We start from the raw sequence: 72,089 nt of genomic DNA, 5'->3' as shown, positions 1-72,089 counted from the left end.
CATAGAATATGTGAAAAACCACCACCCTTTTTGTCATTTAGACAAGTTTCCTTTACAAGAATATAGGGTCGTTGTTGTTGTTTTTTAAACAAAAACCAAACAAAAAACACCAAAGTTTTACTTTCCATTAAATCATATAGTATTTTGCATGCTAGTGCCTCCTGTTAGGGCAAGGTTTCCATTTGCATGCTAATGAAGTGCTTTAAGAGGTGGCATGCCAAGTCATCAATACAAAAGGGAAGTTAATGGGTATGTCTGGAAGGCTAACAAGAGAGGTGTGCCTATAAGGGAAGGAGTGGGAGTGCAAAAGAGATTCCAAAAGACATCTGCATTTAAATAGGCCAGTTGGAAAGGGGTGCTATGCATTTTGTCAAAAGCTGTTTAGGGGGAGAAAGGAAGAAGTCTGCATCTTAACTCTGATGTTGCTTAAGGAGATTTTGCCTTTGGTCCAGATCAAGTATGTTTAACCTTCTAGACTCAGGAGCCACTCCAATGGTCCACAAGGACTCACTTGTAGATTTTCACCATATACATCTGCCTTTCTTGTTTTCTGTTCTCTAGATCACACACTAGACGAGGGTGTGCCTCACTTTTGGTTCGTGCTGGTTGAAAACTGATGATATAGATTAGTGGTAGGAACTCTGTCCTTTGGGCAGGGCTGGTCCACCAATGAGGCAGGATGAAGCAGCTGCCTTGGGTAGTGGAAGCCCTGTGCTCCCATGAAAGACCAGCCTGTCACACCATCTGTGGAGAAGTAGGGCTGGCATCGGCACTGATTTCTGATGAGATCTCGCTGGAACCTGTTGCTCACCACCATGCAACTTCAGCAACAGGGGCGTAAGCCTGGTGGCAGCAACAGGGCGTCACTTCCTGTTTTGCCTCAGGTGGTGAAATGGGATGTACCACCCCTGTCTGTGGGCCCAATTATGCCTGCTAATAATAATAAATAATAATAATAATAATAACAATAATATTTTTTTTTTTTATATCCCACCCTCCCCAGCCGAAGCCGGGCTCAGGGCGGCTAACAACAATAAAATAGTACAAAATTCTAAAATCAATCATTCTAAAATTAATTCAAATCAAACTGATGGCAACCGTTGGGCTAGAGAGTCTGTGAAGATTGCCAAAGCAGGGAGTCAGGCTGTGCCCTGACCAAAGGCCTGGTGGAACAGCTCTGTCTTGCAGGCCCTGCGGAAAGATGTCAAGTCCCTCAGGGCCCTAGTCTCTTGTGGCAGAGCGTTCCTCCAGATTGGAGCCACAGCCGAAAAAGCCCTGGCTCTCTGTGTCCTGGGACCTTCAATATGTTTTTATTTGAAGACCGTAAATTCCTCTGTGGGACATACCAGGAGAGGTGGTCCAGTAGGTACGAGGGTCCTAGGCCGTATAGGGCTTTAAAGGTTAAAACCAGCACCTTAAACCTGATCCTGTACTCCACAGGGAGCCAGTGCAGCTGGTATAACACCGGTTGGCCTTGCAGGCTGTTTTGGGTGAAACTTTCCTGTTCCTGCTGTCATATAGCGTTAGACGGGGGTGGGGTAGGGGTGGGAATTCAAGCTGCAATGCAAAGGAAGGCTCAGAAACACCATCTTAAGTGTGTCGCCTATTCTACTTTTACAAGCAAAATTCATCACTTTTCAGAATGTGGTGCCTTTTTCTGCCGCCCTGCATGGCAACAGAAAAAAGGAGCCAAATTCAAGCAGGGGGTGCAAAGGAAGAATTGGGAGCATACTTTAACATGCACTTTATTCTTCTTTTGCAAACGTGGTGTGAATTTCCAGACACCTGACTTCATAGGATAGTAGTCTGTGGAGAGTTGAGGAATTGGATTCTTCCAGATGCATTCAATCCCCTCTCCTTGGTATCGGCTCATTAAAACACACACACACACACACACACACACACACACACACACACACACACACACCAACCAACCCACCCTTGTATTTGATAGCTTAACATTTCAGAGTAGGCTGTTTGAGAGTCTGCCGTATGACTGTCTATTAAGATGAATGTGGGCTACAGAAGGTTTCAAATTAATTTTCTCAAAAGAGATGAATTTGTCTCTTCCTGCACTGTTCTCTTTAGTTTAGAAAGTAATTCTTGAAATGCCATCTTCTAGACTACATTTGTCACACACCACCAGCAAAAATGTCTGCAACAATAGTGACTGCTTCAACTCAAAGACTGGAGGTGAATTTGATAACAGGTTAGGTATAAATTGTTTTAGGTGCCAAGAACTATTGCGAATATCCTCTGTCATTTGTGCAAAAACTACTTTTCCCATATACATAGTATAGCCCCTATCCCTCTTCTCCAAACCCTAGTCTGTAAAATTTAAATTGGGTGAATGGAGCTGGCGCATAGCATTGAAGTCACTGGGTATCTAGACTTTTAAGTAGGCTGCAGGATGATTCATGCAGAATAGCCCATGCAGTTATAAGATTTCCAGAAGCTGGAAAGGTCTTGTTCTTCTAGGGATCACCATACTTTTGGGGCTGTGGGGCACATTTGCAAACCGGAGAAACTGTTGTGAGCACAACATAACACAGAGACCGCAGTCTGTTCTCTTGGCTGCTTAAAGAATTCAAGTCTAATTTCAACAGCCAGAAGGGCTAGGAAAGGACACTGTGGGTGTCTGGGAAGGTGCATGTGTGCTTGAAGCTGCCATGTCTGCAAACCCTGTTCTTATAAATAGCCTCCTGTTTCATAATACAGGGACTGAAAAGTTGTGGAGGATGTATCTTGGGGAGAAAATGAATGCACCTTTCAATATGGGAGGTATGTGTTCAGACCCATACCCTGGACAAACTAAAGTGGCCAAAGAATTAAAATAATGGAGAATTTATGGAGTTGTGATATCTTAAAAATCTTTTACAGTCTATGAAATCGCAATAGTCTGGAATAGGGTACAAAAACACCTCCCAGTACGTTTCCAAGCACAATTAAAAGTGTTGGTGCTGACCTTTAAAGCCCTAAACGGCCTCGGTCCAGTATACATGAAGGAGCGTCTCCACCCCCATCGTTCTACCGGGACACTGAAGTCCAGCGCTGAGGGACTTCTGGCAGTTCCCTCACTGCGAGAAGCCAAGTTACAGGGAACCAGGCAGAGGGCCTTCTTGGTAGTGGCGCCCGCCCTGTGGAACGCCCTCCCACCAGATGTCAAAGAGAAAAACAACTATCAGACTTTTAGAAGACATCTGAAGGCAGCCCTGTTTAGGGAAGCTTTTAATGTTGATGGATTACTGTATTTTAATATTTTGTTGGAAGCCACCCAGAGTGGCTGGGGAAGCCCAGCCAGATGGGCGGGGTATAAATTTTTATTCTTATTCTTATTATTTATTATTCAAAAAGTATTTGAGAAAAAATTGTTTAGTGTCTAAGATTCTTGGGAGGGAATGTGACTCCTATAAGGTTTATAAAATAATAATGAATGGTTTCTCATGTTGTCAGGTCAAAAATGAAAAGCAATGACTTGTCATGGAACTGTCATGTTATAAATTTGTGAATAATATGGTTCCCTCATATATTTGATGCATGCTGCTGGATGCAGTTGAGATGGGGCAGCAGAGACCCTCTGGTGGTGGGGATGATCAGAGTTCTGCCATTGTAGAGGTGCACTACTATGGCATAAGTGTTTCAACCTGCATTTTTTATCCAGAATAAAATAAAACCAGTTATAAAGAAAGTAATCAGTTGAAGACATCTGCAGTTTTGGAAATGATACATTGAATAGTCATATTAATTTGGATGAAGAAATGTGGGTCCCCCCATTGTCATTTTCTGTGTAATGTAAAGGGTGTGTGTGTGTGTGTGTGTGTGTGTGAGAGAGAGAGAGAGAGAGAGAGAGAGAGAGAGAGAGAGAGAGAGATAAACTTGTCCATACATGTGCCAGCATTGTTGACATGGCCAATCAGTGTGTGACAGTGGGGCACGAATCAAGGATATAAGCTTACTGCCTGGGAGCGCTGCCATCTAAGAGATTTCTTAATAAGGAAGAGAAGGAACTTTCGAATTCCAGGAAAGGAAAAAAAGGAGAAGCTGCTTTGTGAACCAGGACTGCCACTAGGAAAATGCTAGATGTACAGACCATTATAAATTATTCAAACTCGATTGAGAGAGATGAAAAGGGAACTATTCTGTTGTTCAATATGGTGCAGAAAGCAGAAATGGAACAAAAGTACAGTGCAAAGAAGAAAATGTATTAAAATTATATATGTCCTGTTGTAGAATCTTGGGTGTACATCTGAAGCAGAATGTCAACTTTGTGGATCAGCTCCCTGCTACTTAACCAATTCCCGACCCACAAGAGAACCTCTCATCTTTTTCCATGGCCGCTAGCTTACCCAGACTCCTTTGGTGAGGTACCTTTTCAGAAGCATTTTGGCAGTCCAAGTACACTGTGCTTGTAAAATGCAAATTTTAAGATAGTTAGGAACGACATCGCTCAACTGTGAAAGAAACTTTGAATCTGAAGATAATGCAGATGAAAATATTGTAACAGAGACCCTAGGAAGCAAAAAAAAAAAAGTGAAATAAAATAGCATAGAATTATAATTCAAATTATTACTGACATTTCACATCCAAACAAATCCCCTCCTTAAGACAGAGTAACTATCATTTTCCTTCTTTTCTAGCTCACCCTCCTTCCTCTGCTTCTTGATGCTGCCTTTGAATCTTTTTCTCATTTGCCTATCCTTTTCTGTATCACAGATTTCAATTCTGTCTTTGAGCTACTCTGTCTGCTAAAAAATAGCGCTAGTGAAATAGTGAATGGTCCCATTTAAAATGATGTCTTCTCATTTAGAGGCAATTATTATAGAGGTGAAATGAACTGCAGTTTCAAGCTGTTCACTTGGAGGCTCGGGAAGAGATTTGCCGCCGTTCAGGAGTCCTGCGTCGTATCCCACTATGCATGCAAACTGCCCCATTCAGTTCTGTGGATGGGAAGTTGTGTATTTTGCAGACTTATGTCCTCTAGTACACTCAATGGTCCTTGCAGATGGAGGAACTCAAACAGTGCCCTAGAGTATCCCCCTGTAGCTGAGTCATGGCCTTGATGCCTATATAGTTTTCTCCCACAGAGCAGCTTTATCCTTATTTTTACAAGTAAAAGCTTAGACAATAAATTATTTGGCAATGTCATCCAGACCCCAACAAGGATACCAGATGCTTGACACATCTGCTTAGTGTCCTACTTTTCTGGAAATTGAGTGAAATTATATTTGAAATTGTTCCAGATGCCATACATGGAGGCAAGATATAGCTGGGAGGGAGGGGAAGAGGGTGGAGGAAAGAACCGAGGGAAGCAAATATGAAGAATTCTATACTATTAGCACACAAAAAGAGAGCTAATAAAAAAGATTCTTGCTGTATGTGGAAATGCTATCACTGAAACATGACTTCAGGGAGATGTGACACTGAAACAAATTCTAGCACTCTAAAGAAAAGAGCAGTACCGACTTTGGGGGGGGGGGAATTCAGAGAAACAAACCTAGCAGTGATGAAGAAAATACATCTTTAATATGGTGTTGCTCTTCTGATCAGTAATCAGGTGACAGAGAGCCTTGGCTTTGAAGCCACTGGTTTGCAGATGTTCTGATGAAGTGCTAACTAGGCGAGATTTCCTGGACATGTTGATAACAATGGGTTTTAAATCTCATGAGTATAGGGCAGGCTCAGGAAACTTCCAGCCCATGGGAGATATTAGGCCTGGCAAGGATCCTTATTTGGTCCATGAGGCTGTTTTCCCCACACGACAATCACCTGCCCCACACCTGATGTTATATGTGACATCAGGTGGGGGCGGCGGCGAATAAACACATAGCTACAAAAGAACTGTTGGGAGTCTTCAAGTGCTCTCCTGATTGTTTCTTGTAAAGCAGGACTTGCTGACAGTTTCCATTGACTGATTGGCCCAGCCTGCAAATAGGATCAGATGCCCAGGACTAGGGTCTGTTTCCTCACTCCCTTCAGTCTTGTAAATAACTCCACCCCACTCCAAATTATTAGCCCATGACAGCATTTACTGTCTCTGTCATCACCACCGAGTCCTAAACTGCTTGGTACTTCCTGCTTTCCTTTGAACTTGGCTGCACACAGTTATTTTCTGTGAATCTGTGCTCTGCGTGTCCTTACCAGCTGGTTGGCCCTGGAGAAGTAATGTCTAGGTGGACTTTAGAATTCCTTCTCAGGTACCCTTGCAGAGGGAGCTTGCCCCTCTCTATAGGAAGCACAGGTCATACATTTCAGCACATCTGTTATGTGCAGGATCTGAGACTTGCCTCTTCCGCTTACTATGTATGCGACACCTCTGCTTATGTAGCATTCACAGTGTGAAATGAGAGCTAAGGTTGAGCCCTTTACCACATAATGGGCTGTTGAGATAAGGACTGAGAGTGGAAGCCTCTTGCTCTCAGATATCCCTTTTCCTTGCTGCCTTGTACGTTATATTGCTGAGAGAGTTCAAGTTTCCAAATGAATCGGAGGCTTCTGCTACACCGGCTTTGCCATATATAAATAACATCAACAAATAAAACTGCCACGGGTTCCTGAGCAGCAAAGTATTGCTGGAGGATGTTAATGTGTATGACTACTAAATCAAAGTGTTTTGTGGAATATATTTTAAAAGCCTTGCCTTATGCCTAAATAAAAACCGCTTTTACGAGAAGTTGATCCACGAGGCGCCACCTTTCAACACTGGCCTGTTAAAATATCGAAAATAGTGCTGTGCAGAAGATGCTCCCTCCATTAATCTTGTTTCAGCTCCCTTCTTGTCCTTGATATCCAAAATTACATTTATAAATTATCTGATCTTCACATTTCAGATATGCCCCCTTCGGCACAGCAGATGTAATGAGCAGCCTGCAGTCGCCCGGCCTGTGTTTCCCTTTCCTTAATTGCTCCTGGAATTAAATAAGGAGGCTCTTCCAAGCTTTGTGGTGTTTTTTGAAAAGCAGTTAAAACACAGCCAGTTCTAATGAGCCAGTGTGTGGACACCAAGATTTCCTCCTCTCTCTTTAGCACCACATTTACGCCCTCCTTCCTGATGGCTCTTGCTGCTTCCCCTTTATCGCCACACAACATCAAGCACTATAGCTCAAATTCATGTTGCAGAGAAAACTCTGCACTATTAGAGGAGAGATTGTCTTCCTTTCCTCTGTGAGGAGTTTTGCTTTATTTCCCTAATGGAGGAGCTGGATGTTGAACTGCTTAAGCCATAACATTTAATTTTCAACTTTTGTCCTTTACAGCCTATTAACTCAGAGGCTGTTTCTCTCTCCCTTTCCTCTTTTTTCAGATGTGAATTGATCTCATTGCGCTCCAGCGAATAAATGGCCCTAGAAGTCCAGAGCATTTCCACATGTATTGAGCTTGTAAATTAGATCCTCTTTTCTTTTTTTGAGGGCTCCGTCAACACTAGGATGGAAAGTGTGAGCCTCCTGCAGTTGTGAGAGATTCCAGCCTATATTTTGACTACTGAGGGGCCTTTGATAGTGAAGACACTGTTAGAGTATGCACAATGTACTATAGGGTTGAGTTCCCTCATGTCTGGGGGCGGGATGTGGCCTCTAGGCTTCTCTGTCTGGCCCCTGCGACTCTCCTGAAGCTTGTTCTGAATCAGTCACCTGTGATTCTAGGAGAAGAAAATCCCACTGTGACAGCTGAGATGCCACAAAACACGCAACTGTTGCTGATGGGACAACAAGAAATAACCCTTCAGCCAACCTTAAACCCTGGGAAGGGTAGAGATACTCAGACAAATACCCAGGACCCAAGTGTCTCAGAGTTTTATACATAAACTTCAATGCTTTAAATTGGGCCTGGTAACACATAGACAGCCAATGCAGATGCCACAAAATAGGTGTTTATATGAGTGCACACTGAAATGCCACTGAGTACTCTCGCAGCAGCATTCTGCACTAGCCGCAGTTTCTGAACCATTTTCAAGTGTAGTCCTATGTAGAACACATTACAGTAGTCAAGCTAGGAGATTACCAGACTGTGTATAACTGTGGCCAGCTTACCCAGATAAACATTTTGCTTCTTAGACAGCCTAACTAGTGGTGGTGAGGACAAAAACAAGATCTGGGGTCTGCACAACTGACCTTGGGTGTACAAATGGAGACCAGGGTTGCATCTACACAGCTATAAAAAAAATGCTCTGGAAATGTTCGGGGACGGGCGAGGAGGAACCCGTTTTAAAGCTCACAATGGAAAATTTCACCGAGTTCCAATTTCAGCTCCACAGCACCATCTAGTGTCACTTCTTTTTACTAAAGTAGCTGAGTCCTAGAGATGGTTGGAGACAGGATTTCAGTAGACAGGATGCACATTTTATCTTTCCATTGCACTTGGTTATTAACAATGTAGCACCAGAGATCCATATTTGCACGCCTGCTGCAGAGAAAGCTGTTCCCTTTCTAATGGCAGCACAGAAGAGAATTCACCCCCCCCCCCTTTTCTCTGGGGGAATGCTCTGGAATGAGTACCAGCATCTTTGACCAGGCTGCCTCCCAGCCAGAGGTACTTGCCTCTTTCATTCCACAGGGGGTTACTTTTTAAAAATAATGTGGAGGGAAGGGACGAACAATGGGGTTATCCATGCATGTTCCTGGCAGTGGGTGCCTCCTTCACGTTGTTGTTGTTCTTGTTGTTGTTGTTGTTGTTGTTGTTGTAGTAGTAGTACTTCTCCTCCTCCTCCTCCTCCTCCTTCAATTTATGTATGAGGTCTCTAAGGAGGGGAGAGATGCACTTGGGCAGAGAGAAAGAGAGAGGGAGGGAGCTACATGTGTGTGGTTGTGTATAGGTGAAGTGTGTGAGTGAGAGAGACAAGGAGATGCATGTGTGTCTGCGATCTGTATGTGTACAATGTGTGCATTTGTGTGCTGTGCGCATGCAAGAGAGAATGTGGTTGGCTTCTGTGTAAATTTTCCCTGCAGTTCGAAATCACGTCAAAGTGCAAGTAGATAAATAGGTACCGCTACAGCGGGAAGGTAAGCGGCATTTCCGTGTGCTTCTCTGGTTTGCCAGAAGTGGCTTAGTCATTCTGGCCACATGACCTAGAAACTGTACGCTGGCTCCCTTGGCCAATAAAGCGAGATGAGTGCCGCAACCCCAGAGTCGGTCACGACTGGACCTAATGGTCAGGGGTCCCTTTACCTTTACCTTTTACCAAGGTGTGTTCTACCTTCTCTTGTTAGTAGACAGCAGCAGCATTGCATGTGTTCTGTTACTGTTTATTTATATGCCTCATTTAAGCTCGGTGTGTAGAATATCAATAGTGTGTGATTCCCAGAAGCAGGGCTAGCAGGACATAGAGCTCACCCCATGGTAACCATGAGGTGGGTGGGGGCAAGCAGCAATGCTCCAATTTGCTTTAAATTTGTGCTAGGCCATGCCCTCTATAACAGACACTGTTATTTTGTGACTGGTCCCCTTTGCACTAGTTGTAATTTTTAATTCTTTACAACTCAAAATAATAAAACGTCATCTTATAAGCTGTTAAACATTTTAATTTTTATTATGTCTTTGTTATTTTTACCATCTTTTTTTTAAAAGCTCCTCACAAATTCAACAGAGGGAAGTGGGTTCAGGAAGAGGAGAGGAATGGAAGAGGCATTTTACAATTTATCAAAGTATGAGTGCCAGCACCTTGTTTTTTTGGTGATGTATAAATGTATGGTTTATGCATCATTTCAGATATGGAAGATGTGCTTTAGAAACCTCTGTAGGAAATCCTGTGGATAGTAGCATGCTGTAAATTCTATCAGGGCAAGCAGAAAGAACATACCGTACTTTGGCCTTTATCTATGAAATAATGTTGAAAGCACTGCTTTCTTTCATTGATAAGGATGCTGCTAGGACACAACAAAGTCAAGGTATTATTTTTTTTAATGGTTATGTAATTCAATATCTGCTTCCGATTTGGAGGAGAAAGGATAACAGAAAATCAGTGAAGCTTGCTGGTAGTTAAAGTTTTATCTACTGAAATTTTATCTAAATGAAAATTGTGAAGGATGGCATAGCAACCTCTACAGCTTCCCTTGGTTAAGAGACTTGCCTTCTAAATCCATAGCTGTTTTATTAATCCCCAGTCATTTTTGTTACAAGTGACAAATCCTTGTCAAGTGACCAGACATTAGTGGAGTACTGATTGTGTTCAGTGAATAGATGAATATGGTTGTGGGAGGCTTCTCTGGTAAGCCACTCTGTCTAGTGCATCTCACAAAACCATTGTGAAGCAAAATTGCCACCCTGAGCTCCTAGAAATGTCTGTCACCTTGGGCATAGCAGTATGCTGCTACCTCAATTTCCCTGTCTCTTTAATGGGGATAATTAAAGAGGGCAGAAGAAGATAGCATTCATTGTATAGGCAAGCATTTTTTGGTGGTCAGCCCACAGAACATGGCTGTCAGTAGGTCTTCCAGAAGCAGCTCACAGAGAGCTGACCATGATGAATGCCAGAAAGCAGGAAATGTAGGATTTTGCAAAACTAGGTAGAGGGAAAGGATGGCAGTGGCAAAATTGGCTTGAATATCAGGGGCCACACAAGAGACTCACAAGGCTTTTTTCTGGTTTTATTATAATATTGTTATTTAATTCACTCTTGAGTGACTTCACCCACAAGCTGCTGAAGGGTGGGCTAAGAATCGACTGATAAATAAATAAAGATGGCAGATGGTCTCCTGATAGCTAAAACTTTTCCCCCTCTCTTTAAAAATTAGATGTCCATTATACTTTGGATAAAGTGACACCCTTCCGGCAGAACAGTAGGGCACAGAGAAGGCAAAAGTACACTTTGCAGTTTTGAAAAGCCCATAGAGTTGAGAGTTTCTAATTGAAGCTGAGCTGCAGCTGTGGGGGCAGATGGGGAGCCATGCTAGTTTCTCTCTGGGGATCTGATACAGCATCGGTGAATTTACTGGTGGTGTGCATTTGCTTCTCCTCTGCTTGCATATCTGCAATAAAGCAAATATTATAAAAGCACCATACAGTGTGTAGCAGTGCACCTGATCATTTTTACGAACCAGGGAGGTTTGGTCGGCGCCTTCATTATATACACCTTTAGGTGCCAGGGGAAAATGTTCCCTTTTAAATGTATTTGTGGGAAGGGGTGGGGAAGTTATTGGGTTTTTTTCTTGTTGTTGTTGCTTTATTATACATTTTGTGTTTTTAATCTTGTATTTTTATGTTGTGAACCACCCTGAGATCGACTAATGAAGGGCAGTATAAAAAGGTAAAGGGACCCCTGACCATTAGGTCCAGTCGTGACCGACTCTGGGGTTGTGGCGCTCATTTCGCTTTATTGGCCGAGGGAGCCGGTGTACAGCTTCCGGGTCATGTGGCCAGCATGACTAAGCCGCTTCTGGCGAACCAGAGCAGCGCACGGAAACGCCATTTACCTTCCCACCGGAGCGGTACCTATTTATCTACTTGCACTTTGACATGCTTTCGAACTGCTAGGTTGGCAGGAGCAGGGACTGAGCAACGGGAGCTCACCCTGTCGTGGGGATTCGAACCGCCGACCTTCTGATTGGCAAGTCCTAGGCTCTGTGGTTTAACCCACAGTGCCACCCATGTCCCACCAAGGGCAGTATACAAATTTAATAAATAAAACTAAATAAATAAAATAAAAATCCAGTAGGAAGATTGTACTAGATGGTAAGGCCACTGGCTGCCTTACTAAATAAGGATAGATTATGGTAGGAAAAGAAAAATTGGCCATTTCCTATTCCTGCCAAGAGAGCTGCAGTTGAGCTGCAGCTCCCATCAGCACTGATCATTGATTATGCTGGTTGCAGCTGATGAAGTAGAGTTGGAGTACAACATTTTGAGCTTCACAGGTTAGCTGCTCATCCTGTTTTAATATCTCATGAGCAGTGATTTCAGACTGTGTTAACATTTGGGTAAAGCTTTTATGTCTAATTCGTGGGTAGAAGTCACACTGCTTTCATCTGCTCTCCTGTCATAAACCTGCGACTCAACATGGATATGTTCCAGTTCCTTGCCTCTGACATGAATCATGTATTGCCTGAACTTTAGGGCAGATTTGTCCCATTTGCAGTTTTGGATCTCTCTGCTTTTAAAAAAAACATTTATATTTTTTTTATTAAGGGATCTCTGTACTTTTATGTAGTGAAGATATTGTACTTTCCCTAGGGTTGCCATATTTCAAAAAGTAAAAACCAGGACACCCCAAAAGTTGTTTGGCTTTTTAAAGGAAATCCCCAAAATTGTTGAGGTTCAAAAACACCAAAAAACAAACAAACATGAGAAGATGTCATTGAATTCCTGGCATATTGGTGAGCAGCAGATAAAGCGTGTGAAATATCTCCTAAGCATCTGGTTGTTTTATTTGGGGCCTTATAAGCTGGCATTCTTGTTTGCAAACAGCAAAATCTACAGATTTAGAAATATGCTGAGCTTTGGAGACAATGGCTGTATACACACCTTGCATTAAAAGCACATGACTCCCTACAAAACAACCACCACCACCACCACCTCCTCCTCCTAGGAATTATACCTCTGTGAAGGGTAAACTAAAATTCTCAGGATTCTTTGGAAGGCAGGCGGGAGTCTTGTGCTTTAAATGTGCTTTCAGTGTGTGGTGTGTTAAGAGCCAACATTGTTGCAAACTGGTTCTGTCTGGCTTGAAATTTCCAACAGTTCACCCACCAATTGCATATGGGGCTGAGCTATGGGAGTCCTTGTCATTTCTGAAGTTAATACTCGGTGTCCTCCAGATATGCTTGCTGTGCTTTTAAGATCAGAAATGGGAGAACTCCCTGTGTCTATGACGTCTTCACTTACTGCTTGGGTTACAGTCTGTGGATGATGGGAGATTTTCCTGGGGGAGACAGCAACCAATCTAATGGAGTAAAGTGAGTTTTCTGAGGTTCATTTTACAGGGTTAATTTAACCACTGCCAAGTCCGAAATTGAGAACAAGCTTCACGATTTGGAAGCCCAAAACAATTTGGCAGCATTAGCTGACTCCAAGTTCTCTGTGGTTTCATACCGTAAAATCGCAGTACGCTTGCAGAGAGTACCTGTCAGATTTGAGTGCTCATTCTCAGAGAAGAGCTTTTTCTGCTTTATGATATCAGACAGTTCACACAGCCGTCTTGAAAGGGCAGAGTAAGGCAATACTGTATGAATCAAGACACTGCATTTGTGGAAATGGAGATGTACAAAATCTATTTTTCTATATTTCCAAATAAAACAAAATATCTTGCATCGGTTTGTTCATTTGAGCTCTATCTTGCCTTTCAATCCAGAATTGGCTCCAAGGTGGCTTACAAAAAAATAATACAATACAAATGCATATATTGTTTTAAGGCACTCTTTTGTTGGTTAGAAATGATCATTATTCAATGCAAAGTAGTTTCTCTCTTAGCTCTTGGTGTTGCTTTTGGATGCTCAGGTGAAATCATTGACTAATAATGCTTCTTGCCAGTTTCAGGTTGTGGAAAAGCTACAATGATAAGGTTCTTAGCTTTATTCTGGTACATCTAGTTTTGAATGGGCAGTGTGTGTTTTTCTATGGGGGACCATTCATTCATACAATCCCCTCAGTGTTATGTTCCCATATTAGTTCTAGTATGTGATCTATCATTGGTGTAGCCTGGCTCTAGAATCATAGAACTGTAGTGCTGGAAGGAATGTAGGAATCTAAGGAGGAGTAAGGGCCATGTGCGATATTATAGTGCAGTACAGTGTGAAATAGTACAGCACTCTGGTAGTTGAGCACACGACAGGCTCTGTACTCACCTGGATGCAATCTTCACTCACTACAAGCAACCAGATGAGTAGCTAATGGCATGTCCACTCTGAAAAGTTGTGGAGAGTTGCTTCCGATGATCTTCACTCATGTTGCAGCAAGCCTAGCACTTACGCTGCTTAACATTTTCAACAGTGAGAGTCAGTCATAACCAAGTGCAGGCTCTGAGTCATTAATATAATTGTCATGTTTCAAAATGTAATTCTGCTTTGGGCTCTGGAATCAATCTTCCCTTTATGCAACGGGGAGTAGTGAGGTTGGAAATGTGCTTTTACAGAGCTGAGAATCTTTCTGTGAGCCCATGTCTTGAGTGTCTTGTTTTAACGAGCAACACAATGAAAATTGGGAAGATGAAAAATGTACTTCAGTGGAGCAATTGCCCACTGTTGCATGTTCAACAAATAATTCTGCTATGATAGTACCTGTGAGGATTACATGGAACTATAAACATGTGGATTAGAAACTGATTAATAGCTGATTCAGTTCAAGTTTATGCTCTTGAAAGATATGTGCAAATATTTAATAAGAAAAGAGAATGAAAAGTTCCTTATCTGTATAATAATCAGCAGGAGAATAGCAGCACAACTTATCCTTCCGCAGCAGAAGGCTTTGAAAACAATGCGACCACTTGAATCGCTCTCTCCATCTATGTACTTTAGAGGTCACTGCTACACTTCAGGTGTTTCAAAGGTGTTGAATTTAAAATGAAAAATGAGGTCTGCTGATATTAAGTGCTGGAGCTAATGATGTGAGGCTAATGAATTGTGACCTGTGTTATTACAGTGAAATATTTACAACCATTGGAAATCTCAATTAGATTACTGGCTTTCTGCTTGATGGATTACAGGGGGGAAATGGTGCCTTGGGAGGACTATAAGAAATCTTAAAAACTTGTTGGAAAGCTGCCCAAGAGACTCTGAGCAGTAGTTGTAAGAAAAGTATGCAGTGCCTGCCCTTTGGGTATGGTTCTTCAGGGAGCCTAGATGGGCCTGCTGTTCTGCTCAGGTCAAGATTTTGGAGCAGCAGCAGATTTGCAAGGTACAATTTCCACCATTTAAATGGAAAAGCAGACAGAACTAAAGGCAGGAGTGTTGTGTGTGTTTAAGCATGCAGTAGCAGCTACCCCTGTGGTGAATGCAAACTTTTCTTGCTGTGCATCTTGACTGAGTAGATAGGGACCTGCAAAGGTTTTTTTTCCATTTGAATTTTCTGCAATTCAACTCCAAAAATGTTCTTTATGCCCCGATGCCACAAAAACCTATAGGGTGGAAAACACAAAATGCCTTGATACGCTTAGACAAATCTTCTGCCAGGACTCAGTCCAACCCTGTGAGAGCCACAGGCAATAAATGAGCCTTCCATCCACTTCATGCCTCTTTCTACTTGTGAGTTGTGGGTTGTTGTTGTGTGGCTATGCATGAAATGTGCATACAGCCCCTGCAGCCCAGGAGTTAAGCATCAGCTGTGGCTGACACCCAGGAGGTCTCCCACTGCTGACCTCCAGAGCCCCCGGTTCCAATCTTCATCCTTCTTTCAGTTTATCTGCTTCATTTATGAATCACTTCCCATGAAACATCCCAAAGCAAATTACAATAAAAAGTCAACAATGAAAATACATGTAAAAACAATTTCAAATCCAATGCAGATATAGCCTGGGAGGAAAATGGCCACTTAGGCTCCATTGTGGTTGCCTGTTCACCTTTTCTAGTGGTCTAGCTGACCATTTAGAAATTTGATTGGAGGCCAATTCCACCTCCTTAATGACTTTGCAGTTATGTATCAAATGAGCTTGGCAGTTCTTTACACTTAGGCTTCGTATAAAAACGGTTAACTTGAGGATAGATGTTTAGAAACAAAGCAACAGTAGCGGTCTCTTCAGGGTTCATTGCAGGGGGAGCAGAATCACAGACCCCTCTAGGTGGCACTGTTGAAATACATCAGAATTTAAGGGGCTCATCTTAGTATTATGGGTAGGGAGCGAGAGGAGAAGCAGTCCTTGTCCAGAGAAAGTGGTCATTCAATTAATTCAGCTCCCCTCCGTTAAGCACAGAAGCGTTCAACTACCACTCCTCTGCCAAATTGCTCCAACCTCTGTTACAATCCCCATCCCAAAGTTCTAAATTACTTGCGGTTCAATGATGCATCACACATTCCCAAACTATGTGCCTCTTCACCTAAGGAAATCCATTATACTCCATATACAGAAGAGTTGAGAGATATAATTGGTCTCTGGTGCTTCAGGAATACTTGAGTTGCGCATTTAACCCCATATTTTCCTTCAGAACATATCCAAGCATTCTGGTACTACAAAAGAAGATAAGAGTTTGCCACACAACCCTCATTCTACACTTATCAGAAATTGATCTTTTAGTGTGGCACCTAAACTTCGGAATTCCTTGCCTGTTGACATCAGGCTGGTGTCTTCACTGTACTTTTTTTGGCACCTGCTTAAAACATTTTTATTTAGGCAAACCTATCCCGCGACAGTGGTACCTCGGGTTAAGAACTTAATTCGTTATGGAGGTCCGCTCTTAACCTGAAACCGTTCTTAACCTGAGGTACCACTTTAATTAATGGGGCCTCCCGCTGCCACCACACGATTTCTGTTCTCATCCTGAAGCAAAGTTCTTAACCCGAGGTACTATTTCTGGGTTAGCAGAGTCTGTAACCGGAAGCGTCTGTAACCTGAGGTACCACTGTACACAGATGTGGTGTTCCATTCCCCTTTAGTGTTAATGTTAATTATTTTTAAATGTTTTTAATTTTTCAAAACTGGTTTTAAAAAATAATTTCAATGTTTCCGCAAACTGCTTAGAGGTTTTCCTGCAATCAAATGATGCTTAAATTTTGTTAAATGAAAACTGGGCTTTGGGTGAAGAATGGATAGCAAAATTATTTTGAAGAATAAATAAGGATGGGTTTTGAATTTCAAAAATGGGGAAGAGGCTTTGTTTGACAGTGCAAGTATAGCAACACAGAATTGGCTTCACAGCTTATTTTATTAGAAGAAGCTCTTCATTTGTGCCTGAGAAGATAGAATATTGATGTCAAGAGGCACTGGGCTGTTCAGCGGTGGGGAAACCAATTCCTTTATTTGGATGACCTTTGGCCACTTGCATTTGTAAAATATATTTTCATCATGCCAAAAGTGCATGACAGCAGAAAACTGCAGGTAGCTTGGATTCTCTCCTCCCCCTTTACTTGAGGTCTGTGTTTCTTTCATACTCTGACCTTGAGTGGAATGTATCGAGAATTCTGCAGATTGCCCTTTTAAATTTGGGGTACACAACACGAGATGTTGCAAAGGTAAGACAGAGTAATCAACAGTCAAACAAGCCTTTTTGATGGTGTCTTTTTTTATGACCTTGTGACTGTAAAAAAAGAAAGAAAGCTAGATGAATATATTGACTGCTAACAAGCTCCAGAGAGGAACCTGTGTGCTATATTTGCAGTTTAAGGGGGAGTGAAAGTATGCACACAGACAGTTCGTTTTTCCAAGGGATCTGGGTAAAAGTTGAATATTGTAGAAGTCATCTGCACTTTGAGCAGTGCCATAGCTGGGGAGGGGGTGCTACTGGGTTTTTGTTTTTGTTGCCCTGGGGTGAAGCCTCCAGAGGTGCGCCATTGAGGCTCCAATCCTGTGTGTGTGTGTGTGTGTGTGTGTGTGTATGCAAATGCTCATGGTGTGTGTGTGCCAAAGTGGGTCTTTGACCCAGGTGAAATCAAGACTAGTTTCGCCCCTGCTTTGAGCACTGAGTTGAAACAGGAGTGTCACTTTTCCAACTTCCTCCTTCAGTCTTATGTATTTTCCAAGGAAAAGAAAAGTACGGTAACCACTCTCACCACCTTCAAGAGGACAGTGAATGGTGCAGGGTGGGGTGGCAATTGAAGATATTATGGCTGCCAGGAGAAGATATCAAGGCTACCTTTGCAGTCACAGGCACCATGGTGGTAACCCCCATTTTGGAGTATGCTCCCCGCAGATCAGCTTTAGGGTGAAAATTCTTGGTAACTTTGTTCATATGATTTTTTAAAATTGTAAGCTTCATTGTGCTTCCTCATAATTTCCCCCCTTTCCCTATTTAGAGCCGGATAATTATTTTATTAAACATTGTTTTCTAAAGATACGAGTAATTTAAAAGTCCCTTCTTTCCAGGATACAGAAATAACTGGTGCTGCAGCAATTAAGAGAGGCTGTTCAAGAGGCAATTAACAGTCTATATGTCACTAATCTCCCAGATGCTGTCAACAGGAAACAATATAATGGGTAAGACCTTCAAACAGGAAATGTTTAATTAAGATTAAAAAAGACCTATGCCCTCCCCCCTCAACTTCCACCACAAGAGCATCTGAAGGATCATCTTGTCCTAAGGAGAAGAAGCAGTAACAACTTGTTCTAAACAGATGTTGTTTTTCCCCATTCTAATTTTTTAATTTTTTTAAATGGATGCTTATTGTTGTAATAATCCTATGTAAACTTCTCTGTGAGGTCCTCCTGGAAAGCAGAATATGGACACTCTAGATAACAGATAAATAGAATAGATAATATAATAGACAGATATGCCGAACAGGACTTACTTGTGAGTAAACATTCCAGAAGCATCTTGCTCTCAGGATGGTATTGTTGGATAATATAATGCTATTCCAAGTGCCACGTGGAATCTCCTATTTGAATTCCGCTTTCAGCTCTGGAAAAGCACTGGCTCAGCAGATGTAAAGACCTCTAGCAGTGAAGCAAGCTGGCTGAACAGTGTGTGGCAATCTGTGTGAGCGACTTCACTTCCACAAGCACAACCCAACATGGGTTGATCTGCAGTATCCAGTGCTGTTTTTCTAGAAAAAGAGGTGCCAGAACTCACCATGAACCTTGTTCTCTTATAATGGCAATGGTGCCCACCTGAGGGGTGTTGGAACTGAGTTCTGATGAGATCTGCTGAGAAAAAGGTCCGGCAGTATCCCACAAAACAAGGCTGACTCCCCTCTCTGAACCTCTAGCATGAAAGAAGAAAGAATAACGAAAGCAGCTTTCTGAACAATAATTTCTCTTGTAGTTTGACCTCCTCTTCTGGAACTTTCAGAGGGTTGTAGCTCAGTGCCAGAGCACATGGCCAGCAGCATTTGCTGCTTTTTTAACCTGAGAGGGCCCAGCCCGACACATGACCACGTCATTAGAAGAGCTTTGTTGTTGTTTAGTCGTTTAGTCGTGTTCGACTCTTCGTGACCCCATGGACCAGAGCACGCCAGGCACCTCTGTCCTAATAACTGGTCCAAGATTATCTAGGAAACTTAGTTGTGTGATAAGGGTTGTGCATCTAAACCACAACACTACTCTGCCAGCTCACTATTCTATGACTTACAGTTGACCCTAATAAATGCTAAACTGATGATAAATTTAATGAGGACTTTTCTTTCTTTTTAAAAAAGGGAACTGATGTGGAAATGTGAAGTTAAGATTAGAAAAAAGAGAAAGAAACTGAGAGAAACAAAACTGATAGATTTGCCCGTCCCTATTCGGTGTAGAACACTAGAAATAGAGGAAAGTATATTTAAATGGAAAATTCAGGTTACCAGTAGTGAGGTGGGGGCAATAGTGGAGGGCCAGCTGTTGGTACCAACCCCTATTGTCAGCTTCTCAGAAGATTCTGGCTGGCAGCCCTTGATAGCCGCAGAGGTGCTTAGAAGTCCAACAAGAGCAGCAATATCAGCTCTTCTGATTACAGCCTTGTGAATCCCAGGACTTTTCAAATGACAAAGGCTCTCTGGGGTGTCCTTTTAAAGTAAGAGAGCATCTGTGTGTTGTATTTGAATGCAGTGTTTAAACAGAAGCAGCATGTAGATTCCAGTTATGTTCACCATTTATAACACATCAAGGTTTTAGAAGAGGCACCACAAAGCCGAGATGAATTGTTACTGAGGCTGCAGCTAGATGTGGAGTGGGAGACTGGTAATTAGAATCTCCTGTGGATTTTCTGCTTGCCTGTTGTTGTTTTAAAAGGATTAATAGTAGCCAAGAAGGACCGGAGTCAGATTGGGAGTGTGGCACTTAGAAGCGTGTGAAGTTTCACCTTTGCTCGCTGTATATCCTTTCCCCATTCAAAATGGCTTCCCAAAGCTGCTATTTTCCCCTGCAGGAAGCAGAACCAATTTTAATCAGGAAAATAGGAAGACAAAAAGTTACCTCTGCGCCACTTCAGAAGCATGGTTCAATCGGATTCAGGGTCCACTGCAGTGGTGCCTATTAATCTTTCTTTTTAAAAAGCTGTGGGATAACTTAATCATGCATCTCCCATGTCATGACTAGACTGGCAGTGAAAGGAGAAATATGGGAGAGCATCTTTATATGTTTTGCATGAGATCTGATAGCTGAGAGTACTAGTGGAAATATAGAGTTGAGATAACAGTTGCAGTGGGTCGTTGGGCGGAATGTCTCAGAAGGATACCATCAGTTAACAGAAGGTTCATTCATATAACAAAGGGAAGAAAAGTTGGAAAGAGCAGCAAAGGTTTCAGGATTTTGATAATGATAAATCTAAATGTGTTTTCTGATCTTCTCCTGACCTCTGCACTTTTTGGTACTGACCTAGAAGGCAGCATTCTGCGTGGGTTAAAAGGTTATTTGTGTGAATAAGGAAGAAGGGTTTGTAGCTAAGAAGAGGAAATCCCAGCTGATAAGAGGATTCAAATTTTCAGGGGAATATAACATGTTTTTCAGGTGAAAGTTCAACAGATAAATGAAACATGATAATTGAGTCTGACTCCGTTTGTGAGGATTGTTTAGAAAATAGGCTATTAGACATTGTGAAATGTTTTTAATGGCAGCTATTTTACAGAGCAGCCCCAAGTGCAGCAACCTGGCATAAATTACACCAGACCCAGAGTCTGTCCACGAAGGCCTGGGATCGGGCAGCTGCCCAGTGGAATGGAAATGAGCCAATGAAGCACTGAAAGCCAACTTAGCATCACCATAGGAATTGTGCCCACCTGTGAACATGCAGGTCCCCCACTGCCCTTCTCAGGTGTGTGTGGACTGCAAGGGTACACAGAGACAGCACATGGGAAGTGGCTCAAAAATGGCAGCCCAGGAATGCAAGCAAACAGAACGGAGCACACACAGCATCCCTAGGAACTCTCAGTATATCAGCTGATACACACATGTACCTGAGTCTAAACACCCCAGAACAAGCCCTCAAGGGTGAGTTATCACCTGTGCCTTTCTGCATTTCCTTTCCTTTTGACCTCACTGTTACAATCCTCCAGCATCATGTATATATGTGTATGCAATTAGGGATGGGGAAGAAAAATTCATTTCACATTTAAAGGTGAACCTACCCAATTCACACTTTCTGAATCAATATGTAAACTGAAACACAGCAATATTTTGAAAGTCACACTTACTTGAATTTTGCACTGCTGTTCTCCAGCCAAGTAATGTGTACAAAAAATGCACATGCAAGCATAAACTGTGCATAAAACTGTACATTATTAAAAATAACATGCAAAAATGTATATTGGGATGAATTACATAAAAAATGTGTATATTATAAGAAATTCACACTCAAATGCTGATGAATTTTCATGAGGACTTTAAAAAAAAAAAGCAAAGTAATGTGGAGAATGGAATTTAATATTGGAAAAATGAGAAACTGAGATTTGCTCATCCCTGCCTGCAATGCAGGACAACACTCTATGCATCTGAAGAAGTGGATTGTAGTAAGTTTTAAAGTGTGAATGTATTTCCACAAAAAAGGAACGAAAGAAAGCCTGTATAATTTGGTGTTACATGATTTCACACTGTTTCAGAAATGGGCTCTTTCAGACCCTGCCTTCTAGGCATGGGGTCATTTTAGAATGTTAGAAATTAACAGAGAGAGAGAGAGAGAGAGAGAGAGAGAGAGAGAGAGAGAGAGAGAGAGATGCATGTTGCATTTCACTCACCCTGTACAATTCATTGCTAGTCTCCATCAGAGTTACTTAGCAGAATTTTCATAGGTCCCTGGGGTGTGTTTTCAAAGATGATTGTTTCTATCAAATTGTTCCTATCTCTTACATACAAAACTTTTCTGATCCTTACTCTCTTGTCATGTCTCATGTGTCATCTGTATTTCTGCCATGACTGGCCTGGATGCCTGGAATACAGCTTTTAACAGATATCTCTCCTGGATATTGTGACTGGATGCTTCAACCTCTGGCTTTCCTCTGTTCCTGTCCCAGTCCTATGACTTCCTCGGCTGTTTCTGGTCCCAGTCTGTCCTAACCTTATCTGTCTTTTTGCCCTGAAATTATAGTGCTGCCTTGGATACTGATCTCTGGCTTGGTTATCTTAATTCTGCAATTGTTTAGGTCCATAGTACCTGGCTACCCTGTTTAAGCTGATCTAGATAATTTAGGGCACCTCCGGACTGTCAGTATTATCTGGGCATGATCCAAGAACACACTTGGACATTTCGCTTTGAGCAATTAAAAGAGCTCTGTCAGCAAAGCACAACGATCCCCATTATAAAAATGAACTGTTTGCAATTAGGACAATGACAGGGACATGAATTCAGAAGTGTGGAACCAGCGAATGATTAAAGGGAAGACGTATAAACACTCTGCTAGCAAATGGGGATGGATGCTTATTGTTGTATAACTGTCCTGCAAACAAATCAGAAAAAATGCTCAACAGAGGGTAGATATAATCTAACCTCCATAGCCTCCAATTCTTCGCAGATGAAATTAGGGGCACCCATTGCAACAGCTGCTGGGGAGCAGGAGTCAGCTTTCTCCCACAAGCCCTGCTTGTGGGGTTTCTGCAGGTGTGCTTTCTGGTCAGATCTAACAGGGTTGTTATGTTCTTCCCACCTAAAGGTTGTTCTCTCCCTGCTAAATTACAGTGTAATCCTAAACATATCAATTCAGAAGTAAGTACCTGTGAATTCAGTAGGGCATATTCCCAGGTTAAGTGGGGCTACGACCGGAGCCTTAGTTTTTCTGAGATCCTTGTCTTGCTCTGGCCATTCATAGATGTTACCCTGTCCCCCCCCCATGCTTCTTACCACTTCATGGGGAGTTTTTTTAAAGTTTCCATAGGAAGGTGCCTTAGTCAAACCCTTAGCTAGCCCAGTATTGTCTCTAGTCTGGCATTTTGTTATTCTTTAAGTTGCGACATGCTCCTCTCAGTTGTTCTGACTGGCAGAACAGCTCTCCAGGAATTCAGGTGGGGTGTCTTTTCCCAGTCCTACCTGCATATGTTGTCAGGGAATCAAACCTGACACAGGTTTGATTGTACTGAGCAGCTACAACTGTGGCCATTCCCCTAAAAAATGAAGCAAGCTTCTAGTCCTCATGGTTCTGGTTGAATGTAAACAGGACTGTAGAAAGCTGCCTTACACTCAGCCTGACCTTTGGCCCATTGTAACTAGTACTATTTGCAGTACTGTCAGCGGGTTACCAGCAGGGGAGCCCGAGAACTTTGTACACCCCTGAGCTTCTTAGAGGATGAGCGGGATACAAAGGTATAAAATATGGGTGGCTAATAAAAAGCAATACCACTCCCACATCACCCTGTACAACTGGCCAAAGAGGATACCCTGGAGGGATGGGCTTTCTCAGATGGGCTTTCTGGGTGAGTGCTGCTGTGCCACACCTGCCCCAGCACAGCTTTTCCAAGGAGGCCAGTCAGCTGAAGGAGAGACCAGGGTGCCTGCAGCCTTCATTGCACCGCAAAGGTGTAGAACCTCTTGCCTCGAAGGCCCCCATTTCCCCTTCTCCTCACCGGCAGCCACAGCTGTTCCCAGCAGCAGCTTCAGCACCTCAAACACCTGCCTCAGTACTGTCTCGCTCCCGGCCATGGCAGCAGCTTTGCGCTATGCTTCAGGCCCTCATCTTAGTAAGGCCAGGTAATGTTGCCTGTTGTTTTAGCTCCTAACAAATATCATGACAAGGGTATGGAATGTCATCAACATCTGCAATGTGGAACCTAGGAAGAGAGTATTGTGTGACCATGGTAGCCATTTCTAGCCTAGCATGATTGCCTAGGGTTCCATCCTTTGTCATGGTGACTGCTTATTCTACCGTATCCCACAACCCCCCCCCCCAAAAAAAACACACCGTAGCAATGTACCACTAAGAAGGCAGGAAGACTTTTAGTATTACTGGCCAGTGAAACAGTAGTTTCAGCAGTGGCATAGTTGAAGACCTAACTCCTGACCACTAAAACTAATCTTCTCAATAGAAAAGGGGGAAATAGGCAAGCTTACCAATCTGTCTCTGCTTACACATGACAAATGGCCGTGTATGTTCACGTATTTCCCATCTCTCAGACGAGGGAGAACACCAGCATGTCTTGATTTATTTCACTAAGCAAGGGAACATAGGAATTGTCATCTCAGGTAATAGATGGGGTTGATATTCTGTTCTTGGCTTTTTTGTTTTGATGTTCCAGGGAGATATATATAATGCTAGGTGGTACAATTATGAAGTAACCTTTACATAACTGCATTGCTTTCCTCTCTCCTGTCTGCCGTCTATTCTTTTACTATGTTTTTTGCTTTTGGATAGGATAACTAAAAGTGAACGAAAGAAAGATGATATAGGCATTCTTTTAGATTGTTTCCCAAGAAAAGCGTCCATAAGTGCCTCCAAACTGTCAGTATTTTGCGGGAGGGATTCACACCAGAACTTCAGGTTTGTGCAGCTAAGGTGCGTTAAAGGGCTCTGCCACCCTTGCAAATCAAATCCACTTAAAAACTTGGACTTTTGCAGTTTGGAAAGTGATGGGGAAATGTATTGAACAGTGTGGGCTGAAAGAATGATGCACAGGAAGATATGGGCTGTGTACACGCAATACAGCACATTTCCCCCCAAAAGAACTGTTCTGGAAATTGCAGCTTTGTGAAGTGTAAACTACAATCTCAGGATTCTTTTCAAAGATGTATGTGTGCACGCGCTTGCTTTAAATGCATGGTTTGTATGCAGCCATGGTAAACACCTTGCAAGCAAATCAGAACGAATGTTCAATAAAGACCAAACTCTGGGAATGTTGTGGGTAACAGGAGAGGATATATTGATTAATATTATCCTTCCTAACTCGTGCTAGCAAGTTTCTTCATACAGCAGAGTGCATTCCTCCATTACACAGCAGGAAGCTGGTTGCAGACTCGTTAGAATCTCTTAAGATAATAAGCAATTCAATCTGGCTTGCCCAGATTGGGATATGTTCCTGGTAATATCCCTTGAATCCCTCCTAAAAGAATAAAGACACAACAGTCTTATTCATAAGTAACAAAAAGAAGTTTACAGTGGTACCTCGGGTTACATACGCTTCAGGTTACATACGCTTCAGGTTACAGACTCCGCTAACTCAGAAATAGTACCTTGGGTTAAAAACTTTGCTTCAGGATGAGAACAGGCAGAGGAGGCGCGGCAGCAGCGGGAGGCCCCATTAGCTAAAGTGGTACCTCAGGTTAAGAACAGTCCTCCAGAACGAATTAAGTTCTTAACCCCAGGTACCACTGTACTCACGATCAGGCAGAGCACAGTGTGATCCCTGAAGAGAGGCTTTAGGATTAAAGTTACAAATAAGTACAAATAGTTTTACCCCATATGGGAGGTAACCCAGTCTAAGTGAAGCAGGAAGCAGGCAGGATGAAAAAGAAGAGAGGTGGCTCTGTGACTTGGCTTTTACCGGGTCTGGAAAGGTCATGCCCACCTACTGGTCACATGCAAAGAAAGGATGCTCCAGCCAGGTGTAACAGGAAGTTCGACTGGCTGGACCAACATTCCCTGCATGTCCACTCTAGCAAAACAGATAATGTTGTATTTGACTGCTCCAGTGGATTACATCCCACACAAACACAGTCTAACCACGATGTACACTTTTGTGCAAGCAAATTAAAATTACCCCAGGTGGCGCAATGGGTCAGTGTGTCTAGCTGTTAACCAAAAGGCTCAAGCCCACCCAGGGATAGCTATGGGCATTGCAGGGAGTTGGACTAGATGACCCTTTGGGTCCCTTCTAAATTTCAACTCTGTTTTTCTGAGAGTCTGTGAATGCTGTATAAGCAGATTGTATTGAGGAGCCCTGTGTGTGAGTGTCAGAGAGAAGGAGGCCTTCTGAAAGTTTTAAAAAAAATGGGCTGGAGCTTTTTGCCTTACAGAAAGCCTGCATCTGCTGAAATTTCTTCTTCCACCCATCTATTAAACATGCTGGAACCCTGATCTCCTTTGCAAGTTTAAGGCCCACTTTTAGTCTGCCACACTCACCACTCTTTTGATAAGTACTGGGAGGTGCGGGCTGAACAGGCCATCAGTGAGAGTGGAATACAAGCTTGTTGTGTTTATACAGCCAACATGTGCACCTTTATTCTGAGAGCTGATTCATGCAAGATAGCCATCTGCTGTTTTTACACAGGAAATAAAAGATGGTGCTGTTAGCATTTAGGTAAGTACAAGGCACCTGGCACAGAACCGGGGAGGCATTTCTTCAGTCCAGAAATGTAGTAAGCACCTTTGTTCCTCCTCAGGTGCCTGCAGAGAGAGATACAGCTAAGGAGGTATAAAACAACCATACCACTCTGATGAGGTATTGTGATGGGATGATGAGCTGCTTGTGCGTAAAATCCTAATCCCTCAGAGTTTGGCTAAGTCCCCAAACCTCTGTCTGTGATGGAGCTCCTTAAGCATGACTCCATCAATCGCTCGTTGAATCGGACAGTGGGCGTTTACGGAACTTCTTCCAGCATAAAAGCTCCTTAACGGAAACGCGTCTTCTGGACTCTCGGCGTGACAGTTTCCGCCGAGGAGTGGGTGTCCCTACAGGAGGTCCTGAAATCTCCCCGCTGCTCCCGCTTGAAGTGTCTCTGAGCCCTCCCTCCGACTCACTTTCCCTTGGAACTCCACTTCTCCCCCTGCTGGTCCCCTCCTCCGCTGAATGGTCTCTCTCACCCTCCATGAGCCCTTTCACCTCCTTAGTCTCAGATGGCAGTTCCCTGACAGGTATGCATGAATTAGGCCTTAGTTAAATCAATCGCTGATCAGCTGCATAATGGCTTTTCCTGTGCTCTTATCTCTTTGCCACTTCTTTTCTGATAAAATGTCAAGGGGTTTAGCAGAAGCTAATGTGCAAAGACCTAGATCTGCTTGTGAGATCTGCCGTGTGTGTGTGTGTGTGTGTGGAATCCTTCCCAAAATACAAGCAATACTTGGTATTAGGAATTTCAGCTCATGGTCTCTGTTTCTGCATAGCGTATAATCAGCTCAAGAGCAGAATATCTTCAATACATTTTTATCTACAACCCTCAATACTGAGGGGATGGAAAGAGAATCTTCTGGTGAATTCTGACTCAGATGCACATGGGTGCCAAAGACTGTCCTGTGCTTGAATTTCTCAGAAGCCATTTTGGTCTTGGAACAGTTTGTTAGAACAGCGCACATGTCAGTATATTCTGTCTCTGAATTATCACATGCTTGGTTTTCAGGTTCATTCCATGTCCTTACAGAACTTTGGAGTGGCACAGAGGAAGGATTTGCAAAATCTCTGAAGCAGCATTCCCTTAAATCACTGTGGGAGCCAGCTGAGGCTCTTGACAGGCTCAAAATAAGTAAGTTGACTTGTAAGTTGCTTTTAAAAAATCTCTCAGGGATTCTTTTTTTCTTTTTGATTCAGCTGGATCTCCTCCAGTATGTCTGCTCTGACTATGGCAATCGAGAGCCGCAGTTGGAAAGCATTCCTCAAACTGCTGCAAGCTGCAGACTGCCATTTGGTGGCTTTTTCTTCCTGCCAAAAAGAGTCAAGTTCTACTGAAGCTTTGACAGCTGTGCCTTGTCATGAAGAAAATCCTCCTAAGAACAGAACAAATGATTTATCTTGATAGTCCTGTGTAATGACCAGTTTTATTTGCAGAATGCTTTCAGCGAGTTGTGTATCACCCCCCCCCCCATATTTCCCCTAGCAACAGACTTGAGAGAGAAAGAGAGGGAAATCAATTATATCTTTTTAAAAAAATAAACAAGCAAAAAATAAACAAACCCAAAAGCAAACCACCCTCAGTTCATCAGGGTTTGGTTTTTTATATCTTGTGAAGCCAAAACGTTTGGCTAAAGATGATTGGCATGGAGGAGGAAATTGGGATTTGTATTGAGTGAACACAGAACTAAGGCAAGTAAATCACATAAAAGTGCGAAATTATATTAGCAAGGAAGTGTGCCACTGAAGTTCCTCAGAACCAGACTGCCTAATACCGAGCCAGACGATTGGTCCATCTAGCTTAGTATTGCCTCAACTGATTGGCCATAGCTCTCTAGGGTTTCAGGGCATTTTCACCCTACCTGAAGGTGCCAGAGATTGAATGTGGGGCCTTTTGTAAGCAAAGCAGATGCTCTGCCACTGCGCTTCGTCCCTTTCTCCTATTAAGGGAAAGAGGAATTTATTATTTCTTAATCTTTGAATCTTCTGAATTACTAAGTTGTTTAAACATTACAACATTACAATGTTCAAAAGAAAAATGTTACAAAAATAGTACTGGGTTTCTTTTTTTTATGGTGGCATTAACAGTTGTGGCCTTGTTCTGTTTAGCTCTCCACTCCTCCCCCTGGCAATGCACTAATGATAGATCTGGGCGTCACTGACACAGATAATGAAGAGATTGTTCTGGGTTTATCCCTTTTGACTTGATAGCTTCACACGCATATGGGAAAAATTCATTTGCTGTTTCAATTACTTCTGTAATTAAGTTGATCAAACACAATCCATATAAATTGCCTAAATTGAATTTGATTGACTTCTCAGTCCCATGAAGTGAATAGGGTCATGTAAACCATACTGAATAGCTACACTAAACATACTTCATTTTCAAAACTTTGAATTTGCTAGAAAAACAGAAATGCATTTAATACACTTTCTAGAGGAGTACTCTCTATACTTCTTAAGTCTCAGAAGATTTATTTTTATTTATGTTTAGAAACCTTTCTGTTTATAGAAACCACAACTTTTACGTATTCTGTTTCTCTTTTAAGGGAAAAAACAAGAAAGAGCCTAGTAGTATCTTGAAGACTAACCTATTTACTATGGAATAAGATTTCATGGACTGGAGTCCACAAAAGCTTATGCCATAATCAATGGGCTAGTCTTTAAGGTGCTGCAAGTCTCCCCATGTTTTTTTGCAGCAACTAACCTAATGCAGGAATGCAACCGAAATGGGCACGCAAATACATATATTATAAAGATACAAGGCTTGCTTACATGTTACAGTGAACATATTGCACACAAGTAGATTTATACATCTCAAGTATTGTGCATGCAGGTGCACAAACTATATAGTCATTAAATGTTACATGTGAATTTGTCCACACAGATTGTACATGTTGTAGCATGAAAATATCTTTGTCATTAGGGATGCAGACCTCACTGCAGCTCTTTGACTATCTTCGCACCATAGTTTATTTCCTTTCCTTCACATTTCCCTAACTATTAATTTCCGCATTATATTTGAGCTTTCACACAATGTAAAAGCCACTTTTAGAAATCCAGTGGAATATAGTAGAAGTTTACCACTTGCTTCTGTATTCATTTGTTCCAGAAAAAAATCAATTTACAACCCTATTAACCCAGAAAATTGTGGGGGTGAAGTGATGAAATTTGGGGACAGTATACCAGCATAAATTTGCTTCCTGCAATTGTTGCGGGTGAATCATGACTGAACAGAAGCATGTGTGTGCAGAAAGGGTCAGGGAAAGCAATATTGTCCAATGGCGTTCGTTGTTGTGTCACATCACATCCACTGGTGTGAATGAAATTTAGTAGGACATGCCGGTATAGTGATTCAAAAGCCACAGTTCCATAATGCAATAGGTACTGTAATGTGAAAGGAACATTAGAAAACAGGGCAGAAGCACTAACGTTATAACCAGGGATATTGAATGCAATATTCCCCATATATATTGTCAAACATTTGACGGTGTTTGCCACCATGGAATGCGTGAAACAACATTTAACTCAAGGTTAGGGAAACTGCAGCCTTCTAGATAGTATGACCAATGGCCAGAAAACGTTGGAGTTGTGGTCTGTAGGGCCACAGGTACCCCATCATCACTTAAGTATTTTTTTAGATGTATTTCCGTTCAATATGGCCTGGATCATCAGTAGTCTTGGGATATAATTGGATTTCAATGATATATCTGAAAGTTGGGAGCATCTACAGAGCTGAGCCACATAAGGGTTGACAGGTGTCTGCTTAAGGACACAGCATGGTTCATGACCACAACCAGGTCCGGGCTGCAGCGTCAAATCTTTATTGAAGGGCAGTGCACCACAATAATAGACTTTGCAAGCCCATTATATCCTTGTTCTCCTTTAAATTCTCGACAGCTTGGCTCTTTTCAGATTTGAAAAGAGGTACCTTTGAAGTGAACCAGCTTTCAGATTCTGAATGTTCAGAATCATTGTATGTCTAACTCCAATGTAAAAGGTTTGGGGAAGTTCTTAGCAAGCACAGTTTCAGTAACCGTAATTAGAACTAAAAGGCGTGCATAGCACTGAATCATCAGATAATGCTTAAGCTGTGGTGTCACATCACTGTATAATTGACAACTTGCTGTGCAGGAAAAAAAATGTAATAATAGCGCTTAGCTGTTATGCAGTTTTCCTGGAAATAGCAGAAGTCATGATTCATGCGGAGAATAGAGGCAACTTCATGGAGTTTACTAAACGTTTACCTCAACAACCCAGTTCCATTACTTTGAAAGCAAAAGGCAACTGGCAATGAGTGTTGCTTCTGTAGGGAACAGATTTTGCAGTTTTACATTTGTGTATATTTCTAGCGTTGTTTTTGTGACTGGGATCTGTTGGCATTTTGTGCCATTTGGCAAACAGGAGGAACAAGTCCCAAGAGAAATGATGGTTAAACATCTACAAGTGAGGCCTGCAACAAAATGTTACAGTATATCCACATCAGCTCCTGATAAGAGAGCTCCTTTCAGAGTTCCAGCCAAGCAGCAGTGCTTTTCTCTAGGATATGTAAGCTGATAGAAGCACAAGCTGGCCATTTACAGCTTTTCTTAAACACCCTTGCACTTACGCAGACCATTTGGCATCCTGATACCATGTTCTTGTTTCTTAGAGACTTGTTTTGGCTTCCTTTCTGTCAGCATTTGCCATCTTAAGTTCTCTGTTAAAGAGAGTGATGTATCAGGTTGAGTATGTGCTGAACACTTCACAATGTTTTTGCCAGGCAGTGCCCAAAAAAGAATGTAATAAAAGTGGTTGTTCCCGTTTTACAGAGAAGTTACTAAAATGGATTAAGACATCCATTATCCTCTCTTGGACAATATATGGATACTTGGCTGATATGGATGTTGGCCAATATTGTGAAAACCCTTGTTGCCGATGCCATGACTTTGAGCATCTTCAGTAAGGAATAAATTGTATTAGTAACACATTGATTTACTTGAATCAGACCATATTCAGTAAAGTTTATTTTTAAATAGAATTGGTTACTTGTGGCCTTGCAGATGCTAGACTCCTACTTCCGCGATCCCTGAGTCGTACAGCATCTGGAGCGCCACAGGTTTTATATATATATGTTTTATATATCTAATAAATGTCTGATAATAATATTTCTCATACAAGAGACATTATTGTCTGGAAGACTATGAAACAGGAGGAAAAATGCTTATCTTTACAACTAAACCACTAGGTGGCAGATAAACCATTGTATAGCTTTTGCATCTTAAAGCAGAGTTTAATCTTGCCTTTATAAATGACACTAGGGAGAAACATGAGTTTAATTTTTGTTCAATTTTCAAAACATCTCTGTGGCTGCTCTTTGAAACTGTGCTTGGGAACTTTTTGAGAGACACTCAAACTGTGAAGGAGAGTATCTTGGCAAATAAGCCTGGAGACCTGCCAGTGGTGGAGCTTCATGCTCCGGCACCAGGGGGCGCAGAGCAGGTGGGGGCGGGGCTGACGCACGTCCCGGGGGCTTGGTCACCACCCGTAGGGGCGTGGTGTGCATCCTGGGGGCGTGGCATGCTCCCCGTAGGGGTGTGGCGCCCAGCAAGGGGGGGCAGCCGCGATAGCACCCGCCAGGATCGCGCTGGCAGGGGTGGTGCGCTCCCCCCGCATGCCTTTTCCTCCGCCAGTGGGACCTGCATGGCCCACTGTATCCCCCAGTAAGAAGTGCCAACTTTCCAGTATACCACTGTACCAACACCTTCAGGACTTATTAGGCTATAATGTTTACCCCCCACCCCCAGGGTGTGAAAAAGCTTCTGGATGCTTTCCAGACAGCAAACTTCAGGTTTAGGTGAATCAGTTTCCCATAAGTTGGCAACCCATCATAGATGTCCATGCTTATTGATTGTTCCCACATCTTCCTTAATTACTTGGAGCCACACGTTGATCAAATATAGAGTCCTCTGAATTTTAAGGCATAATTTTGGCTTGAGCATATTTTCATGACTTTGAATATTTTCTTGACTTAAACAAGATTACATGTGGGAGAATTTCCTAACTTGAATTGTTGGTATTCTTTTCAAGTTTCCCCAAATAATGCAAAATCAAGTAAATGAATATGTTACAAAAGCATAGTTATTTTGAGAAACATTTATTTTCTTTGCTATTTTCTATAATGCATCCCCCCCTAGCAATACCAGAATTGCCTTTATGTATCAAATGAGTGGCTCTTAAATACCAGAAGTTTCTCTTGGATGGTATCAGAAAAACCAATCTCTAAAATTCCATAAAGCATAATTCAGGCATAAAAAGGAAATAGAAGTGTTGCCTAAAAGGTGAATTTTAGAGAAAACTTCAGATAGGTTAACTTGCTGCTCTCATATGTGGTGGGGTATGTTGTTTGGCTGCCAGTGTTTAAGATTTAACTGTCACTCCATTTGGCTTCCATGCATGGAATTGGGAGGGTCTCTTAATGTTGGTATTTTAAATAAATAAAAAATAAATTTGTACATTGAAATTAATAGCCTTAGAACAGAAGCTCTCCTAATTTATCTGTCCCATATCAATGAGGCTACGACGTTTCTCTCTGTGATGACAAATTCACCTAAGCCAGGACCACTTTCTCTGCTTCATGTTCCATGATGAGTAACAGCAGGAGAAAAGAAACAGTGTTTATCCTAATAGCAAGCTAGGAGACAAGGATCTGGTTTATAATGACATGTGCATAGCAATTTCTGGACACATCAGTTATGCCTCCATTACTTCCTAACACCCCATCATCATTTGCTTCTTTGTACAGTGGTACCTCTGGATACGAGCGGGATCCATTCCGGAGCCCCGTTCACATCCAGAAGCAAACGTAACTAGTGACGGCACGTCTGCGCATTTGCGCGTTGCTTTTCGTCGCTTCTGCGCATGCTTGTGATGTCATTTTGAGCATTTGCGCATGCGCGAGCGGTGAAACCCGGAAGTAACACACTCCGTTACTTCTGGGTTGCTGCAGAGCGCAACTTGAACGTGCTCAACATGAAGCATATTCAACCCAAGGTATGATTGTATGCCACTTTTCTGAAACATTGCACCCAAAGTATGTGTGTGTGTCTGTGTGTTGGAGAACTGGACCCGGCCAGTGGGCAGCTGATAGCAAGGGATAGCAGTGCACAGAAGCTTCAGTGATCACCAGCTGATCATTGTGGTTTCCATGCTGTGCAAAAAGGGCCAAGTGATCAGTTCCCTGCCACTGATAATAGGAAATAACTGAATTCATGTCAGTTTTCACACCAGCATACTTCTAAGACAATTACCTTACATGACAATGTCAAAAGCAAGTGCAAGAATCCTCCTACAGGAAGATCCATGGCAGCACCGAAAGCCTACTCTCAAAGTGGGCCCGTTGGGTCTCTGTTACCTTCTTCAGATCACTAGCCTCTTTTCTAGGGATGATATTTTCTTGTAGCACTAATGTCAGCCATGGGAGGTAAGTGGCAAACAGCTCAAGTATCACTTTGAAACTTTATGCATATTGATATTCCCATAGGCAAGATGATATGCGCATTAATAAGAGTGCCATTATTTCTCTGTCTCTCTCCTGCTTGCTCTCTCTGAGCTGAGACATGAACAACAGCTGTCAGGGATTGATCAGATGAATTTCTCAGTTGAAAGTGAACTAAACTGAGAGTGTTTGGCAGTCTGGTGCTTATGAGGATAATATATATATTTATGCTAATCTCACCCCCTTTCTCTAATGTGGCAGGAATGTATGCCTATGGAATACATTGTATAGAACAAGGGTCACCAATGTGGTGCCCTCCAGATGTTCTTTGACTCCAACTCCCATCATTCCTGACTATTGGCCATTCTGGTTGGGGCTGATGGAAGCTGGAATCTGATAACATGTGGATAGCACTATGCTGGCTACCATTGGTGTGGATACATACATTGTGGTGGTGGTGGTGGTTATGATAATAATTTATGCTATGTTGATTCAAAGTGCATTAATTGTGAGTCAATAGATCTCCTTTTTTCTTCTGCCCAACTGTATACAATGTTGGTGGGAATCTGGGAGAAGCCTAATAAAACCGACCCATTTCCCCCGATGATGAAAAGGCTTTGCAGAACAAATTGCCTTGCCAGATTCCTCATCCTGGGATTTCGTTGCAGTTTAAATTAAGTTTAATATGTCACCCTGAAATCTTACTTTCTTCAATACAAATTCCATTTGAAACCAAGCTCTTTCTCTTCTGTTCTCTGCTGACATCATTAACACTCTTCCTTTTGTTGCCAGATAAGGCAATCAATATATTCAGTTAAACAAATATTGCTATTGTTTATCTGTGCAAGTCTGTGATGCCTGAGCTAACTGGCAGACAAACATTTTCAAACCCATCACAATTAATTGTCACCCATCAGAAGGAAATTTCACTATCCTGTATTTATTATGCCAAGAGATACAAATGGTCTCATTTATACCTATCTAAGGCTACAAACCATTATGGCTATGCTCTGCCTCCATGGTCAGAGGCAGTAATGCTTCTGAATACTAGTTGCTGGAAATCACGGTTGTAGCACGGCAGGGAAGTGCTTTTGTGCTTTGATCGTCCCTGCCATGGGTATCTGATTGGCTACTCTGAGAACAGGATGTTGGACTAGATGAGCCATTGGCCTGATCCAACAGGTTCATCTTATGTTCAGATTATTGAATTTATAGGGTTGGATGCAAACTTAAGTATGCTCAACTAGAGGGAGTAACTTAATGCTCTGCTCTAACCATGTCTTCCATCTGGATCCAACCTATGAGATTATTCGCTCTGTCAGTAGTTCTTATCCTTTTATTGCTGCTCTGTACACATGGCTTTATTGTGGTCCACAAACCCAAAATGCAGCGAGGTATAGTAAATCATTACTATAGAAGTTCCAGAAGAGTAATGGGAAAGGAAGTATGAGAAGCATCCTTTCCCTGCACTTTCAAGTCATATCCAAGTAGATGTGTCTATATTTGTGTTCAGTGAATACATCTTCCTCTTTAGATAAGACCTGAAAGCGTGGTGAGAAAAAACTCAGGTTGCTTATGCTTCCATTCTCCCTACTTTTTCAGATTATCTAACCTGCTCTAACATCCAGATGCTCACTTCCTTGGAAAGAAAAGAATAAGTTGCATCTTGATTCCATAGGCCAGTTTTTCTCAAGCTCTCTGATGAGGTGGACTGGCACCCCCCCAGTGTGCCAGGAACCAGTACCATATATGGTCCCAAAAGTCAAATATGGGCTGTAGTGGAGTCACTGGGGACTGGAAGCCAGTGGCTTGTGGACAGGTACTGACTGGTCTGTGGACCACCACTTTGACTACCTCTCTAGACTGACTCCGGTTTGGGGATCAGGAGGTACCAGAGTCTGAATCCAGAGGAGCTGTATGCATCATCCTAATGCTGAATGACCTTCCCAGAAGAAAACAGCAATAATCAGAGTTTAGTGTCAGATGTAGACTGGCTCCAAAGAACACCATCAGGTGAGAGTTAAAAGCCCTTGAGATTTTAAATACAGAAGCAAACAAGAAATGCATCACAAAACAAGCAGTTGTTTTTCTCAGTAATGCAGAATATTCAAAATGGATCATTACTGAATAATCTTTTTCTGCTGGGTGAAGATAAGATTGATTAGTACAGCCAGTGAATTCATTCACAGGAGCGGCGGGGTGCAGGGTTGGATAGAGCTGATGAGCTTCCTAGGAAGGATATAACAGGTTTAGGTAAATTTCAGCCAGCTTTTCCAGTTTATTGCTGTTAAGTTGATGTTACAGCACAATTGCCTTTATAGCTGTTTTTCATCTGTTTTATTAGATGAGTGCAATTGTTATTGTGCACTTGTATTTTGTGTTGTTTCTTTTATATGTTTATATACTTATTTAAAATGTTCAAATATTGTCCACGAAAAATGGATTCTAGGGCAGTTCACAATTAAAGTTAATGTACACCATCTTGAATATTCTGTAGAAAGGTGGGATATGCAGTGAAAAGTCAGAAGTCACGTTTTTTTTTTTACCAAATATAATCCTCATGATGAATTAAAAATTAAGTCTGTTTTCCTTCATTTATGTGAATGTAGCTGGAGCTGACCATGGTACTCGAAACTGAAGATACTACTGTTCAAGCAGGTATTTCAGTCTTTTTCACAGAAAGGAACACAAGAAGTTATAAATTGTGGACAGTTGAAGTAACCCATTAAACAATTCATCTCCATTCATTTCTCCCTCTTTTTTTCATCTCAGAAACTTCAGTGGATGCGGTGACATTTATGAAATGAATATGCAGCAGAAAAGAGTGTGGAATCCACTTAACCATTCAGTGCTAAGAAACTGGTGTGCTGGGATTTTTCAACTGAATGATGATAAGGAATGTTAAGGAGACAGGGCTGACAACGTCCTGGTAAACAGACATGTATCATATTGTGATTCATTATCTCAAGAACGCCTAATAGCTGTTTGCTACAAGCTATACAGAGTACAAAATTAAATTGTTTTGAGAGAGTGAATGTGTTAATTTTTTTCTTTCCCAAATCATATTAAGGAAACAAGAAGTTATGTTTCAGGAGCCCCATGCTGACAGTTAATGGAAATGAACATGAAGATGGATGTTGTTTAATCAATAATTTCATTTTAAAAGTTGCCTGCGATATTTATGGTTGGACATCTCCTGCTCATTATTTGTGAGTGTCTTTTAAAAATGGAAAGATCATATAGCAGTGCCAGCTTTATCTGATGGTATATCAGGATGCAGAGTACTGACATTTCTGAAGACTGACAGGTCAGTAAGTGGATTCTGCTTCTGCATCTATGGAAGTAGAATTTCGCTTTGCCTCCTTGGCCCGGAGTCCCACAAACCAATTACCCGGAATCATCTCATTAAAATCAGTCTGTGATCCAGAGAACTGTGTGTACGGCTGGGTCACATTGTTGACTATGGAAAGCAAAGATTTGTGAGGACAAGCCACTTTCTTGCTGACAGATGGAAAGCCTTCTTGCACTTGCCGGATCATCCCACCTTCCAAAAATGCAATTACACAACTTTGAACTAGGGTGAAGGCCACAGCAAACAGGACAACCACTGCTCTTCATTCCATAAAATCTCTTCATGTGTAAGATTCCAACTCTCTTTCTGCAGAACATTTTCATGGAAACTTTTGCACAAGTAGACTCTCTTCTCCTCTGCCCAGGTACACAGCAACTGTAATTTTTGTTGATAGTTCAGCAGTTCGAAGGTGCTAGGGCAAGGAACTGTCTGAAACCCTGGAAAGCCACTGTATTAAAAATACTGGGATAAATGGCCCAATGGTCTGGTTTTAGAGTAAGGCAGCTTACTTACATTCCTAATGAAAAGGCTGCCCAGCTTTACACTAATTGCAAAATCTTACATTACATGGATCATAATCTGATCTGCCATGCCTATAGTTTCTTTACAGCCCCACTTTTTTTCTGTTCCATCTTTCCAGTCTTTAGTGCGATTGACAAATGTGCTGGGGCACCTTTTCACTCAATTGCTGTCAGAATATCACCAATCTCAGGCTTTTCTTCTGCGTAAGCTTATTCTGCTAAATCGTAGTTTGCTATGCTGTTAGGGTGGGACTGCGTTACAAGGGATTCTGCCTTTGAATGCAGCGTGAGCCCTGCACATGCAATGTGTGAAGGAGACCCATACACAGAACAAGGCTGCAGGGCCATGTGCCTACTCCCAAAGTACAGGTGTTACGCATGGGCATCTTCAAGGGAACTCCTTGACATGTAGACTTTCCATGGGTATCAAATGTTGTAATATGGAGAGTGAATTAGTAGTCTTTCCCTTGCAGGTGTGCATAAAAGGTAAAGGACCCCTGACAGCTAAGTCCAGTTGCAAATGACTCTGGGGTTGTGGCACTCATCTTGCTTTACTGGCCGAGGGAGACAACATTTGTCCACAGACAGTTTTTCCAGGTCATGTGGCCAGCATGACTAAGCCACTTCTGGCGAAACCAGAGCAGCGCACGGAAAAGCCATTTATCTTCCCGCCAGAGCGGTACCTATTTATGTACTTGCACTCTGATGTGCTTTCGAACTGCTAGGTTGGCAGGAGCTGGGACCGAGCAACGGGAGCTCACCCCGTCAGAGGGATTTGAACCACTGACCTTCCGATCGGCAAGCCCTAGGCTCAGTGGTGTGCATACCTAACACTAATATAGGAGGTAGGGCCACAGGTGGCCCCATGTGGGAGGTGTGGGTTCCACAGGTGGCCCACAGTCCTATTCCAAACATGATTCTTCTACATACTAAAAGGTGGCACACTGGGGAGCGAATTTCTAGATGAGCTCTTTGCCTGCTGTGCTCGTTTTTTATTTGCAGACAATTTTTTACATAGGTGGGGACTTTCAAAAATATGATTGCCCATCCATAGTCTGAAGTGACACTGTCAGTCTTTTGCACTGTCTCGGGACTGTTTCACCTCATTCTGGTGTATGTATAGTGCAGGCCTCATGAGGAGCCAACAGACACTTTGAACACTTAGCATTCTAAGGACCAAACGTGATGTGACATTAATCTCAGGAAGTTCCTGTTGATGCCAATGGAGGCTTTTCTTGCAGTCCATTGGCAGCTCCTTATAGGAGATTTTTGCTGGGATCATCAGGAGCTATGTATAGAGTCACTGTTCTTGGTGGTGCTACCAAGCACCAGATCTGTGGTTTGTTTCTGTTTTCTGTTTTTACTTTTACTGTTTAATCCCAAGGCTATAAACTTTAATTCCTTAGTGGTTTTGTGGGAGCCACATGTAAAATCATGCATTTTCCAGAGAATCCCATATTCCTGTTATCTAAATGCTTCCTTATTGTGGCATTGTGTAGTTTGATGATGCAATTTAATTGAAGGAAGCTGGTCTAAAGAGAGTCCTGGCTTGCTATTGGTTGAAAATGGTGTAGCGGGGTTGTTGTTTTTTTTGGGGGGGGGGTCCTTTTCAAAAACCAGCATTTTTATAGGCTTCTGCTTTAAATCCATTCCTCTCCTCTGTGCCTCCTGCCCCCTTGTTTACTTTGGCCTAGTCACAGCAAATTTAGTTTTATTACCAATTGATTTCCCCCCACCTTTCATACCATCCAGCGGAGAAAAGGTAGGGAAATGTGATTTACCGTATAATACTAGCCAAATCAGCATGGAAAGGCATAGACCTTGAAAATGCTTATAAACTAATCTTATTTCAAGTTTGCAATGCCCCTTTACAAGAGTGTCTGTATTCAACGTGAGAGCTTGCTGGCTGATGAATGCGTGCCTTGCAGTGTGTTACCATGCATATAAAATAGTTTATGGGAGAATATAGTAATAAAATCTCTGCTGCAACTTGAGGTGGGACAGCACTCTATGCTGCAGCAATCTCCTTGCTGACAGATAGGTCCACATCCTTTTCAAACTGAGTGGTGTACCTTTTGCTGTAGCTTCCTGTGCATTTCCTATAATTTAACTCCCATATTCTTAGAACGTTAAGTATCCTTTGCATAGCTTTCTGATCTAGCAGCACTCTGCAGCTTTTAAAAATAAATAAACCTTTTTAAAAATAAATAAACCTGTTCTTAGCGTTGTCTTAGATTCTATTTTCCCCATTTTTTTAAAAAAACCCACAATAATATAATCTCTTCCCCACTAGCTCTAGATGACTATGGATGCTGGCCCACTTTAATCACATTAAAGGTTTTATATGACGATCCCTGGTGACTAGAATATTATTTCTGAAAATGTATCTCAAGAATATATGTCAAAAGCAATATCCCTTAAGGCAGATTTTAAATTATATCCCTATCTATTACTAATTATTTTTAGGCACATATGAAAAGGAAGGCTAGATCGGAGGGTTACTCTTATGCTGGCTCTGGAAACGTGTGTAAGCTATGATCCTCAGCAGCATAGAGTAGAAAATATATTCCATGGTTCAGTGGGTCATAATTCCACACAACGTCCCTGGCCCAAAGCCTAGTGTACATGCACTCTGAGCAAATGGAGCCACCATATAAAGGGGCTTTTCCATTCCCTCCGATGCAGAGGGATGTTTTGAACCTACATCTGATTCTGTGAATGATTTGAGATGATTTATTAGACTTGCCTATCACTTTATATATAAAAAAGGCTCATAGCAATTTACAATGTGTATAATACAATGAAATGTAATAAAAGCGTATTAAATGATGCATTGTATCAAGAGTAACGGTAACAAAATCATGCCCAGATGCCCTGGAGAATAAAAATGTTTTAAACTTAGTGTTGAAATGATAGTAAGGTTGGTGCCAGGCATGCTTCCCTGGGAGAGAGTTCCAAAGACAGGAGGCTTTTAACAGAGAAGGTCCATTCTTTGGTTGCCACTCTTTGTGCTTCTTTAAGAGGTGGGACACAGAGAAGAGCCTCAGATGACAAAACCAGTGTCCCAACAGGTTTCTATAGAATGAGTCAGTCTCTTAGGTATTGGGCTCCCAAGCCGCATTTGGCTTTAATGGGTAAAAACAGCTTTTTGAATGGTGTCTGGAAACTAACCAGCAGGCAGTGCAGTTTACCAGAACGGGTGTTGTATGCTTTCACCTTTGTGTTTTCATTCATAATCTGACTTCCACTTTCTATACAAGCAGGAGTTTTTGGAGCATTTGTTAAGAATAGAAAAGCCTTTGTAGAGAAAGCATAATTCTGTTTGTATGACAAGTTGACCATGACCCAAATGGGCCCTGGAACATTGCTTGTTAAGTACCTTGTACCATAGCTGTTTGAGATACGGGTCTGAAGATATGAAGTGGCAGCCCTGCTGAAGTGAAGCGGGTCTTTGTCTGGGTAATGCCTGGATGGAAAAACCACTGAGTAAGCCCATGTACAAAGTAATAAAATATGATTTAAATATATGCTTTAGAAATGCTTGCTTTTAGAGGGGTCATGTGACTTACTTTACAGTGTCCTCTATTGGAGTGCTGCACAGTCCAAGCCTGGTTTAAAGATGAAGAACCAAAAAAGAGAGTGCAGAAGCCTTGAAGTTGCCTTTCAACAGCAGCACCTGGCCACTTCCCCACTATGGTGAGATGTATTATATCTCTACAGTGGTACCTCGGGTTACATACACTTCAGGTTACAGACTCTGCTAACCCAGAAATAGTACCATGGGTTAAGAACTTTGCTACAGGATGAGAACAGAAATCGTGCTCCGGCGGCGCGGCAGCAGGGGGAGGCCTCATTAGCTAAAGTGGTACTTCAGGTTAAGAACAGTTTCAGGTTAAGAACGGACCTCCGGAATGAATTAAGTACTTAACCCGAGGTACCACTGTATTTAAATTATCTCAATTATTTCTGAGTTTGCACACATACATGCAAATAAGCGTCCTCATTTTTGAAGACGCAAATTCTCATTTTTTTGTGGGGAGCGACTATGAATAACCTAGACTGAATGGTTGTAAGCTGCGTTGGGTTGCCTTGGGCAAGAGAAAGTGGCTAACAAATTTAATAAATAATAATGCAGTGGTACCTCGAGTTACGATTGCCTCAGGTTAAAAACGCTTCAGGTTACAAACTCCGCTAACCTGGAAGAGTTACCTCGAGTTGGGAACTTTGCCCCAGGATGAGAACAGAAATCATGTGCCGGCAGTGCAGAGGCAGCAAGAGGCCCCATTAGCGAAAGCACACCTCTAGTTAAGAACAGTTTCAGGTTAAGAACGGACCTCTGGAACGAATTAAGTTTGTAACTAGAGGTACTGCTGTAATAATAAAGGCATGGCAGTTTATTGTATTGTAGCTAAACTCAGGTCCAGTTTCTCAGAGATGTTACTTTCTTTGGGGACTTCGAACCCCTAAAGCCATGTGACCTGTCTGGGATGTCTCAGTGAAGTTGCAGATTGTGGGTTATTTGCTGGCTGCCATGTGGGATGACAATGACAATGGTGGGCAAAAGGCCCCTCTCAGCGAGAGCCGGAATGAGAATGTCTGCACTGCCCTAGGCGGGAGATGGGGAAAGTAGCATACAAATAAACAGATAGTGATGATTTATCCAATGCAAAATAATAATAATTTGCGGCTCCACCTTTGTAAAAAGAAAATCTGTGAAAGTTGTCTCCCCTCCCCTGCCCATTTACACTTTCAGTTCTTAGACATATTATGCAGATTTTAATATAAAATTTATTGACTTTCACAGGCACGCATAGTAGTTATTATGCCAGCAATAATTCACAGCTTTCCTTACAAAGGCTTAACATCCCTATTCTCATTTCCCTGATGGCTTGTATATACTTTACAATGCTTTTAAAAAGGTGACTGAATGCCACTTTATAAATCAGAATTATTTTTCAGGGAATCCATTTTTTAAAAAGTATCCTTGCTTTGGGGAATCATCCTTTGGGAACACAGAGAGAATGCAAATGGTGAAAAGTTTGCATGAATCATACCTTTTTTTTATAAACTGATGTTTGTTCTTTCACATAGCTGTGTTGCAATTGTTTTCGGTTTGGGTACATCTGACATTAAAAATCTGCAAAATGGCTGCTTGAGCAGATAGTCCTTTAATTTTCCTAAGCAGTCATTCTGCCATAGCAAGCACCACACTACAAATGCTAAGGAAGTTAGTTGGAAATAGGAGCTTATGTTTTCTTCCCAGAGCTGAGATATTAAACTATACTTTCCACTCCACAAAACCCCATAGCGTTGTTATGTCCTAGAGCTTACATCCACCTATACAATGCATGTATTAATTTTGTAGCAGTTATGAACTTTTAAACTACAGATCAATGCTGGCTTTCTGAACCAATTTCTCACTATGAGACCTATTAAAATTAAAAAATAGATTTTTTTAATAAAAAAAGTTATATTTAAAGTTCGATAGCTGGATACCACTACCATTTTATTACATTTTGAAGATTTTTGTTAAGGTTTTAAACTGACTTAGGCTAGCCTAAGGCAATGAATGTGTAACACTTTATTCTTCCTACTGCAAGAATTCAGCACGGGAAATGAGAACATTTCCACTTACCTTAGTCACAGTGGTAAAAGTTTAACCCCTCAAGTGTCTTGCAAGTTATCATTAATGGGTTCTACCATTGATTTTGGTGGGATATATATCACCCCCGTGTTTGAGTATATCATGATGTTTTAGCAAATGCTAATACTCAGTCTGAGCACTAGAATATTTTATTTTATTTTATTATCTGATTATTTTGATTTCTAACCCCCCTCCTCCTAAAATTATTGTCACTCACCTTGTGGACATTATGGTGAAGGGCAGGCAAATAAATATATCAACCCGGGACAGGTAACAATATAATACACATAAGCAGTAAATTTGTACAGCACTATAAAATCATGCACATAAATATGCATTGAAGATTCTGATTTTCATATACTGTTCTCCAGATTTCCTCCTCAGTATTTATTTGTGCCATGGCATCCAAAAGTAGGCAAGGCAATCTTACTGTGGTTCACTTAGTTAAGCTTTCCACAGTTCACAGTTCGTTGTTGTTTAGTTGTTTAGTCGTTTAGTCGTGTCCGACTCTTTGTGACCCCATGGACCAGAGCACGCCAGGCACTCCTGTCTTCCACTGCCTTCCGCAGTTTGTTCAAACTCATGCTGGTAGCTTCGAGAACACTGTCCAACCATCTCGTCCTCTGTCATCCCCTTCTCCTTGTGCCCTTAATCTTTCCCAGCATCAGGGTCTTTTCCAGGGAGTCTTCTCTTCTCATTAGGTGGCCAAAGTATTGGAGCCTCAGCTTCACGATCTGTCCTTCCAGTGAGCACTCAGGGTTGATTTCCTTCAGAATGGATAGGTTTGATCTTCTTGCAGTCCATGGGACTCTCAAGAGTCTCCTCCAGCACCATAATTCAAAAGCATCAATTCTTTGGCGATCAGCCTTCTTTATGGTCCAGCTCTCACTTCCATATATCACTACTGGGAAAACCATAACTTTAACTATACGGACCTTTGTTGGCAAGGTGATGTCTCTGCTTTTTAAGATGCTGTCTAGGTTTGTCATTGCGTTCATAGTTCACACCAGTACAAAATGTGGATCCCATTAGAGTGTTGTCTCATACCTTAAATGTGAGGCCCCCCCAAAAAAATTCAGCCTTTCCAGGCATTGATAAACACCATATTTAAAGGGGGAAAGATTGAAGACAACACTGGTATAGACAGCCTGTGACCACCCCTTAATTAACTGGGAGACAGGCGGGTGCAAAATCACATTCTGCTCTGGTGTGCACAAGCCCTTAGATTCTCCACATTTTTTCAGAGTTCGCTCTGCATAATTGGTCAATTTTAATATGATCCCTACTTATTCTTTTGTGTGTGTGACTTTCTCCTCCAAGACATGTACATCTTGAATGTGGTACATTTGACATATTCATAATATAACAGAAATATTTCATTTATTCCCAGGTAGCTGCCCAGATGTTTAGAACATAAAACGAGGTTAGACATACTCAGTGCTCAGGAGGTGACTGGCCTTTCCAATTCCAACAATCTCTTGCTTTTAAGTATTTCTTTTAAATGAATATTAGCAGAAATTTAGAATGCATTTGATGAAAGCATTTCAAAACAAAGTGCTCTGCTTGCCTTTGAGAAGAATCTACCTTTCATTAGTGGTGCATATATTAGCGGGAATGTCAACAAGGAGCATTTGAAAGCAGCAGGCTTGCATGCCTGCCTTATGCTTGAATCCCAGATGGATCCCTCCCCCCAGCTGTTAGTGCTTCTCTGGCTTCCAGAATAGCTCCCATACCTCCCTCAGTCCTGGCTGGTGGTAATAACGCAGCAAGAGAAAAGGTTGACTCATGCAAACTTTATGGATCAGTCAGCAGGACAAGCTGAACTAAAGAAACTGCATTGTGTGCAAGTTCCAACGTTAGGGGCCTAGGAGAATGCAAGCAGGAATCCTGATCAAAGTCATACTCTACGTTAACTTTGAATGATAGGTCATGATAACGTTAATGTGACAGAATGTCCTCCATAGTTAACAACTGCACTTTCATTTGTGACTCCTAAGTACCAGTTTGGGTCAAAGGCAGCAGAGATTTGTGGCAATCCCAAACAGGATCAGGGGGGTCTTCAGATCTCATGGTAGTGGGTCAGCTTACACTCTTGTGCTGCTCACTCTGTGGCTTACTAGATCTGCCAAGAATATAGGAACATAGGAAGCTGCTTTATATTGCGTCAGACCATTAGCCTACCTTACTCAATATTGCCTGCCCTGACCGGAAGCCAGATTTCAGGCTGAGTCTCTCTCAGCCATACCTGGAGAAGCATTAAGCTACATACACACCATACATTTAAAGCATATTATGTCCCTCAAAGGATCTTGGGAACTTATCCCTCAGAGAGCTACAACTCCCAGCATCCTTATCAAACCATAGTTCCCAAGATTCTTTGGGGGGAAATAATGAGCATTAAATTGATGGTGTGTACAGAGCCCCAAGTCTGAGTGAGGCAGGAGGTAGTGAATTACCTTGACAGCAGAATTCTGGATGGAGATGAAAGAACCAAAAGAGCAAAGTTTTAGCCAGTGGTGTAGTCAGGAATTCTGAAGTCCAGGAGCTCATCATGGCAGCCCCCATAGCCACATCCCAAGGAAGTCCATAGCCATATCTCCAAGGTGCAAGTCCAAAATGTCGGCAAGGGACACAGCATCACATCCAGCATGTTGGACTTTGTCTGGGTTCACATCTCTGATCAGACATGTGGCATGGTTGCGATCCTATGCACACTTTCCTGAAGGAAAGTGTCATTAAACTCAGTGGTGGTTGCTTCAAACTGCCTAGGTTCAACGTGTAAAACATACTGAAGTTCAATAAAAGATCTTCAGCGGATGTGAAACCTTTAGCTCTTAATTAGAAATGCAAATGATCTCTGCAAAGAAGTGTTACCTTTTCAGCTGTGAGCATGATGTAAGAAACACATTCATGGAAAGAAATAGCCACCCTTTTCTTGATGATTTCTGACTTGCTCTGACTTCCACTGATACTCTGTCACAATCAATAGCAAAAACTGAAAGCCCAATTATCACCTCATTCCCTTGCCGGAGCAAGGAGTGTCAGAGCAATTACCGTGATGCTTTGCCGAATGATGTCATCACTCCTGCCATGAGAAAACTTTAATACAAAGCGAAGGGAATAAGAAGATCCACAGGGCAGTTGCCAAGGTGGGATGGGTCTGTGGCATTGGCCTCTTGGCATTCGCCCCCCTGCCACTTTGGGGGATGGTGTAGGTGGTGAGGTCATTGTTGCTTGGGTGCACTAGTGGGAGTGCAGGATTGGCTGTGCCAGTGCACCTGCACTACCCCAATCTTGCAGCCGTCCTGTCCCAGTAAGTGGCAGTAATGCCACTGTTGGGAGGTGGCTCCATGCAGTGGTTGCTGATGCCCATTGGGAGGTGGGAGGCAGAGACCAACAGTAGGTAGGACCAGAGCCTACTTCTGTGCAAAGCTAACTAATTCTAGTTTTGCCCTCATCTTCCTCTCTGCTGAGTTCTACGCTGAAACTAAGGATGAAGAATCTGGCAGGCAGTGTCACGTCCTGGACTGGTTGTATGCAGGTAGGCAGGTGGGGCCTGGCTGAGAACACATAGAAGTTGGTGGGCAGTTTCCCATTTGCCCTAATGGGACCAGTCCTCCACTGGCTGCATGGCGCTGCCCTGCTGTCACTGCCTGAGAAGAGCCCTATCTATCTAACCTAGACTTGCTGGGTTTCTAAGACCTGTCTAGTCCAGCATCCTATATACAGTACCTCCAAGGCCAATTAGATGCCTATGGTAAACTCACATGCCTGCAGTAGTCTATGGCATTTCCCTGGCATCATTTAGCACTAATATCTGGGGCTCCCTCATTCACATGACTATAGATAATGTTGCATGAGTTCAAACGGAGTGCTTTTGAAGTCAAAGGTATACCGTGCATCGTATTTACTCTTTCTATAGATGCGACATTATTTTAATCAAAGTAAAATCTAATAACAAGCAAAACTCATTTTAGTCCTGTCCTTGGGCAATGTATTTATGGATTCTTTTATTTAAAGGGGGGAAAACATATTTTCCTACTGATGCTTTAATGGATGCTTAATGGATTGTTCTGGCTGAGTCAGAAATAGCCAGATTGCTTCTTCAATTGTGACATTAGCAATGTCTGGGAGATTATTTTTCCTGAAGGTATCTTGTCTAGCATTACTAGTGATGAGCAGCTTCTTCTACAAGACAGTCTTTGTGGCTCCTGAGAAGCTGCTGCTCCACCATCTGCTGGAAGCAGAATTAAAAGGGTACAGTCCACATGGCACAGAGCAGAGTGCTGTCCCCTCTCTCTCTAAAATGCCGAATGTCTGTCTACACAGCGAAGGTGGGGAACTCTGCTTTACAAAGTCATGGATATAAGAAGCCAATTCCTCCTCCTCCTTAAAAAATTAGGAGTGCAATTTCACTCCAACACACCAAGACATAATAATATTAAATGGGGGTATAAGGAGTTTTAGGGAAGTGGTAATACCTCTGGTGTGGGACACATCATGATTCTTCTGGGGTAGTTCGTCCACACCATCTAACACCCCTGTAAACAATTCAAGATGGATAGTCAATAAACAGGCCACGTGGATGCCACTTCAGTATCATCAAATTAAAAACAAATGGAGAAACATTGTAGACTCCTCCACAACCACCATTAGTAGACCACACCTCCTACTTGGTGCTCCAATTCTTTTCTTGAGCATGACTGTGTAAATTGTGCTACTGAACCATGGGGGGAAAACACAGCAAAACAATGATTTGATGGCATCATGTAGATCACTGGTCTTCAACTGGTGGGTTGGAACCCAGCAGTGGGTTGTGGCCTGATCCAAGCTGAGCCACAACAGGAGCAGTGCCACCATGAAAATAAATGGTATAAAATTAAAAAATGGGTTCCCAAATGCATGTTTGGATTAAAAGGGGGACCTGGGCCTGAAAAAGTTGAAGATGCCTGATGCAGATGACCCATAAAAAGTGAAACAAAATAAAAATATAAAATCCTTCCAGTAGCACCTTAGAGACCAACTAAGTTTGTTATTGGTATGAGCTTTCATGTGCATGCACACTGCACACGAAAGCTCATACCAATAACAAACTTAGTTGGTCTCTAAGGTGCTACTGGATGGAATTTTTTTACTTTGTTTCGACTATGGCAGACTAACATGGCTATCTACCTGTAACCATAAAAAGTGAGTGAACAAAGTGTGGCTATTGTGAAAGTGCTAAGTATGTAAAGTAAATGCCTAGTGTGAAAGCAAGTACAATCTTATTCATCCCCTGCAACTCAGTTTTGTGTCTTCCCAGGCTGAAGCCTATAAAGCAAAGGGCAGGGTTTTCAGTTTCTTGCCTGGTTTTTGATCCATTTGTGACTAGAGCTGACAGGAGGAAAGAGAGAAAGCTAATGAGGGGATTTGTCATCTTGGTCACACATTATCTGTGTTTCTTGTGATGCAATAATGTCTCCTGTTTTGTATCAAATCAAGGGCACCATTCCCCAGGATGTTCTGCTGCACATGGCCCAGTAAAATGAGCTCCACGCAGCTCTCATTCTTTTCAGTGGGATGCGCAGGCAGACTTCACAGTAAATTGCGCCCCAAATTTTCAACTAAAGTCTTTGAAGGAGTCATTGTAGTCTTGTCAAAATCAATGTTTAATTTAAGAGATTTTGAAAGACCATTAAAGCCAATAAAGTTCTGAGGATAGCTGCAGGGTGGAGCTCTTGCAACATCTCTTGAATACTTAGATACTAGGATATTCAGATGCTAGCATCCTTTAAAAATTATCACTGCTTCCCCACCCATAGGAGGTCTCATTAGTACAATGGCAGTAGTTTGGGCATATACATTGCCTGTGTGTGTTGTATGCTTGTGGGAAAGAATTAAACAGAAGAGTCTCCCTCTCCCCTCCACTTACCAGGTAGAAAAATAAAATAAGCAATGTTATGAATTTGAGGTGTTAAGCTGGTACCAGACCCCTTAAATCTCTGGATCCAGCAAGTGTTAGAATTTAATCAAGGCTTCTAATTCTTGGAATAGCCAGGCTAGCCTCCTGGTGAGGTGATAAACCTGGTGAGGTGATAAACCTGAGCCTTTAAGGGGAATGGAGGAGCTCAGTGCAAGATATGGCAAGTGTGGGGGAGTCTCCCTCAATAGAAAAAGCCAGAGGTTGGAGCAAAGGGAGCACTGATGTGACCTGGAAGTAAAGCAGCAAGCTGGAGAGAGAATCAGAGCAATGTTTGACTTCTGTTTGAATCCAGGGCTGTGGCTATGGCAGAAACAAGACACTCTCAGCAAGTTAATAGTGTGAACCCCTCCATCATATGCTCAGTTTGTATATATGTGTAAATAAACCATATATCACAAAGACCCCCACAGTCTCTGCTGTGCCTCATTCCAAAAGGAAACATGAGCCCTGCAACCTCGCACAACTCAAGAGATTGAGGTGGCATGCAACAGTAAGAAGAAAGGTCTCAGACGCACTGATTGTGCTTTGTGATTATAGAAACACCAAACGGTTCAGCAGTCCTAGGTGAATATATGACTCACACCTCTGCTAAGCTCATTTCAGTGTGAAATGCTCTGGAAATAGAGTGTGGATTGCAGCAATAGATAGTCAGGAAGTCACTCGTTGAATGCAATAAGTTGCTTGAAATTAATTATTTGGGAAGTGCTTTCCAAAGCAAAACTGCTAAAGAAGATTAAATCTTCCCCTGGCCCATTAAAATGTAGGAGCTCTTTATTCATCAGTGAATCAGTGATTAATGCCCCATTTCACTTTCATATAAAGTTCAGCACAGGGAAGTGCTAAATAACATGTCCCTCTATGATGCAACTGGCTCAAAAATACAGACACAAGGTGGTTTGCTCTGTTTTTATATCTGCACTGCATTGTTCCTTTATTTCCTTCATTAGAATACTGAGGCATGGCTATCAGATTTGACTGCCTTGTTTTCTTGATGGCATCTGGCTAATTATCCTAGGCTTTCTGGAAACTTTAATTAGTACAAGCAATGAGTATTTAACATCACCCCCACCTTGGAAATGCAAACTCCTGCTCATCCAAATTCACTACCTCTCCCTTCTCATCATCCTCATGTAAATGCAATGCTGTTGAGGAAGCATCCGTGTTTATCTGAACTTTTGATGACCTGAGCATTTTAATGTAGTAACAGCTAGTGTTTCTCCAAGCTTCTTATTAGAATTCACTTCTTTAGCTTGCACATTTGTGATCAGCTTGGTTAGTGAGATGGTATGCTGGGTGAAACTACCAGTGCCACAGCATGATAGAGAGGGAGGCAGAGTCATGATGGAAGTGGGATGAATGTAGTGCAAGCACATGATGGCTGAGTGAATGGTCACCCCTGCTGATGTCAGCAGACTTTGCTAGGGAAGGAAATGTTCTTGCTTCCCCCACTGCAATTCTATAGCCTCTCCTGATTCTGTGTCTACCAAACTGGCTCCCAGGCTCCCATTAGCAATAATCAAATGCAGATTTCAGAAACGGTCTCTTTAAATCCCATTTCCCTCCAAGGTGAGCATCGATTATGATATATTCACATGGTTTTGCTAAAGAAAAGGAGGATTAGTATGCATCTTACACATATGCATTTCCTGCTGTTTGCAAATGCTTCAGCATCATCTCACCCCCCTGCCAATGGTGGTGATGAGAAGGGGTTTGTTTTGTTTTTTACATTTTTGGAACCAATGGATGTTTTCCACAAAGAATTATTTGGCTTTTGAAAGCCAGTTTTCCTGCTAATAAACCTAATTCCATGAAGGTGATGGTTAAGTTAGTAGTCCTTATAGCGGTTTCCTACAACATAGATAAAGGCACAGTGACTCCCCCCATGACCATTCCTTCTCCAGAAGGAGGGCATTTGCTACATCTTCATCTCATTTTACAGCAGCGAGTGCTTCTTCCTCACATTCAGAAACATGGAAATCGCCACAGGGACTAAAGCTGCTGAAGTGATTGGCGAGAAAAGCTATATATCCCTGTTATAAATCTCTAAGTCAAGTCTGAAATAAAAGTTGTATGGCAAACCAGAAAATGAATTTTATCTTAAATTGAAATAGGGATCAGCTGCTATAGCCTGGGATTTGGGAATGATTAAGTGTAAGATTCAGTTAAGAAGTTTCGCCTCTCAAGAAAATATAAAGCAAACATGCCTATTCCTGACCTATATAGCTTTTTGGTGTGTTCAGCATGATAAAATGGCTAGATGGATCATGACTTGATACCACAGGTCTAAAAGTTGGTGGATGTAATGGAATTCGTAACAAAGCAGTAATCGAGCAATAATTTGTTTTGGTAATGAGTTTTGTCTTCAGTATTTAAAATTCAGGTTTACCTATATGCAAAGTGAAAATGCCAGTATGAAATGATGCCTGGTTTCTCTGTGTTGCCAAATTAAATAAATAGTGATTTTATTAAGGAAATGGGTAAAACCTTTCAGGAAATAATTGTTAAGGGCCACAGTAAATTCCATCCCTATTCTAATGGCATTCTTGATATTGTGTTCCACTCAAATGAAAATGGCTGACTCTTCATCAATAAGAGACTGCAGTACCTCTTTGCTCTCTTACCTATGTATGGGTATCTCATGGCCTTCCAATGAGAGACCAAGTCTGCATGTGACAAACTGACTCCTATGATCCAAAGAGGTGGAATTATTATACTGATTGTTGCTCCAGTTCACTAAGTCTGCATCGATCTGAGCAGTACTGGGACTGGTCCAACCACAAGCCTCACCTACTTTTAAAACCGACATTGAATATTGAGATTTCCAGCCACTTCTTTGTTTCAACACATATGTGAAGCCATAGGCAAGAATGGGAATCAGTAATCAGCATGGAGGACTCCAGTCCATAACCAGAATCAGAGCAGGCATCAGTCCAATAAAATTTATGCAGAGGTTCCTCTCCTCCCCTCTCTGTGATAAGAAGAAGAAGAAGAAGAAGAGGAGTTTGGATTTGATATCCCGCCTTTCACTCCCTTTAAGGAGTCTCAAAGCGGCTAACATTCTCCTTTCCCTTCCTCCCCCACCACAAACACTCTGTGAGGTGAGTGGGGCTGAGAGACTTCAAAGAAGTGTGACTAGCCCAAGGTCACCCAGCAGCTGCATGTGGAGGAGCGGGGAAGCAAACCCAGTTCACCAGTTTACGAGACTACCGCTCTTAACCACTACACCACACTGGCTCTCACCTGCAGAGCTTTCTTTCAGCTGGAACTCGCTGGAACTCACCTCTCAAGTGGGCGCCATTGCCATTATAAGAGAACAAGGGAAGCATTCGTGATGAGTTCCGGTACCTCTTTTCCTAGAAAAATAGCACTGTGCATCTGGTTCTCATGACACCATCTGCCATGAGCCTTTTGGTGTTCTGAGATAAGTTAAGGCAGAGAGTAAACAGTGATTACGGAGGCTAAGTACAAACACATGACCAGAGTGGTGAATTGCAGAACTGGAAAGGCAATGGAGATTAGTGATAATTTATTTTACCTCCGCAGAGTTGGTCACATTCTAAAATACTTAGTTCTGATTTATTCTTTGTAAAGTGCAGGTGGCATTGCTGATTTTTTAAACACAGTAAGCAACAATTTCCCGCCCTCTTTTAACAAATTCTTCTGAAGATCAGTCCTCTGCCCTGCTGAAGCCAGAAATTAAGGAACGGGACGGCAGTAATCTATGTGCTTTTGACAAAGTGCATCTCCTGCTGTTGCAGTGAACTGGGCTAATTGTTTTATGAGCTGATATTTCCTTTACTGCACTTCTGTGATTTGTGGCTGGGCTCACTCAGCAGCGATCTTTAAGCTGCGTAACAAGCTTACTCAGACCAGAAGATGGCAGTCAGTCTTGGCAGTCCTGGTGCAGCATTGTGCTTAGACTGGCAGATCTGTCAAACATTGCTTTAATTTGTCCTGGGCCTGCATATGAAAAGTCCCCTCTCTTGTGGGTTATTCACCTTAATCCGACCTTTTGCTAATGCAGAAACAGTGACCTGTTATGACATGCTAAAACAAAGAGAAAATGAAAACGGCCTAATTTAGTCTGCTGTGGCTTTCCTAGTGATGTATGGTACCGATCACAAAGGGGCTAGTGCCATCTCTAATAAGGGTGAGTAATGCAGCTTCCACTGCTGTCAGAGCAATTCCGCTGACCTGTACTTCGAATACTAATAATGAAAGGATTTGTTCAACAGATCAGAATGCCTGTAGTGCTGCAGCAAAGAGCATCCTTGCATGGTAAAAATACAGATAGCAAAACAAAAAAAGACAAGGGAAAAAACAGAATTAAGAGAGAGAGGAACGAAGAAAGGAAAGCAAGCATTGATGTTTCAGGGCAATTCTATTAGGTGTGTGCACCAACGGCAAGATATATTTCAGATCCCACTTTGGAAGACGAAATTTGACTCTGAATGCTTTGGTCACAATCTGGTACATTTCAGGTCCAACTCAGAACTTTGCTTCAGAAGATCTGAGGCTTCAAATGTCTATCCGTTGACTTATATAGGAAAATAAACAAATGGCAACCACATTTTAATTGGATAAAAATAATAGTCGGATTTTCCTAGGAGATGAAGTCAAATAGCTGCTGGGTTTTCTGTGCTGCATGGTTTACAGTCTGAGGATTGTGTGTGTGTGTGTGTGTGTGTGAGAGAGAGAGAGAGAGAGAGAGAGAGAGAGAGAGCACGTTTTTAAGAGAATTCCTATAACTTTTTTAAAAATCATGGCAGAATTGGATGAAATTTGTTGGCATTGCTATCCCTTCTAAGGGAATAAAGTCTGCCAAACCTCAAACAGGTAGGCATGGGGGTTCTGCAAGGGTTAGAGTCTTTGCAGTTTTGGGGGGTGGGAAATGGTATTTTCTCATCTGCTACCCCCTGTGATTTTGGGGCAGGAAGAATTTATTTATTTATGAAAATGGTATATATTGTAGAGATGTCCCTAAGTAACCTAAAAAATTAAGATGAATGAAAAATAGGACTGGAGAAAGGACAAAGTTATGAGACAAAGGATGCACCTTTTTTAAAAAAAATTTGAATTTGGACTAGGGAGACCTGGATTCCAATTATAGGGTGGGGGGAACATTTAGAAAGCCATACATAGTGATAAATATGTACATATTGTGATGAAATATATAAATAGTATTTCATATCTCTATGGATTTTTTTAGTAAACCTAGAAACAGATTTTTCTATCCCTACTAGTGTGTGTAATTTTCCCAAATTACAGAGTCATCCAAACCCCTCTTACACCAGACTTGAGGGGGGGGGGGGGTTGAAAGGACTGGAGGCAACCCTCAACTCTGCTTTCTATAGCTATGTCAGAAATACATTATTCTTAGTGCCTTCTGGAAAGAGCATTATCTTTAAAGGGTACATTTGCTAATGAATAAATATATCGTCTTCTCCTTCTGTGAGGCCTTAATCAATAAAATGGGAATATTTTTCTCTTTTTGCACTTGCTGGCCAGCTGTTATAATGCAGAATGGTAAATTTAAAAGAATACTGAACTGAACAGGGGCCACTAATGTCAGAAGCAAACACAACTACCGCAAGAAGTGTTTTCAAGTGTTCTCCGGCAGCCGTAAGGTGTTGAAGCTACACAAAGGATTTTGAGACAAACATCACACTGGGGAGCAATTTAAAAACATTTTCCAGTTAGGCAAGAAATAAGACCTATTCTCTACTTGGCAGCTGTTTAAATCCACACTGGGAGGGTGGGAGCAGGACAGAATCTAGATTTATCTTGTAAAATAGACATGTTATTGTGCCTGTCTCAATTGCAGTATGTTAAGAGGTGCTGCACCCTAAAATTGTGTATCTTCAACTTGTTTATCAGTTTCTCAACATCTAACATTTTCCTTCCACTATTGACACTGAACTGTATTATTATATGTTTTTTGGGGGGCGGGGCAAGACTCACCTAAAACATCTGGATTCAGTAAAGGGTTAGAATTTAAGCAAACCCCTAAATACCTGGGTCTAGTGGGAGCTAGAGTCTAGACAAGCTTTTATGTGTCCCGGAAGCTTCTTGGCAGAAGAACTATCAGGAGGTAATCACTGGAATGGCCAAGCCATTAAGAAGGTCATTAACAGAGACTCTCTGGGATGGACAGATAATGGACAAAGCCCCTCCCTGAGGTGAGAGATAGTTAGCAGAAACAAAAGGGCAGAGTTTCATGAGGGATGGGCAGAATTGCAGTGGGTGAGGAGGTAAGTGAACAGGAGAAAAGTGTCAGTTTTAGAAGCTGAAGGGGGAGCGGAGCATGAGGCAGGCAATCTCTTTTATGCTGCAAAGAGCATCAGATATGATGTTGGGAGTCTCTTGGAATCTGAAGCTGCAGCAACAGGAGGAACAGATCCTTCTTGGGATGTGAATGCCCTGCGCTTTCTCCATCTAGACGCAGGTTGTATGTATGTGTAAATAAACCATATATCATAAAGCCACCACAGACTCCACTGTGCCTCATTGTCCAAAAGGAGACACAGACCCTGCTGAGCACGCCTGATATCTCTGGAATCTTGCGCCGCTCAGAGACTGGTGTGATATGTCAAAATATTTAAGTCAGGTTTGTGTAGCACTTGGAGTTCAGGAAGATTGGGACTATTGCTTGGTCTGGTGTCTGGAATATTGGCCAGTTGGCTGTTCTGGGTGGAATTACAAGCCCTCTGAAAGAAATGGTTCACGGTTTGGAGATGCCATCTGGTGTGGTTAAAATAGTCACAACCAAATGAGAGCCAATTGACACAAACTGCCTGTGTGTATGGTATAATTTTGCTTTTGAACAACCAAATTCCATATACCAACAACAATAACAGGAATAGTATGCATGGTACAGAAATCCTGTTTTTGTGGGGGCCCCCCTGAAATTGGCTAAATATGTGAAGTGAGAATATTTCATGTTTTCCATCTCCAGTCCTTATGAGAACTGTAGGCAATCTGTTTCCTTTATGTCACCTTATTTCTTATAAAATGAGGATCAAATCAGATGAGCTGTTGATTTATTAGGCTGACTTGAAAAGCATGCCTCTATTGATATCTACTGATTTATAATCTCTGTGAGAGCCTTTTCACACAAACATGCTATTACTTTAAACTCAACTGGCTGTTCAATTAATGCAAAAATTTAATGTGAGCATTAGTATCCTGTCACATTTGAGACCATTGGTTGGCATCTGTCTGTCTCATGATATGAGGGAAGAGTTCGCATTCAGGGATGAAATCAAACCATTGGACAGTTATAGCCCCTGCTGTGGCTGTAGAGACCAACATGGGCGGAGACATGTTTCCTGCTCATGGATTTTCCCTGTAACTCAAGGATGTTACCTTTGGATATTTTTCAGGAAGTAGTACTTCTCTGGGGGCAGTGCCAGCCCACACATGAGGCAAGGTAAGGTTACCGCCTCAGGGAGCAAGATCCACAGGGGCAACAGATACGACCTTCAAGGAATGCATTGCCTGCCTGCTGCTGCTGCTGCTGCTATGGTAGCATCCATGGCCCCGGGGAGCTCCTTAGAGGCTGGATCTGTCCCCTCCTCAGCAGCGCCCCCCTCCAGTGCTGCCTCTGCAGCAGCCTCTTGGCGAATAGGAGGTGCTGCTGGTCTCCTCCCACCCTTGTTCCCAACATAGATCTTTATTTCCCCCTTGTTCTGCTGAAGATCTTTTCTCACTCCTTCTTCCCTGGTAGACACCATTTTATGGTTTGTGTCAGATGCCAGATGTCTTGAGCCAGCCCTTCTGGGGTTATTCTTCTATGAGAAGGATGGAATATGGACCTGATTTCATGAAGCTGGTAGTGCTCTGCAGATATACATTGCTTCAGTGACTTTCAGAAAAGCAATAAGCTTGATAAACAAAAGGAAAATAAATTATGGCCCCAAAAATATCTTAACCTGCAGTGACATATTTCTAATATGGGATTCGAGTGAAGTGTGTTGCTGCCAAAGAAGGCTGCAGCCCTGTGCACACTTAAACCAGTGAATAAGCTCTATTGAACGTAGTGGGACTTACTTCTGAACAAAAATATGTACGATCGCTTTTTGTCTTCCACAAATGCCCATAGATAATGGTAGCAATGATTTTAACAAACATCATTCAAAGTTCTTCGAGATTCTGAATCTTCTGAAACTCATACATAGAAAGCAGGTATATGTCTATATGATGATGCCACATTGGCGATCCCGCTACTATACTTATTTATAGATTTATACATGCTTATATATTTCTGTTTACGGACAATTCCTGTAGGTTGCTGACTTCTGTGTATGATGTTGACCAGGTAAAATCTCTGGAGAGATGAGGGTGTTCTATTTGACTTCAAACATTTTCTTCATAGTGTATTTGCATTTCATAATTGGAGGTGGTGGGAAGGGGCATCCAACTGACTCTGCAGATTATTTATTCATCCATATGTGCTCATCTCCTTGATTCTGCTGCATATACATTTTGCATCTGCCAACACAACCTTAACATGTTCTGGTCAATTAAATTTGTCCTTTCCTTTAATAAAATAGTTGTCCTTTAATACAGCTCATTGGTCTTGATTTCTTTGACTCATGTTAAGTCATCAGAATGAAGGTGCTATATGACCAAGCTATTCAATTACAAAAGCACTGTGTAGATACACTTTATGAAGCCAGCAAATTTCAGAGTCCCCACAGTGTAAGGACTTCCATTCAACATAATAGCACTGACTAAGGGAAAGAGTGAAAGTATATGTTCTGTGGGTGAGAATAATAAAAAATTAGTCTTTACTAAGTACATAGGTATAAGTGGAAGTACAGGTCAAGGTTAAAAGTGGGTATTTTAGTTATCATGAATAATTTGGGCTGGATTTGCACTCATTAATTCTAATGCTGACTGCATACATTCAAAGCCCATCACTGAAAACTAGAAATATTTCACAGAGCTCCAATAAATTTTTTTAGGCTGAATATGACAATTACATTATTTAAAGCCAAATTAAAAATCCACAATAGCTGAACTCAGTCTTTTGTAGCTATAATCTCAGAAAAGAAGCTAAGGATAGGCTAAAATTTGATGAAACACTTGTGTTTTTAGATTTAGAGATGACCTTTAGACTGAAAATGTGACACTGCCCCCAAACCCATCCTGGGGAAACAATAAAGAAACATAAATGGATTTCAACTGGGACAGGATTTAGGTTACTGTTTCCTGAGATAGTCCTTGCAGAAAGAAATCCAGTAAGATAATACATTTTCTGGAAGCATTTCCTGCTATTTTGATTGTATAAGCTGAAGCTCTTTATCTATACTTGCACATCATGTACTTACTTCAAAATGTTTTTTATTGCTGTTCCACCTCATGACTCATCTTCACCTTTGATGCCCCATTCATAGTATTTCATTGTGACATTTATAGGAAGAACCTTTTGGACCCTGCCTATGTTACTGGGTGGAGGAAAGGAATTATAGATGCTGATCATGATTAAAATCGATAATGGAAGTTAAATGCCATGTGACAGGACTCAAAATACGCTACTTGCTGAAGAAAGCAAGGTGTTCAATAGAATTATGTGATATTCTGATGGCCTGTGCTTTACAATAGATTTTACTGCAATGCTAAATCAATGGGCTTGTGTTTTAATACTTTGCAGCAACGTTGTTGATCTACAGCTGGGCAAAATGTGTTAGCAGAGCCTCATTGAAGAGGAAGAACAACTGTGCATCTGGAACAGAAAGTTTGGAAACCTAAAGCAAGTGCCAGTCGCTTAAAGTAAGTTCTTACTGAAAAATCCTACCGGTAATCTAAAAGTAAAGTGCGGTTGCTGCTTTTGTGCAGTTTTGTGCACCACTTTCATAACTTTTGCACAATGTTAGTGGGACATACAGAGAAATTAAATATTCCTAACTGGACCTCCCAACACATTTTTCTTTATTTAAAACCAATCAAGCATCCTCTCCGTTTCAGTTGCTGCTGCATTGCTGGGTGGGGAAGTTAACCCTCCATTTCTGTAATTTAGCTAATTTCCTGCCAAGGCAGTTGTTAGCCATGGAGGCAGGAGCTGGGGAAAGACAGATAAAATATGGACTTCAGGGACTGGGAAGAATTAAATTGGGTTGACAAATGCTGCCCCAAATCTACAGACCTGATCTGAATCATACTCCTTCCTCCAGTGATGGTTTCTAAGCAAAGACACTTCACATCTAGTCTGGCCCTTTTTTCAACTAGTTTTTACTACATTTGGGATCAAATATATTTATTGAGTGTGAAGACTGCACTCTCTGAAAACACTGTCCACTGTTAAGATTAAAAAAAAACTATCTGTCATTTTCAGTTGTTTGAGAAAAGCCAGACTACTTGCTCTGTTGGATGAAGTTTGTTTTCATTTCACATTTAAATCTATTATCATGGCTTTAAAAATCTCAACAGCAAAGTTATCATGAGCTTTCTAGAAATGAAAGGGTGATAAATAAATATATTTTAACGTGTACAAAAGTTCCTTAAACAGCAACGATTAGCAAAATAGTGGGGGAACAATTTTGCTGAAAGCACTTGATTTTGCAAATGTCATTTAAACATTTGAGTCTCATCAATGTGCAACACTGCAATATAATTCAGTCCATTGAGTACAGTCCTGATTATATGACATTCAGGAGTGCATGAGATTCTGCTCATAAGCACAGGATGCAAAATTATTTATCATAATATAGCAAAGCATGCATGAATAAACCACCCATTCAGAGCCTATTTGTCTTTCTTTTGGCATTGGCTGCTTTGTATTGTTCCAATAGTGCAAAGAAGACAGCCATCTTAACAGGCTGTCTGCTAATTGCTCTTGCACAAGGAGACTCATTAGCTGGCCCAAGAGTCCATAGAGTCAGCTTCATTTAGAGGGCACAATTCATTGGAATAAGCAAATACAGTTCAAGTTAATGAAGGTGTACTTCATTGGATGTAATGAATGTATTGCTGTTGCTGTAATATGGTGACTTTGAATGGGAGGAGACATACACAGTAATTGAAATAAAAACTTCCCAGAAGTTTTCTGTAACTAATTCCCTCTTTTTATCACGTCCTCAGTCTTCTTTATGAGATAATTGGAGTTACATTTCTATAATTTACTTTTCTTCAACACTTTCTCATTATTTCTGGCAATTAGTTGAGACACCTAGAAGGAGTTGTCCCATAGCAGATAAAAATTAATTTGTTTAATAAGATGGCACTACATTTTTCAGAAGAAACTTTGTTCAGACTTTTCTAGTAAGCAGGCTGATGAGAGCTGAAAATGGGTGGCCCTTTGGAATACCACATTAGGACCTGGGCTGTGTGTTTTGTACTCCAGACTGGTGATTTTGGTGATATATGAATATAGTTTGTATAACTATTTCTCAAGGGCTAAGGCAGTTCTAGGTACTCTTGCTTCAATTGGAGCTGTTAATCAGAAACAATTAGTATTTGGCAGCAAGAAAAGTCTTGCTTCCAACAAGTGATAAGAAAGTTCAAAATGGCAGTCCCTTTACATGGCCAGCCTGCACATGAGGTGGACTGAAGCAGCGACTTTGGCTGGCAGAATCCCATGGGTTTCTCAAAAACAAGTCGTGCTATATCTTTTTATGATGGAGTTACAAGCTTGGTGGATCAGAGGAATGCTGTGGACATAGGGTATCTTGATTTCAGTAAGGCTATTGACAAACTCTCCCATGGTATTCTTGCAGAGAGGTTTGCAAAATGTGGACTAGACAAGGTAACTGTTAGGTGGATTTGTAGCTGGTTGACTGACTGAATCCAAAGGGTGCTCACTAATGGTTCCTCATCATTCTGGAAAAAAGTGACAAGTGAGGTACCTCAGGATTCTGTCCTGGGACCGTTGTTGATCAACATATTTATAAACAATTTAGATGAAGGTACTGAGGGGATGATGAGCATATTTGGATATAACACCAAACTGGGAGGAGTAGCCAGTGCCAATGAAGACAGAATCAGGATTCAAGATGACCTTAACAGGTTGAGGAACTGGGTCAAAACTAACAAAATGAATGTTAATAGAAACAAACATAAGGTTCTACACATAGGCAGGAAGAGTCAGCTGCACAAATATAAGATGAGGGACATCTGGATTGCCAGTAGTATATTTGAAAAGGATCTAGGGGGTCTTTGTAGATCACAAGCTTATCATGGGTCAACAGTATGATGCAGCAGCCTAATGCTATTATAGGCTGCATCAACAGAAGTCTAGTGTCCTAACCAAGGGAAGTCATAATACCACTCTATTCTACTTTGGAGTACTGTGTCCAGTTCTGGGCACCACAATTTAAGAAGGAAATTTGCAAGCTTGAATGTGGGCAGAGGAGGGTGACTAAGCTGATAAAGGGTCTGGAAAACAAGCCTTATGGGGAACAGTTGAAAGAATTGGTTATCTTTATCCTGGTAAAGAGGAACCTGAGAAGAAGAGAAGAGTTTGGATTTGATATCCCACTTTATCACTACCCGAAGGAGTCTCAAAGCGGCTAACATTCTCCTTTCCCTTCCTCCCCCACAACAAACACTCTGTGAGGTGAGTGGGGCTGAGAGACTTCAAAGAAGTGAGACTAGCCCAAGGTCACCCAGCAGCTGCATGTGGAGGAGCGGGGATGCGAACCCGGTTCACCAGATTATGAGACTATTATGAGAAAATATGAGAGCTATCCTCAAATATCTAAAGGGCTGTCACATAGAGGATGGAGCAAGTTTGCTTTCTCCTGCACCAGAGGCTATGATCCAAACCATTGGCTTCAAGTTACAAGAAAGGAGAGTCCTACTAAACATTAGGAAGAATTTTCTGCCAGTAAGAGCTGTTTGACTGTTGGACAGACTCCCTTGAGAGGACTCTCCTTCATTGGAAGTTTTTAAGCAGAGATTGGATGGCCATCTGTTATGGATGCTTTAGTTAAGTTTCCTGCATTGCAGGGGGTTAGACTACATGACCCTCACGATCCCTTTGAACTCTGCAGTTCTATGATTCTCTGAGTGCTAGACTTGAAATGGGAAGAATTGTAGTCCAAACTACAGAACTTACTGGCTGTCTTTGGGCCAGTCGCCATCTCTCAGCTCAAGTATTATTATATGATTTACCTCAAAGAGTTGTTGTGGAAATCAAAGCAGTAAGACAGGATTCAAGCAGCTTGACTCTTATAGATTGTAGCTGCTGAGTTATGCTGTTTATCCTTTATTGCGTGTTGTATGTTGCCCTAAGCTCTGTTTGAGGAATGGGCAATTCATAAATACCCAATACACCCTCTCCCTGCCCAACAGTTTTTGGCATTGGCTTCTGTGTAGCTGGCAATGACATGATCCATACCCAATCAGTTTTCTTTTAGTTTAGAGAAAATGTGAATAAGAGAGGACATGAGAAAGTTGTATAAAGATATTCATGGTGTGGAGAAAGTGAATAGAGCTCTCTCTCTCTCTCTCTCTCTCTCTCTCTCTCTCTCTCTCTCACACACACACACACACACACACACACACACACACATAATACTAGAGCCACACAATGAAGCTGAATGTTGGAAGATGCAGGTCAGGCAAAAGAAAGTACTTTTTCACAGTTAAACTATGGAATTTTCTCCAACAAGATGTAATGAGAGACACCAACTTGGATGACCTTAAGAGAGAATTAAACAGATTCATGGCAGATAAAACTATCCATGGCTACTAATCCTGGTGATTATGTTCTGCCTCCACATCAGGAGGCAGTTCTGAACTGTTTGCACCTATGGGCAGTGACTCTACAGTATTTCAGACAAAGGCACATTTCAAGCCCTGGCTAGAGATGCCAGGAATTGAGCCTACAAACTTCTACACGGAAAGCAGATGTTCTACAACTCATCCTGCAATAATTTATTCTCTGCAGGTACACCAATATAGACAGTTTGCCCAGGATGAAAACAATTAGCTTAATTGGGAATCTCCAGCTGTAATTAATTTTATCGTACTTGCAGAGCAATATTTACAAATTTTCTGAACTCTGCTCTTCTCAACATTTCAGGAGAAAGGTCAAGTAACACCCCAATTCATGCCTGGTTAATATCAGGCTCAGAATTTTGTTGTGGGGCTTGCATGAAGGCAGTCATCATGCAGTCGGAACAAAATATTTTCCCCCACTCATTTTCCACTGCCAGAATATTTAGATTGTATTCAGAGTGTGGTTTCAGCTGTGGCCTGATTCACTGACAAGCCTAATTTGTCTTATTAACAAGCTGGATTATGGCCGAGGTCATTACACATTAATTGTTGGCTCCTGTGCAGTAACCAAGCTTGGGTGAACGTTGATGAACGTTGTCAGTGGACTTCTGCAAGCAGCTGTACGTTAACTTATAAAAAAATTAAAAATCTATTTGATTCTTCTCCAGTCAATCCCAAAGCAGTAAATGCATTATCCCAAACTCATGTAGTGTCAGATATTACTAAAGAGAAATACAAAGGATTTCTTTTATATACACCTTTTTTGCAGTTCATTCATATGGTAATGTTCTGTCAAACTTCAATGTGTATCCCTGGGTGTTAACAGGTATTTTATCTGCTGATGCTTTGTGCATTCACATCAAAATATATTTAAATAAGAGGAATCTAGTCCCAATTCATGTAATTTCCATATTTTTATTTTTGGGAAAAAAGAAAATCCTTCGCTATATAACTAATGCATGGCTGATTAGTAAATGTTTTATGAATTCTGTTCCTGTGATGGTTGTAAAGTACATCAGTTAGATGTAATGTGTACCAACAGACATGGGAGAACAGCTGAATTTTAAGTAGAACGTTTTGCCAGTGTTTGGCTACACATCCATTATTTCCATGACCTTTGAAGAGAGATACAAATGTAGGTGTATGGATTTGAAGTCTATTCTTCTTACAGCTAACATCCATAGGCATCTTCTGCTAGATGTGATGCATTGTTGTTAGAGATGCATAATTGGTAAGCAGTGCTTTTAAGATATTTCTTACTAGTTGCTGATTAACCTCTAGATGAAATTTTAAAGTCTGTTTTAAAAAGCAACATTTGTTATACATAGGGATTGTTGAGTTTCCACTGCATCGCGAAGTAGCCACTAAAGGCCTCTTCATGCGCTCAAAAGAAAGGGGCAGCAGAGGTGGAATGTGGGGTGGATGCAGGTACTCATTCAACAATCCTGCCTCCAAGCCAGGTTTTCCTCTTCCACTCCTGAATGTGAAAAGGTCTAAAGAGGTCTGAGCATGCTTAGAAACCTCATGATTGGGAACCCTTATGAAGCAAGGTCCCCAGTTGCAGTGACGATTCTAAGTGCATATACAATGGTACCTTGGGTTAAGTACTTAATTCATTCCAGAGGTCTGTTCTTAACCTGAAATTGTTCTTAACCTGAAGCACCACTTTAGCTAATGGGGCCTCCTACTGCCGCCGCGCCGCTGGAGCCCGATTTCTGTTCTTATCCTGAAGCAAAGTTCTTAACCTGAAGCACTATTTCTGGGTTAGCAGAGTGTGTAACCTGAAGCGTATGTAACCTGAAGCGTATGTAACCCGAGGTACCACTGTAGCTGAATGTGCTTAGCAGTTGCTTCACATACCCACTTCCCTTACACAATTGAAGCCTCCATGGGTTGTTTTAGATTAATGCACGGTAGTTGCATCAATGTGGTAAATCATTAGTGTGCAATGAATGGCCACATTAGCAGAATAATCCCCTCCCCTTCCTGCTCCCTTGAGGGCACTTTTTTAATGTGTGAAATCTGAGATTTGTTTTGTCTTCTGGAATTAGTCATTAATACCACAACAGCCTCTTACAATGCAATCATATGCATGCTTACTCAGAAGTAAGTCCCACTGTGTTTCAAGGAGTTTACAGTCTAGTCAGTGTGCTTAGCTTTGCAGCCTTAATGCAGCTTTTGCTGTGTATGGAAATGAGAATATCAAATTATTTACATGTTTGCTATATAGATTTCAACTGATAGTTACCATCAGCATTTAAGCACACTCATGCCTTTGTAAACAGATTCTTAGAAGTCTGATGAAATCTATTCATTCCAGATTAATCATTATCACATCTCTTGTTAGTAAAGAGGACCAGGGTGATGGTGTTTTATTGAGTGCCATAATGACTTAGATGCAGGTTGAAAAAGTGAGGATAAGATCTCCTCTTCCTAGAACATTCATGAGCAACATAACTTTTATCATGAAAATGCTAACCAGCCATCTGGCCTAAGCTAACGTGGAGAAGGCATTTGGAATACTGCCTGTCTCTATGTTATTCTACATGGTAGTTCAACACCACCACACCCGTCTCTGAGCTACAAGAGACTACAAGGGCTCCAGAACATACACAGAGTTCAATTTCTTTGAATAAGGAAGACTGAAGACTGTAGTATCCTTAGGATATATGATTTTATTTATACCCTGATCATAAGGTGGAAGGTTCACAGCACTAATGCTGCAACAGATCTTGCTTCCTCAAGCCCCTCCGCAAGGTCATAGCTTTGGTTTTAGCACAGAGTATTGGGTCTTTTTAGCTCACAACTTCAGTTTAGAAAAAAGGATAGCTCCTGGCCTGTTCGCTTACCTACAAGAAGATGTGGTCTCCAGCTAGTTGATGGGAGAGGGAGACTTCTTATCCCTCACATGAAAGAGCATCACCAGCCAGGTATCTTTGTCTCAATGCATCTGCACTTGACCAACTCTTTAGACATGTAAATTGATGCCAACAGACTTGGCCAGGCCCATTACCTTAATAGGGAGATTGGTTTGACCAGTTCAGCAGTCCTTTTTACTTCAAATTCCCATCTTACAGTTACAAAATCTCAGGTTTGGTTGGGACCCAAATATATCATGCAAAGCAACCCCCCCCAAATCCATAACAATATTTTAGAGGTATGCAGTGGATTTGTCCAAATCCTGAAATGAAGCAGGCTGCTTCAGACAGATTTGGGGCTTGTCCAACCCAAAACAGGAACTCTCCAAAGCACCCTGAACCAAAATGAGGACCTCCAAAGGAATTTAGAGATTTTGACTAAAAAAAAACTTGTTCAATGTGTCTGCAAAAATTGAAATATTTGTTCCCAAGCTTGCCATGACACTGATGGACTTCTGCCACACAGGTAGGTAGCCGTGTTGGACTGCCGTAGTCAAAACAAAATAAAAAAATTCTACTACTGGAAGGATTTTTTTTATTTTGTTTCTGCCACACCGTTAAGATGTATTTGCTCTTCCAAATTTTCAGAGCCCAATTCTTAGATTAACCATACTTTTTTTCAGCCTTTGGTCTCGTCTTGCTGGCTTTTATACTGATGGTTATGATTTTATTGCTGGTTTTTAATTGTATCCTGGAGGACTTTAGGCTAGAAACAGCACAGGAGGAGAGCTCAATTGTTGCTCTTTGAATAGGAATTACAGTTCAATCTTTGTAGGTAGCTCTGCCTTGGGTGACAGGAACCTCTTCATGCAAAGGGGCCCAGCCAGCTTTAGCAGCTGTTGACTTTGACAGAGCAAGGGAGACTGTGACTGCATACGTACTATACCTTTAAAGCACATTCAAAGCACTTTCTTCCTCTCAGAGAATTCTCAGCACTGCAGTTTATTCAGGGTTGCTGGAAATTATAACTGTAAGGGGTATATTACAGTGCCCAGAATTCTTTGAGGGAAATAATGTGTTTCAAATATGTGTTTTAAATGTATAGTGTATACATAGTCTATGATACCACTAGGGCTTCAGAAAAGGACAACAAAACCTCCTCAGGGTGGAAAAGAAGTGGTGCAATGTGCTCTTTTTATGCCACTCTTATGGTTCAGTTTATGCCAACCTAGCAGTTCGAAAGCACCCCCAGGTGCAAGTAGATAAATAGGGACCGCTTACTGGCGGGAAGGTAAACGGCGTTTCCGTGTGCTGCGCTGGCTCGCCAGATGCAGCTTGTCACGCTGGCCACGGGACCCAGAAGTGTCTCCGGATAGCGCTGGCCCCTGGCCTCTTAAGTGAGATGAGCGCACAACCCCAGAGTCTGTCAAGACTGGCCCGTACGGGCAGGGGTACCTTTATGGTTCAGTTGAAAGCACATAAAAGTGCAAGTAGATAAATAGGTACCATTCCGGCGGGAAGATAAACAGCATTTCCGTGCGCTGCTCTGGTTTGGCCACATGACCCAGAAGCTGTCTGCGGACAGCTCCCTTGGCCTATAGAGCGAGATAAGCACTGCAACCCCGGAGTCGTCTGTGACTGGACCTAACGGTCAGGGGTACTTTTACCTTTACCTTTACCTATGGTTCAGTATGTATCTCCATTTCCATCTCTATTTAGAGCAGGAGGGAGAATTGCTGGCCCTGGGGCAATTCCCTCTCCTACTCTAAATCCCTGAAGAAGGGGAGTCGGACTCCTAGGTCATGACAGATACTAGGAGTGGTGGCATGTTGTTTGAAGACAGGGCTGTATTTGCCTTGCACTTCCTTATCTACCCTGTTGCCCTCAGTTGCACTGGAAGATGCTATCAGTATCAACTACCAGTCTATTCAGCTACTATAGCTGAAATGGGGCTCAATTTGTACTTAACCTCAGGCAGTAAGATGTGCTGAGCAAGTCACAGCTTCCAGAGTGCTCCAGATCTTGCTCATTGCTTTGTGACGTTTTAGTTGTTCCTAATCAAGATTCTAAATAGGGCCTTTTGATTTTTCTCTCCCTAATGGATGAATGATACTTATATATTTCATGATTGTAAGTGCTTTGTGGCAGGACCCTATGCTCCCAATTTATAGTAAGCACTGTGCTCATGGCTGCACAATGATGGCGATGATAAAATACAAATTGTAATGAGAAAAAAATATTTTACAGTGTTTCAGTTATGGCTTTTAGCTGCCTTTGGGTGCTTTTTGAAAGACAGTTAAAAGTTGCTTAATAAGTAATTTAACATTAAAACCAACATATTCTTGAGCAAAGTTATTTTCCCCTTCTTAAACATACACATACAGTGATGATGTTGTGTATGCTAGTGGGTCACACTAGCGCAGGCATAGGCAAACTCAGCCCTCCATATGTTTTGGGACTACAGCTCACATCATCCCTGACCATGGTCCTATTAACTAGGGATGATGGGAGTTGTAGTCCCAAAACATCTGGAGGGCCGAGTTTGCCTATAACTGCACTAGCACTTTCAGGCCTGATTTCGTTCTTTCCAGGTCCTGATTACTGGGCGTAACTTTTCCCTCAGTCTAGTTACATTGCAATAATGTAAGGTTGTGTTTGAAGTCCTGGGCATGTATTGTTTTCTCCCTAAACCCAACACAAGATATATAGTGACCACATTCACACTATATAAAATACTATAATAACCTCTATAAGCAGTCAAGGGTTCACCCACATACTTCTGGGAGCTGTAGTTTATTAAAGGTTACTGAGAGCTGTTAGGAGACCTCTATTCCCCTCCCAGAGTTACAATTTACAGAGTGGTTTAACCATCAATAATCTCTCTTCACAGAGAACTCTCAGAAATGTAACTCTGCAATAGGGGCCTCTCAGCACCTTTAACAACCTACAGCTCCCATAATTCTTTGGGGGAAGCCACGACTGTTTAAGTGGTATCATATCACTTTATGGACTTAATGAAACTAATGTTTCTTCTCCCTCCATCATGGTTCTATTGCTCTAGCTTTGGGTGGTTTTAGGATATGTAACATAGCAAGTGCCCCCTCTTAGCATGCATTTCTGTGAGTTTTATATATTTCAAATGTCATGAATATGATTCCATGCTTATCTCTTGAATCTCAATAAAATGTCATAGTAGTGTGTTGGTGTATAAATCTGATGGATATTGCAATACTTTCTGAAGGTAGTTCAGATTATGATCATAAAAAATATTACCGAGCAAGAAATTGACCCCCCCCAACTTTTGTATCATCCATTCAAAGATCTCCTCATGCATGTTAAGCCTCTCAACTAGGTAGTAGTAGACTGACATATAAGATTATTTTCAAACTGCTCAGTATTATTGATCTTTAAAAGTTTTAGGTCCTCAATATACATTCAAGGAGATTTTAAAGAATTCTGTTAAATAACATTTTCTGTTAAAACTGCAGATAAAATTTAAAGCATCTCTCATGTGCATTATAAGTAATTCACAATGACAGAATTAACTTTCTTTCCTCAAGATATCTAATAAGCTGCCAGCAAAATGAATTTTGGCAACAGCAGATTTGAAAAAGAAATCAACTTTCATAAAAGTTATTGATCTCCATAACCAGGGCTCTGTGCTTGGGAGAGCAACAGGCACAAGAGCAGGGCTTTTATCAGAAACTGAGTTTTATTGAGAATGTAAACAAAATGGCAGTTTAATGGTTTTCAATAAAGGCTGTCCCAGAGACAGGAGAGGAAAAGGAGACAATATAGTGGGATGGGTAGCTCACACAACAATTGTGGGTGGTGCCAGAAGTTCTACTCGGAGTACATCCATGAAATGAATAAGCCTAAGTTAGTCATGTTCATTCATTTCAGTGGATCTACCATGAGTAGGAGTAGGAGTAATGTTGGACACAACCCAGAGCCGGCCCACCCATGAGGCAAGGTGAGGGGACTGCCTTTGGTGGCAGGATCCACAGGGGCAGCAGATCTGGCCTTCAAGGAATGTATTGCCCACTGCTACTGCTGTTGTGGCAGCAACAGCTGTGACGTGCTCCTTGGAGGCTAAATCTACCCCCCCCCTTTGTTCCTGATGTAGATCTTCACTCACCTCTTCTTCCCTGGCTGTTGGAGAGGCACCATTTTGTGTGTGTTGGGCTGGCCCTGATACAACCCAATGACATGTGGTCAATTTTTCCGTCAAGAAAAATGCTACAGAATCTTTTAATGTCAGTATGAATGGCAATATCACCTGTACGTTGGACTGCAGAAACTGTTAGTCAATCTACCAGTATGACAAGCATATAAAGGCTGTCATATGCTCATTCCTGGGAAAGTGGAGATGTTTGCAATCTACTGTCATCAGTGGCCCAGCATTTAATAGGATTAATCATAAATACTCCACACACTTGCAATCAGTCATTCCATATTCAGCGGCTGAAAAAACATCTCCTTCATTCAAGGCCTCGTCAGTTCAGGGTCAGTTTGAAAATATCTAGGTCACATTCTGCCTTCTTGAGCCGATCTTTGCCAGCTTGTGAAGTAAAATGTTCAGTCTGCCATGGAAATGCATGACACTTCAAAAATTAGACTGCTCAGTGACTGAAGGATGCAAAGCACAAGCTGTCACTCTGTTTCCATGGTCTAGTGTGCCTGGGATTTGTTTGGGTTTTGGTTTGCCCTGGATTTTTTTTTCCTTAGACCTTTCACCTATGCCAATATTACCACAGGAGTTATTTCAGAACCTCTATCAGAACACAGAATGGGAGAGTGCATAAATATTAGGAAGCAGCCACACAATAAATGGAAACAAATATTGGTGCAAGCATCCAATATACTTCTAGGATGTTGGGTTTTTCCCCCTCCTCATCCCTCTAGCCAAAGGCATCATTTTGAAGAGCTATTGCTCAGCGATAGACTTGTATGCTGAAGGTCCCAGGTTCAATCCCTGGAATATCTAGTTAAAAAACATCTGGATGAGAAAAACATCTGGATGACTTTGTTCCCTGAAACACCACTGCCAGTCAGAGAAAGCAATGCTAGGCCTGACCTTGTAAAGATGGTTTCCTATGCAATGAGGCTTCCATGCAAGGGTGTACCTGCAACTGTCTTTTAGCCCTGGAAATCAGAAGCAATTTGGGTGCCTAGAGGCAAGTGTGTATATGTGGAAGTGCACATGTGTGAATCAGGCCACATATTGATAAAGAAGAAATTAGCATGAAAAGCATCTTTGTTGATGTTTCGGAGAGATACTAGGAGAGTTGAAATGGCCGCCTTTACATATACCGCGGGTAACCTCGGGTTACATACGCTTCAGGTTATATACGCTTCAGACTCCACTAACCCAGAAATAGTGCTTCAGGTTAAGAACTTTGCTTCAGGATAAGAACAGAAATCATGCTCCGGTGGTGTGGCGGCAGCAGGAGCCCCCATTAGCTAAAGTGGTGCTTCAGGTTAAGAACAGTTTCAGGTTAAGAACGGACCTCCAGAACAAATTAAGTACTTAACCCAAGGTACCACTGTACATTCAATTCATGGAGGCAGGGGGAGGGACTTTGCCTGTTGGCCCTGCCCCCACTGTCATATGCATAGCTGTCAACTTTTCCCTTTTCTTGCGAGGAATCCTATTCGGAATAAGGGAATTTCCCTTTAAAAAAGGGAAACGTCGACAGCTATGGTCATATGCTGTACTATCTTCTGACATGTATGTATTCATCACAGCATGTGAAAGAGGAGCCTACATCCTCAATTTCAAACTTTGCACTGAATGTATAAATTTCAGGAGGTGGGGCCAGTGGGGGTTGGAGCTAGAGGACATGGTGTTGTACATCTCTTTTCTGTGTATGTGGTGTATTCAGTAGTAGAAGCAGTAGTAGTAAGAGTTTTAAAATGTATATCCTGCTCTTTCTCCCAGAGGAGCCCAAGGTGGCAAACACACAAATGACAAAACAAAACAAAACATTGAAAACGAATTCAAAAACACATGCAGACTGTATAAAAGTTACTGTATTCCACTGTTCCATGTGCCATTCCCCTCACTGACATTGAGCAAGGATTATTAATTGCTCTCCCAGGGTTACCCACACAAACCATTTTCCTTATCAAAAGCCCTGATCTTCAATCCTGTTTGCATTACTTCCTTAGAAAATGGGAATGAAGAGCTGTGTATACACCATATATTTAAAGTATTTTTAAAGCACATTGCTTCCTCAAAGATTCCCAAAAACTCAAGTTTACCCCTCACAGCGCTACAGCTTCCAGAACCCTGAACAAATCTCAGTTCCCAGGATTCTTGGGGG

The sequence above is a fragment of the Podarcis raffonei genome, chromosome 9 (assembly GCF_027172205.1).
Source record: "Podarcis raffonei isolate rPodRaf1 chromosome 9, rPodRaf1.pri, whole genome shotgun sequence".
Lineage (NCBI taxonomy): Eukaryota > Metazoa > Chordata > Lepidosauria > Squamata > Lacertidae > Podarcis > Podarcis raffonei.
Note: the sequence above shows the minus strand (reverse complement) of the source record.